Source organism: Tiliqua scincoides, chromosome 1 (assembly GCF_035046505.1).
Source record: "Tiliqua scincoides isolate rTilSci1 chromosome 1, rTilSci1.hap2, whole genome shotgun sequence".
Taxonomy (NCBI): domain Eukaryota; kingdom Metazoa; phylum Chordata; class Lepidosauria; order Squamata; family Scincidae; genus Tiliqua; species Tiliqua scincoides.
In genome coordinates this window covers 63,329,694-63,401,782 of record NC_089821.1, presented here as the reverse complement: position 1 = coordinate 63,401,782, position 72,089 = coordinate 63,329,694, and the positions used below count along the sequence as shown (strand labels likewise).

General features: G+C 45.3%; 1 protein-coding gene across 1 annotated transcript; it reads right to left on the bottom strand.

Annotated features, from left to right (window-relative positions):
- Window positions 1–30,516: 30,516 nt before the first annotated feature.
- Window positions 30,517–57,832, bottom strand: LOC136653154 (acyl-CoA (8-3)-desaturase-like). The gene is made up of 12 exons (XM_066630071.1): window positions 57,611–57,832; window positions 54,277–54,387; window positions 51,780–51,977; window positions 50,762–50,863; window positions 46,749–46,877; window positions 41,975–42,032; window positions 41,645–41,721; window positions 37,691–37,788; window positions 33,319–33,415; window positions 31,232–31,311; window positions 30,944–31,069; window positions 30,517–30,568 (listed from the first exon to the last, which is right to left on the bottom strand). Exons 1-12 carry the CDS (start codon window positions 57,830–57,832, stop codon window positions 30,517–30,519), a joined length of 1,350 nt encoding a protein of 449 aa, XP_066486168.1.
- Window positions 57,833–72,089: the final 14,257 nt, after the last annotated feature.

Sequence of the window (72,089 nt, the reverse complement as noted above, 5' to 3'; positions counted from 1 at the left end):
TTATCAAGAGCTGCTGCACTCATAGCCAGAATTGTTTGCAACACTGGAACTCTTCTGCTGCTGCATAACAGCCACTGACAGTGCACAGAATGCTCTGTCAGCGGCCATTTTGGGAGTGGTGCTGCAATAGGCAACACAGCTCTCTGTCGCCAGACCCTGTTACAGCTGCCGAATCAGGTAAGGGAGGGGTGAAACTGGGTAGGGCGTGGGGAGGAATGGGATGGGGAGCCTGTGGGACTGGGTGGATCCAGCAGCAAAGGCATGTGCTAGATCCTATCCCATCCATCAGCAGCCTCCCTGCCTCTTTCTCTCCTCAGAGTTGGTGGCAGCATCACCCACCACTCAGATCTCCTCTTGCCTCTAAAGAGCTGGTGCAGGTCCAAGGAGACCCTTTGCAGAGTGGAAGGCTTATGGGGGGGAGAGGGGGTTAAATCTACTTTCCCTCTGTAGCCTCCCAATCTACCACCCTCCCTCTAGATATAGCACATTCCTTTTCTGTACAGCTGCACCAGCAGGGGTGAAGAAAGATGTTCCTGTTTTCTTCTCAAATGTTGTAGAGACCTCTGAAGGCCAGAAAGATCCAGCAAGGTATCAAGAGTTCATTTATCTTATTGGTGCAGTATCGGTTTCCACAGCTAGATGGCGTCATCTTTCATTCAGCAATATCACTCTCAGGCAAGGCATCATTCATTTCTCTCCAAGTGGCTTATTCTCATTGCCCCATTATCCAGCTACAAGAACGTGACTTTCTGGGTGTTGCAAGCAAGCACACAAGCTGTGGTTGTGTAATGAAAGGTTCTCCTACCACTATGTGTTAAAACAAATTCTGGACAGAGCAGGGAAAATTGCCTATTGATGCATGCTGTGGATGCCCCCTGTAAATATTAAACTATGCCTCTGTTCTGTACACTGCCTGGGTGTTCTAAATTTGCGTGATTTTGCAAGTTTTTGTTTTGTTTTGTCGCTATTTTGCATGCCCTCCTGGTATTGAAGCAGCAGTTGTTTGCATTTTTTTCTGTGCTGTGTTCCATGCCCTGCTTTGCTTTCTCCAACACCCTATGAGGAGCTGTGGGTTGCACTTGATGTCATTATATCACCTTCCTGGTGCACATATACTCTATCTGAACACTTTAACAGCAAGTAAGATTTTAAAAAAATGATGATGTGGGATAAAAATAAATAACACTGCTTTTTGCCTTTTTCAATTTATTTACCAACATTTTGAAAAGGTCAACAGGCATGCGGATGTGGGAGAACCCGTGGACATTATATATCTGGACTTTAGGAAGGCATTCGACACCATCCCTCACCAAAGGTCACTGAAAAATCTCCACAGTCAGGGAATTAGAGGGCAGGTCCTCTCATGGATTGAGAACTGATTGAAGACCAGGAAACAGAGAGTGGGTGTCAATGGGCAATTTTCACAATGGAGAGAGGTGAAAAGCGGTGTGCCCCAAGGATCTGTCCTGGGACCGGTGCTCTTCAATGTCTTCATAAATGACCTGGAGACAGGGTTGAGCAGTGAGGTGGCTAAGTTTGCAGATGACACCAAGCTTGTCTGGGTGGTGAAGACCAGAAGTGATTGTGAGGAGCTCCAGAAGGATCTCTTCAAACTGGCAGAATGGGCAGCAAAATGGCAGATGCGTTTCAATGTAAGTAAGTGTAAAGTCATGCACATTGGGGCAAAAAATAAAAACTTCACATATAAGCTAATGGGTTCTGAGCTGTCTGTGACAGATCAGGAGAAAGATCTTTTGGTGGTGGTGGACAGGTCAATGAAAGTGTTGACCCAATGGGTGGCGGCAGTGAAGAAGTCAATTTTTATGCTTGGGATCATTAGAAAAGGTATTGAGAACTAAACAGCTAATATTATAATGCCGTTGTACAAATTGATGGTAAGGCCACACCTGGTCGCCACATCTCAAAAAGGACATAGTGGAAATGGAAAAGGTGCAAAAGAGAGCGACTAAGATGATTACAGGGCTGGGGCACCTTCCTTATGAGGAAAGACTACGGCGTTTGGGCCTCTTCAGCCTAGAAAAGAGGCGCCTGAGGGGGGAAATGATTGAGACATACAAAATTATGCAGGGGATGGACAGGGTGGATAGGGAGATGCTCTTTACACTCTCACATAACACCAGAACCAGGGGACATCCACTAAAATTGAGTGTTGGGAGGGTTAGGACAGACAAAAGAAAATATTTCTTTACTCAGCGCGTGGTTGGTCTGTGGAACTCCTTGCCGCAGGATGTGGTGATGGCGTCTAGCCTAGATGCCTTTAAAAGGGGATTGGACAAGTTTCTGGAGGAAAAATCCATTATGGGGTACAAGCCATGATGTGTATGCGCAACCTCCTGATTTTAGAAATGGGCTATGTCAGAATGCCAGATGCAAGGGAGGGCACCAGAGTGAGGTCTCTTGTTATCTGGTGTGCTCCCTGGGGCATTTGGTGGGCCGCTGTGAGATACAGGAAGCTGGACTAGATGGGCCTATGGCCTGATCCAGTGGGGCTGTTCTTATGTTCTTATGTTCATTTACTAAAAAATAACACCCCCCAAATGCACATTTACCTATACTGACTTCTATACCCCTTCAGACTATGTTTTACTCCATTTCGATCTCTGTTCTGCATTCTTCAATATTCAGATCCACAAAGACTCTCAACATCTCTACTCTCATGTGGTCAGAGTCTCCAGATAAATTTGGATCCAAGGGTCAGTTCCAGTAGCGGACCTCCCCAGCTCTGTGCCTGGGGCAAAGGTCTGTGATGGCGCCTCCCACGGGCTACTACTGCAGCCCCGCACAGAAATCCGCCCCCCCCCCGACTCACCTGAGGCTCACAGAGCCTCGCACGATCCAGGAACACGTCAGAGAAAACTATGTGACATTCCCCAATGCTTTAAACTGTGCTTCCAGAAAACCAGAAGCACAGTTTCTCAGAGAGGCTTCCGCAGGGTCCTGGTGCTCATGCCTGGGGCTTTTGTGCAAAGAGACTCTCTAACCCAAAATGATAGCACTCTATCAAATCCTTTTAATGACTCACAGCCTTATGGCATGTTTGTGACACCCAGCGTAAATGCTGGAGCTCAGCACTGGTGCTCTGAGCCCATAGGATTGGGCTCTTTTTTAAAAAAAAAATGTATTTTTTATTATTTTCCAAAATAAAAACAAACAACAAATATAAACAAACACATAACAAACACAAACTCAATACACAACGCACACACGCACACACACACACACACACACACACACCGTTGGAGGGTGCAGGCAATCATATATCAATATATCTAATCAATCAATACATATCTTCTAATCTTGTTCTTCTTCTAGCTTAGCCTCTTAATATCATATATCTATCATATCATATCTTGTATAATATATCATGTATACAATATATTCATCTAAATGCCCTATCTTATACATCTACAACTTCATTTTCAACCAAGTATAAAATAATCTCCATTGCTCTATCTGTGTCAGTTTACACTATTGATCCAAAGTCTCTGTAAGCCTATCCATTTCCGCCACATTCATTATTTTCTCTATTAATTCATCTTGGAATTTTAATAATTTTCCAGTATCTAGCATATAAAATCCTTATAGCAGTTAATATCATAACTAAATACACATCATTTTCTTTATCTATAATGTCTTTATTATATAATACTTCTTTATCTATAATATCTAAGATAATATTAAGCAAATAACTTTTGCAATTGAAGGAAGACTTTCTTTCATTTTTGAGGTGAATTTAAGCCATTTATGTTGACAGAGTTAATACTCTATCCTGCCTTAACCATGTTTCTTTTTACTATTCACCTTCTCTTTTTGTATTCTTTTTGTTGCTATCAGTGAGTGCCTCCTTGCCCCTCTAGTTTCTTCCTTCTCTGATTCCTCAATTGTCTCTGAATCATCTGACTTCTTTTCTTCCAGCTCCATTTCTACACTTTCTAGTTCTTTTCTTCTCAATTCCTCTTCCTCATTTTCTTCATTTCTTGTCTCACCTTTCGTCACTGTTCTCAAAACATTTTCTGCTTTCATTGTTGAATTTATATTATATCTCTGTAACTGGAATTGAAAAAAACATACCTTCTGGAAGAAGCCATCTATATGGTATTTGCTTTCCTCTTAAAAGTTTTACTAGCTCTTCATATTCTTTTCTCTTCTTTCTCACTCTCCATGGGACATGTCTCAGAATTTTCACTTTGCTACCCTCCACCATCCATTCCTTTTCCTGTGAGATCTTCAATATTTTATCTCTGTAAAAAGTTCTGATGAATTTCACATGGATTTCTCTTGGTAGTTCATGTTTTCTTAGATAGAAAGTGCTCACTCTTCTTGCTGAATCCAGATCAAGGGGGGGTGGGGCCAGAGGCAACTGAATGGCTGTGCTTTTCTGAGCTCTTGAAAGCTCTTGGGAAAGCATGCTATTTCCTGCCAAAAAACTGTGGGTCTGATGAGATCCAAGGATCTGTGATCAGGAGAGATTTGATCCTACAGATGGTGTACAGTTTCGGACAGGAAGGGTCCAGCCAGGGGCTGTTTTTTCTCCAAGGGAACCCAGCCATCAGTGTTGGTGTTGGTGAGGATTCATGTTGAAACTAAGCTGAAGGCCCCAAGCAGGGAAGGACATTGGAAGAATTAAGTGAGTGTTGTTCTGCTGTGTGTGTCTGGCATTGATTGATTAATTGACTGCCTGATTAAGCTTTTGCCTGAGGGAAGAAGAAGGAGGGGCAGGTTTTCCTCCTTCTGGGAAGAGGAAGAAGGGGGCGGTTTTCTCAGTTCATTTGTTTGCTTGTGTGAGAAGAAGCTTTGGAGGAGACCTGCCGAACTTGTTATGGAAATATGAGAGCATAACTCTAACTTTACAAATCTAAAACTAGTTGGATTACAAATTAATTGTTTTGGAATATAAACTTTGCTTTGAAACATTCAGTTTCATTTTCCTGTGGAGATCTTGGAGTTCCTGTGGAGAGGCCTGGAGATCTGCATTTCTTTGTTTTGCAAAAGTGGTTTCATTGTTTTGAATTCCTCGACTATCTCTTGGAATAGAATGTGGTTGATATAGCAACAAACTAAGCAATAGAACCAAGATAACAGAATAAGAAGCATAGAACATTGCGGACATCTAGTGGATTTAAAAAGACATTGCAAGGATAAGAACAGAATTTGACAAGTGAAGTAAGGAGGACGATACCCTGAGGACATCTAGTGGCATTAAAAAAACATTGCAAGGCAAAGGTTTATTTGATTTAAAATTTCCCTGTGTTGATTTTTATGGGTGAACAGTTGAATTTTTTTTTGATGATGTGATGTGATGTATAGGTAACTGATAGTAATATATGTGATAACAGATATTTGAGTTTTACAGGAAAGAAGATATAAGAAGGAAGAAAAAGGATGACAGGAAAAGGAGCAAAAGTTAGGGGCTCTCCTGCCCTGGAGTCAAGCTTGGGAAAACTAACACAAGAGGAACTGAAAGGGAAAGATTGGAAGCAGACATTACAAGACAATAAATGATCTTAGTGTGCAACTGAAAGCCGTTAAAGATCAAGCAGATGAGAATACACAAAAGATTAGAAAATTAGAAAAAAAGACAACAAAAGATCAATCTAGAATACTGGAGATAGAACAAAACCAATATGATGGAGAGGCAACTTTAATGGAAATTCAGATGGAGAGTGCAGCTCGAGTGGTGAGAATACAAAATGTACCAGAACAGAAAGGGAAATATACACGACGGCTGATTCGTGATTTAATATCAGAGTGGATCAACATGCCAACAGAGGAGATACTCAGGATTGGGCTCTTATACTGCCATTAAAGTACTACAAACAGAAGCTTGGGTCCACCAGACTAGTGCCAAGAAAGCAATGTTCCCTGAAGATAAAAGATGTACCACTTGCCCCTCCGACCAGGAAAACAGGGGGCCAGAACTAAACAATGGTGGAGTTCAAGGGAGCACCACATCCCTTTCCAACCACAACAAGGTTGGGGCAGAAGTAGATGAAAACTTGGGGAATTCTTGATCTTTTAGAGACTGGCTCATTGACTCCTTCTCTTCCCTAATGAATGGGATATTATATCCTTTCTGTGTGACTGGTATTATCATTGCCACGTTGGGTTTATTATTTGGACTAGACACAGATAATCCTGATCACGCTGAGTAGCTTATGTAGGGATTGAATGTTTTGCTGATCTTCCTAGGTGCTCTCTTTTGGATAATAAACATATAGAAGGGAAGGTTGGGGAAGGCATCCCTTTGGGGAGTTATATTGAGGACTCTGTATTTTTGGATACTGTATTGAGAATACTGCCAAGGTTTTCTTCCTAGGTACTCTCTTTTGGATAATAAACATATAGAAGGGAAGGTTGGGGAAGGCATCCCTTTGGGGAGTTACATTGAGGACTCTGTATTTTTGGATACTGTATTGAGGATACTGCCAAGGTTTTCCATGACATTTCTGCCCAGGATACCATCAGTTTCTGGGATCCGTTCTGGGGACGAATCCCCAATGTAGGGGGCTAGTTCCATGCTTCGCTTCCTCATCAAATACATATTAATCAGGCTAGTTATTTTTATTATTCTATATGCGTGTATTTCTAACTTAGCCAAATGTTGTATAGTTTTAATCCACACTGCCTTCAGGTCACATATATCCTTTCCTTTCCGGGCCCTCCCCAACATCCAATGAATTTTACTACCATCTCTGACAAGACCCCTATCAGAACACAGCCAGAGAACATAGGGAGACAGCAGGTGCCAAAGAGCATGTAGTTGAAGAGTCTTACACTATACTGGTCGTGGTGCCTCAAACTCCCCAAGGGAATTAGAGGTAAAGGGAGAGCTTCATATTGAAAAGCTTGGAATAAACAGGAAGGCTAGGGCAGGCATAAAAATAATGCCAAGGCTTCACATGACTGGCTCCATGTTGATCACTGTAAGATGCTTAAAATAGCGCTAAATGCTTAATGTCTCCAAGCTAATGTTTGAAGGGTTTACAGATGGCTCACACATGAGTGATTTCAACTGACCAAGACAGGGTCAAATGCTGCATTGGGAAAATTCCTGATTCTGGGCTGGCAAGATAGTTTCCTTTGTAGCATAACTTTCCAATGTGTATCATGACTCTCTCTCTCTCTCTCTCTCTCTCTCTCTCTCTCTCTCTCTCTCTCTGAAAGATCTATGAAACAGGAAATCTGCCTTCCCCAGGGAAGCCAGAACTGATTTGATTTTTTTCCTGTGGAATTCATGGTAGACTATGAAACAGTTTAACCACTTGAGATCCAGAAAAGCTGTTTTATGAACAAGGAAAAATAACGAGTAGACTCCGAGCACACACATCGGCGTACACAGAGGGCCACCAGTGTGCAAACTTGAGGAAATTGCCCCACCAGCACTGGGTCTTTGAGCGGCATGGCATCAGGTAGTTCTTCCCTTGTCCTGTTTAGAGGATTGGCTGGAAGATTGAAAGTTGGAGGACTTTGCTGTGTGGTGATGCAATATAAATTTGCTCAACTGAGCTCTAATTCAGGTTGTCCTTTGGGGCGAAAAGACCATCCTTGGCCTCAAAAGACTGATGCGGAGGGTTAACATTCTCTTTGCGATTAGTAGACAATCTAATGGTCATGACAGCACTTGGAGAATGAGGCAGTTGGCACCATGACTTCTCTGGACTGTCGCTGCCCTCGCCGCTTGACAGACTCGGGGGGGGGGAAATAATGCGGGGGAGCCCAGAAGCTCCCGGCACAAAAGTGCCTAGAAAAACATTTAAGCTCCCCACAGCTGAAGTGGCCCCTGAGGGAGCTTCACCACATTTTCCCTCCATTGCCTTAAAGGACTGACACATACTCAAGGGGGGGGAATACAAAAATAGTTTACTTCAGTGAAAAAGATGAGTGAAACAGCCCCTCAAACAAGGGAGCAGAGTGACTTGCAACCTCTCCCCAGCAAGGCAAGGCCAAACTGGGAAACAAGAGCCCTCTGGTGGAGGAGGTCATGTGACTTGATTAGACCCTGCCTAGCAACAGAAGGGCAAACCCATACTAGGGAATGCACCCTCCCTCCACTGGAGAACAGTCCTTTCTCACAGAGCTCCACTGCAACCCCATCAGGAGCGGGAAAACTCATGCTGTCACCAACCAACAGGGTACTGCTGCATGTGCACTCAGGAGACATCGCTCTTCTGCACAAACTCTGCAGGTGCATTCTAAACCAGAGGTCATGTGTTGCTGATGGTGCTGGCTATGTCCTGCTCCACTCTCAGTGTTTCTTTACACTCTACTTGGGGATCTTTATAACAGGGCCAGAGGACACCTGATCCTCCATATGGATGTCTGGGCAGACCACGAGGAAAGCCCACTGCATGCCTAGCAGTGGTGTCCAGTGTGAGGCAAGCCCAAGGTTACCTTTGCTTGTTCTGCAAGGCTTGAGAGCCTTGTGTTGCCGACGCCATTGTTGGCAAAACAGCCAATGAGAGACAGTGGCGAAAGAGCACTCAGCATGCAAAGCAATCAGTTTGCACTTTGCGCAAACAACTGCTGCCCTCACATTCATGGCAAGATACTTTGCTATCATGCATCTCAGAATTCTGATTGCAGGCACTCTGTCCCCAGAGGATTCCAACTGCAAATGCCCTGGTGAAATATCCCCCTCCCCCCCAGCCCAAGACAGGGAGCAAGGGAAGGGAGGTAATGTCCTCCCTTTCCTCAACTCAGTGATGCTGCAGATTGATCTCCTGTTTGTCCTTTCCATGTTGACAAACGTCTCCCTGTTGCAACTCTGTTGCCCAACCATCCCTGCCTTTCGCAACTACCAATAGCAGTGAGTGTTTGGTGAGTGTACAGCTTGGTGAAGTCCAGGTGCTCCAGCCATTGTCACTTGTGGTCAAACACTCATTTGGACTTCTTTTGTTATTTAGGACTGGGGCTTTGCCACATAGGGGAGAACAATCATTGAAGTCTTGCCCTAAAGAAGAGAATAAACTTTGGCAAGGAACACAAACTTTGGCAAAAGAAATGTGAGAAGATGATATGGGAGGCCAACAAAGACTTTGAAGAGCGCGGGTAAGATTGTGGAAAGTCTCATCAAAGAGAGACTAACACTAGACTGCACTAACACCTGCTTTGCCACCTGCCTTATGATCTGCATAGTCACAAGACTATGGGGGCTGGGGATAAGAATAAACCCTCAGTTTGGCTGTACTTGTTGTAAGAGGCGACTAACCAGCCACCAGGTAGATGGAACTCGTTAGCCTGGGAAGGTAGCTCATCTGAGAGATGAGCTATAACCAGTTATGAAAAAGGCTTCAGGAGTCAACCTCAAGGCAAAATCCGGAGCCGGAGTCCCTGAGGCAGTTCAGGGCTGAACACAGTCACGTTCTGGCAACTCCTGCGATGCTGCTGGAACCAACCGTATTGGCTTCTGCCTTTCCATTGGACCATTTCAGCGACGTGGAGAGGGGGGATTTGCTGCATGGGTAACGGTCTATCCTCCATATCTACCTTACCCAGGCTTCACGCACTGGAGAGGACATTCTGTTCCAGAACCACTATTCAGAGCATGATACCATAGTCTTCCAAGACTGGAGGATGCCAATTCAAGTCACAAGAGCCCTACTGGGAATGGAAGGTTGGCAATCTCATCTGTGTGAGGTTTCAGATGCTCTGCTATTGTTTCCAAAACTTATCCTGGGAACTCCCCACCACTTGGTACAAACAAAACAGAGAGAACACCAGGCTCTTAGGTGAACAGTTAATGAGAAAGGTTCCTCACAAGATCAGATAGCTAATAATAGAGACCAATAACTAAAGGCTAATGGCAAATGGTTGCCAGCATAGGGAGACCAGGATACCCTTTCCTGAATCCTCTTAAGCACCTGTATACTCTACTGGCTCGTTCTCGCTTTCTCTCTGCTTTTTGCTCCACAGCAACTCTGTTCCCTCAGGCTGAGCTCTTCTCCCTTATATACTCTGCCCTGGGAACTTTCCAGCCTGGGCCTGCTGATGATAGATCCTGTAATGGACCTTCCCACCATTTAACCCTTTGGATACCCAGTAGTGTAGCTAAGGCAGCACTGGGGGGGTTACATGGCCCCGGATACATGCCTGAGAGGTGTCAGGCCAGGACACACTTGCAGTCCACATGCCCCTTGGTCCCTCTGAGAACATTCAAAACATGCCCCTGGGTCCCTTCCGACTTCTCCAACTGCACCGTTCCCAACTGCACAACCCCACAGGCAGGGTGTGAGTTGAATGAGCATCTGCAACTTCAGTCTGCCCACACTATAATCACCTTTGCAAGCCCTGCCTGATTGATTGGCTCCAGCTGAAGAGGCAATGGGGAAAGAGCTGGTGGGGTCTTTGGCAGGTCTTTCCAGCATCCTGTGGGCAGTGAGGAGGGAGGCCCTGTTTTCCATGAGCCACCAAGCAAAGTTAAGTCCCTATAGGTGGCAGAGGGTAAGTGGTTCATCAGGGAAGCAGAAAGTGCTTCAGGTTTCCTGCAAAAGGGGTGCTGATCCTCTGGAACTTATTCACTTGGCAGCTCCTGAGGGCTGAAAGAGTTCAAAGCAGAAGCTTTTAGAACTCTAAATCAGTGGTTCCCAAACGTTTTAGCACTGGGACCCACTTTTTAAAACAACACTCTGTTGGGTCCCACCTAAGTTTACCAGACTTTTTAAAAAGATAAATAAATAAAACATTATTTCTTTCAAGTAATCAATCATTGGCATCCTTCAGTCTCGGAAGACTGTGGTATCGTGCAATAAAAAGTGGTTCTGGAACAGTATCTATAGTATGGCTAAACAGGCCAATTTGGGAGTGACAATCCCTTCCATACTGGCAGCAAGTGCAGTCTGTCCCTGGTCTGTCTCCCTGGCTATGGGCCTTCCTTCTTTGCATCTTTGCCTCAGTCTGTTGGGCAAGTGTCTCTTCAAACTGGGAGAGGCCATGCTGCACAGCCTGCCTCCAAGTGGGATGGTCAGAGGCCAAGGTTTCCCACCTGTTGAGGTCCATTCCTAAGGCCTTCAGATCCCTTGTGCAGATATCCTTGTATCGCAGCTGTGGTCTACCTGTAGGGCGCTTTCCCTGCACGAGTTCTCCATAGAGGAGATCCTTTGTGATCCGGCTATCGCCCATTCTCGTGACATGACCAAGCCAAATGCAGGCATCTCCGTTTCAGTGGTGCATACATGCTAGGGATTCCAGCTCATTCCAGGACTGTGTTATTTGGAACTTTGTCCTGCCAGGTGATACCGAGGATGTGTCAGAGGCAGCGCATGTGGAAAGCATTCAGTTTCCTCTCCTGTTGTGAGCGAAGAGTCCATGACTCACTGCAGTACAGAAGTGTACTCAAGATGCAAGCTCTGTAGACCTGTATCTTGGTATGATCTGTCAGCTTCCTGTTGGACCAGACCCTCTTTGTGAGTCTGCAAAATGTGGTAGCTGCTTTACTGATGCATTTGTTCAGCTCAGTATCAAGAGAAAGAGTGTTGGAGATTGTTGAGCCAAGGTACACAAAGGTAGACAAAGTCGTGGACAACCTCCAGTTCATGTGCAGAGATTGTAATGCAGGGAGATGAGTCCACATCCTGAACCATGACCTGTGTTTTCTTCAGGCTGATTGTCAGTCCAAAGTCATGGCAGGCCTTGCTAAAATGATTCATGAGCTGCTGGAGATCTTTGGAAAAAGACCCTCAAACATTTATCTCCCTATATTTACACATGCTTGCAAACTGCAGGAGCTGAGCTCTTTGCAGGGTAATTAGCAGCCACAGTATCTGATTTTTCAAAAGCCTCAGGGCTTGAAGCAATTAGTTATCTGATCTAAACTGTCCTGACCCACAGTTTGGGAACCACTGCTCTAGATAGTCAAGAGAATTCAAGCCCCTGCACTATGCAGGAAAAGGCTGAACATTCATCATCCCTCAGGCTAAAAGAGGTTCTCAACAAGCCCCTCATTGCCTTCCTTGCTCCATCAAGCTGCCATAACCTGGAAGTAATTGGTGGTGATGACTTCATGTCACTGCAATTACTTCTGGGGGTGAGTCACAACCCCAGGTGCAAGAAGGGCCAGTTACACCAGTGCAGATGGACTCTCCGATTGGCTCTTGACTAGACGGCCAGAGGAAGAGAGAGAGAGCTACCAGTTCAGAAGCTTTTTTTTTTTTTACCTTGGCTATAATGATGTCATCATGCTGTTTGATCTCTACTTTTTTCAGCCTGGATGACAGCAGGCAGGAACCTGAGCCAATCTGCTGGCTCATCCCTAATTCAAACAGTCCTGGACTCCAGTAGAGGAAGTGAGATCCAAACAAAGGCTTGCAAACAAAGAGTCTGTGAAATACTTTTTGGTAGCAAGAGGAGGTGCAGAGAGGTGAAAATGCCCAAAGTCATGAAGAACACACAGAATTACACAGAGAAGCAAAACCCCAGTGCTTCCTCACCCTGCCAGGACAAGATCAGAGACTCCTGTACTGGCATTTGCCCTGTTGGGGGTGAGGTGGAAGACAGGTATCTCTATTAAGCTTGTCTTTTCCCCCAAGAAACTTAGAGGATTGGTGGTTTTTAATGGGAAAAATGGTGCATCAGGAAAAAGATTAAAACCTTCCACTGCTTCAGTGGATCAAGATTGGGGCTCCCCTCACTTAGCTGCTTTAAAAGAAAACATAGACCTTATCATATCTGTTGACTCTTAAAGATTGCCTCCCTCATGTGAGGCAAGCTGGCAGAGGTAATCCAAACTGTATACATGTTCATGTGCTAACGTTGTTCAAATGTATGTATGAATCAAATGTTATGTTAGAGGGATGTTAGCATGTTCACAAGCACAGTTGCCAAAAAGAAGATATGAGAAGAGTTTAGATCCATTTTACCCAGAAGCCTTAGAGGGAGGACTACGAGCTGGGAGTCCTCAAGGAAAAGTCTGTTAGGAAGGAATCAAGGATACATCCTAATTGCTCTTTTATAAGAACAAAATTAAAAGAGAAGTATAATAAGTAGAGGAAATGGGTAAATAAGTTAGTAAATAAGTTAGGGAATAAAAGAATTAGTTTGGAAATAGAGAATACAGTAAAATCAAATGAACTCTGTGTCACCCTTCAGAGTCAGAGCTAGCATAACACAGAGAGGTCCCAGATAGATAAACAGAGGTAGTTAATTGCTTAAGCAATAAAACAATTTGACATTCGATTAGATTACGGGCTTCAAAGAATCCCCCTTGACAAGATTTATGGCATCTGAGCTCTAACTGGTTGCTGCTGGAATCCCCCCTTCTTCATCTGCAATTCCAAGACAGCATTGAGCAGAGAAGGGAAAACACACAGAAGAGCATATTGGATTATTTTAAAAACCAAAAGACATTGTTAAACCAGGATAAAGTTTTAAAATAATGTATTTACAGAGAAGCAGTGTAACATCTAAGAGTTAGGCTGCAGACTGAAAGGCCTACAATTAGACAAAAGAGCAGCCTTCTATGATCTCTAAGACAGTAGCAAGATTAAGCCAGGCAATAAACTGATGAACCCTAATGGGGGTAATGAGGGTTAACTGATGAAGTCGTAAACAGAAGCCACATGGTCCACAAATGAAAATACCAGCTTCTGAACAGTGATTCAGAAGCTCCAGCACCAAATAGGGACTTTAAAAGCTGTTCTGAAGTCATTTAAAAGGAAAGTAGCATATAGAATGTTACAAAATTTATTGTTAGTAAACTCAGAAGTTAGCAAGCATATTCTTTGCTGAATATTAGTTAAATTAATAAGGGAAAACCTAAGTTAAAAAGATTTAAGTCTGCCTTAGAGTGAGGCTTGCAAAATAAAGGCAACATAGCTAATATGGAATGTGAAATTCTTATCTAAGCAGGAATATTTCAAACTTGACAACTAACTAAAATGCCCAGACTTTCCTAGGCGCCAGAATAGATAGTGAATTTAAGAATATTTCTAGTAATGAGAATAATTAATCTTGGAAGACATGAACTCATTAGCAGAGAGTCTGTGCATTTTCAAAGTTGACAGAACAGCTATGAAACTAGTGAGGCTACATATCAAAGTTGGCAGAATCCGATAAGGAAGATGCCTCAGGAATGTGAGTCTCTTGAAAATGCAACTTATATCAGAGAAGAGAGAGATTTTATAGAAATCAGAAATCCTATAATAACTTCTTGTAGGAAAAAGTTACAAAATAATTAAAATTAGATTAGAAGAGAAGATAAAATGGTGATTAAAATAAGTATGAACACCATTAAAATAAGAGCATAATTAGAGAAACAGGAACAATTAAGAAAATTAAGATAGAGGCACACTGCCCCCTTTGGAATAGTATTGACATTACAGAAAGGGGAGGAGTTCTCCAAAATGGCGAATACAGTAACCTGAGATATTTTAAATATATGCTCCAGATATGGCAATAGCCAATGAAAAATCCCCATTTCTGACATCACAGGCTCTAACAAATATGATTGGAGTTTTCTCGAGACAAAGAACCTACAGGTATATATGGTCACACCCAGCAGGGAATGTTGCTTTTTCTCTGGGACACTGAGAGACCACAGCTCTCTGTGTTCCCCATTTTGAACCACCAAGAGAAGCCCATTGCTGGCAATGAATAAAGCTTGAAGATAACTACAACTCTAAGTCTGCTGAGATTGTTTTTGAACCCTGATTCGCCGTGCAGCAAAGTAGCCAATGGCATCTCCAAAATCCACCAAGCATACCCTGTTAATGACATTTTCTAATTTTAAAATTAATAAATCGGAATAAAAACAAAATACCACTTTTTGGTTTCTCAATAGTTTATTATGTCCTCTCAAAGATACAAATGAGCAACGGAAGATCACAGAGACTTTCCCTTTTACTGCTCCAGTCTGCACTACTATGCACATCTTCTGCTGTGTGAGCCCTATTTAACACATTGGGACTTACTTCCAAGTAGACATGTATAGGCTTATGCCCCCAGATTTTCAAAATTCAAAATCCTGCCATGAGGTCTGGAATGCCTGTGGGCTGCATCTGCCATCACCCACATCACCTTCCTAACAATACCCTTTAACAGCAAGTAAAATTTATTTTAAAATGTTAACTTGGAATAAAAACACATAACACAACTTTTTGCCTTTTTCTATTTTTTTTAACCAAAATGACACCATTTTCAAACACCTCTCTTATGCCTTTTACATATCAGTGCTCATCAAGGACTCCTACAGACTGAAGTCCTGCAACATGCAACCACCTCTGATCTTGTATTTTCCAAATGAGAGAGATATATCTGGTAAGAGGCCAAGCCCAAAACTATGAGTGTAGATATGTGTTCAGAGTATTTCAATTTCCTGTCTGTTGCAGAGATTTTACCACCTGCAGGTGTGCCTTCTAGGACCAAGTGCCTCACTGGGACAAAGTACCAAGGCACAGCAAGTTGAGAAAACACAGCAAGTAAAGCAAATGTGTGAGGAGGAGAAGATCAGTATACTCTCACATTTGTCTAACTTTAAATCTACTTTAAACTTAAGTTTTACCTTAAAGTTAGAACGTAATCTAACCTGAGACGGGAATCTGAAGGTCTAGTATTTGAAGCACAGGAGCCAAGAGGGGGAAATGCATACCAGTAAATAGTACATGCCTAAATAAAGGCAGCAAAGCAACAAGGCAGAAGCTGGACAGGTAAACCGATTCTGAAGAGAATTACAGCTCTAGTCTAAATATGTCTACTCTGAGTAGGACTAGAGCAGCGTTTCTCATCTAGTGGTACTCATACCACTGTGGTACTTGAGGTGGTGTCTGATGGTACCTGTTGGACTCCCAGACCCCTGCCACCTGGCAGCAAGACCAGCAACACAACATGACAAGCAGCAGTACGACACTCGGCTTGGCAGGCAAAGCTCCAGTGTACACTTTCATGTGCTAAAAAGCCCTCCCATTCACCCTGAACCTCTTTCCAGTGTTTGTCATGTTGCATGTAGCCTCCCAATCCAGAAGTAACTTACCATGTGGCACCCCAGCCTGCTCAATTGCGCTATTTGGTATACCAGAACCAAGTAGCCCTGGGTAGGGTTTTTTGAGCCCAGGATGGGGGTTAAGATTTGGCAGAGTCCTGATCTGCCATCACCACCAACCTCCCAAGTCTGAACTGTCCCTCCCTCCCCTGCCAACAAAAAACCACTTCCTGCCTCCAGAATGCCCTCCTCCAGTGGCGTAGCTAGGCCATTTGACACCTGGGGCCCATAAATTTTTTTCACCCTATACGATATAATTAATTATTTAATTATAAATTATTTATTATTTATTCATTCATTCACACTTTTATACCACCCTTCCTCTAAGCAGCTCAGGGTGGTGTACATGGTTCCTCCCCTTATTTTGTCCTCACAACAACACTGTGAGGTAGGTGAAACTGAGAGATAGTAATAGTCATGACATGAAATGAATAATAATAATAATAATAATAATAATAATAATAATAATAATAATAATAATAATAATAATACAGGTATTTATATACTGCCTTTCTTGGTCTTTATTCAAGACTTTATTCAAGGCGGTTTACAAAGGCAGGCTTATTTAAATCCCCGTAGGGTGAAATGAATAATAATAATGGCCAGAAAATAAATGCTGTGAATATTTTCCCAAAAGCAATATATGAAATTCTGCATCAAATGGTATATAACATGATGCTATTATTTCTAAAAGCCATGATTTCCAGAATTTTGGTCACTACGATGCTACCCCCCCCCCAGGATGTCTCATTGGCTTGTTTTGAGTTAAGGGAGTGGTTCTCAAACTTTTAACACTGGGACCCACTTTTTAGAATGAAAATCTGTCCAGGACCCACTGTAAGTTATGTCATGACTGGAAGTGACATCTTCAAGCAAAATAAAATAAATAATTACCTTATTTTTCGCTCCATAAGACACACTTCCCCCCCCCCCAAGAAAAAGTGGGGGGGAAAGTGTGTGCGTCTTATGGAGCGAATACTGCAAAAAAGAGTGCACGTTATGTTATGCTTCATGCCAGTTCATGCTCACATTCACCCTAAGAAGGGGGAGGATCTTCATGCCAGTTTATGATCACATTCACCCTAAGAAGGGGGGATCTTCATGCCAGTTTATGCTCACATTCACCCCAAGAAAGGGGAGGATCTTCATGCCAGTTTATGATCACATTCACTCTAAGAAGGGGGAGGATCTTCATGCCAATTTATGCTCACATCCACCCTAAGAAAGGGGAGGATCTTCATGCCAGTTTATGATCACATTCACCCTAAGAAGGGGGAGGATCTTCATGCCAGTTTATGCTCACATCCACCCTAAGAAAGGGGAGGATTTTCATGCCAGTTTATGCTCACATTCACCCTAAGAAGGGGGAGGATCTTCATGCCAGTTTATGCTCATATTCATCCTAAGAAGGGGGAGGATCCATGCCAGTTTATTATCACATTCACCCTAAGAAGGGGGAGGATCTTCATGCCAATTTATGCTCACATCCACCCTAAGAAAGGGGAGGATCTTCATGCCAGTTTATGATCACATTCACCCTAAGAAGGGGGAGGATCTTCATGCCAGTTTATGATCACATTCACCCTAAGAAGGGGGAGGATCTTCATGCCAGTTTATGCTCACATTCACCCTAAGAAGGGGGGGGATCTTCATGCCAGGATGGATGGATGAAAATGGAATGAGAATATGGGTTGAAAAGGTGTGGTCCAAACGTCCTGGAGGAGTTCTGAAAAAATGGGTGAAAACATCATGGGACTCAGTAAAGGAGGAGATCCTTGTACAGTCATTCAAAAAATGTGGCATTAGCAATGCCTTAGATGGAAGTGAAGATGGTATCTTATTTGAAGACAGCGAAGAAAGTGATGTCAGTGATTGTGAGCAAATGAGCTTCATAAATTCTGACTCTAGCGATGATGAGTTCTTGGGGTTTCCAGAAAACTAGAGTACTCAAACCTTTAAGTCTCTCCATTTGTTAATGACAGTGATAATGGTTCTTAATGCCACTGTTGACTGCTGTTCACTTTACATGGTTCAAATATTATTCTGTTGTAGTTTATTAAATATTTTATTACACTATTTGGTTCAGAATATTTTTTTCCTGTTTTCCTCCTCTAAAAAATAGGTGTGTCTTATGGTAAGGTGCGTCTTATGGAGCGAAAAAATATGGTATAAATAATTAAAGGAAAACAATTAAATAAGGGGAAGCCAGCCCTCTTCCACCAAGTGAATTTTCTCTGTAGACTGCCTGCAATAACACCCCCCCCACACACACACACATACAAAGTGAGATTTTCAGCCCTCCCCAGTGCTCAGTTCAGAGTAATTCATACATTTCAAGCATATCACTATCAGGACCCACCTGGCTTTGCAAGTCTATAAACAAATAAAAATTGACCTTACCAGCTCAAGCCTCTGTTTTGTCCTTTTGGGGGGGGGGTGCTGCCTTCTGGAGCATTTATTGAGCTCCACTTTCATCAGATTGGGACCATGCAGCTAGCCTTGCATTCCCCTGTGCCCAACTTTACCAGCAACCAATGCATTGTTGCTTACTCGTGACTAAACACAGCAGTGTGGCTTACTTGCACTTTCCATAGGGCTCAATACATTTGTCTGCTTGGCGGGAGGGACCTCCTTCTTGGGAGTTTTTTGAGGGCTGCTTTCATTGGATAGAAACCATTCTGGTGTCATTGGATTCCTCTCAGCCTGCCCTTTCCAAAGGACTAAGGCAAGTTTACCTACTCATGAATAAACATGCGATATGGCTCAGTTTCACTTTCCATAGGGCTATATGCATTTTTTGGTTTTGGTTTTTTTGGCCATAACTTTTGATGGAAGGGAGATATTTCACCCCAGTTATTTTCATTGCATTCTGCTGGAAATTTCACATCCAATGGTTTATACTAGCATGATGGGGTTATTCGTACCCTCCGCAATGTTAGCAATGTTGGGTCATTTGTGGTGTCACCCCCCTCCAAGGCTGGTACCCAGGGTGGACTGCACCCCCGCCCCTTGCTAGCTGCACCACTGCTCTCCTCCCACCCACCCACCCCATAGCCCAGCGCCACACTTACCTGCCCTGTGACCATTAGGTAGCATATGGCACCTGCGGGATGACGCAGGCCTTCCCACTGGCACAGCTTACTCACCAGGTGTTGAAAAGCACTTTATAGCACTTGTATGACACCCAGTGTCAGTTCTGCAGCTGCAGCACTGGCACTGCCCAATCATAGGATTGGGCTCTAAGACTTACTGAACACAAAGGGCTTACTTCTGAGTCAAATAAATAACAGCTTTTCAAACACCTCTTAATTATGAGGAAAGGATATAGCATCTCGGGCTCTTCAATCTAGAAAAAAGGCTTAGGGGGGAAGGATGACAATATGGTTGAGACATAAAATAATGAATGGGATGAATAGAATGGGTAAAGGTATATTCTTTTCTCTCCTGCAGAACACCAGAACCAAAGCATATCCTAAACTTGAGTGGCAGGTGAATGAGAACAGACAAAAGAAGCTACAGGTGGAGTGTGTTTATCTGTGGATTTTACATCCGCAGATCTGGCTCAACGCAAGTCCCCTGGACCCGTGTTGAGCCAGACTTGGCCCCCACCTAAAGCTTCTGAAGGTGACCAGAGCTGTGCTCCCCCATCTGCGGGCTTCCCTCTGTGGGCTTCAGAATGGCCCTTACAGCAAACTTCGGAAACTAAATGTGACTCTTTTTGCTGTGAGGGACATTCTGAAGCCCGCAGAGTCTGCAGGCAGATGCATGTGGCCTCTGTAGGCTTCAGAAAGCCCTCCGGAGGCTACTGGGGCACAGCTCCAATCACCTTTGGAGGGTTTAAGGAGCCAAAACAGCAGATTTCATTATACATGGTTTTCAATATCTGTGGGGTGAGGGTCTGAGAATGGATCACTCGTGAATACCGAGGCCCCACCTGTATTACTTCACCCAGTGTGAATTAATCTGTGGAACTCCTTGCCACACAACGTGGTGATGGCACCTGGCATAGATTCCTTTAAAAGGGGATTGGACAGATTTATGGAGAAAAGGTCCATCATGGGTTACAAGCCATAATGGGTATACACAACCTTCTGGTTTTAGAATTACCATATATGCTTGTGTATAAGTTTAAAAATTGCCTTACAATTGACCCTGAAAACATGGGCCAACTTATACACCATATAGTTAATAAAGCTTCAAAGAGCAGCTGCTTGTGGGGGGGGGGGGGTGAGAGATCAGGCTGAGATGCAGAATGCAGGGGGGGGGATTTTAAAAAAAAAGTAGGATTTTACTGACCAGTAACTGTTCTGAGGCAGCAATAGAAAGCCAACAAAGAAAAGTAGCCATTTAGCTTCTCCAGGAAGAGAGGTGAAGATGCTTATGGAACTTACAGTCTTTATGAGGGCTGCTACTATGGAAGTACTTTACTGTATTCCTCACAAAGCCTACAACTCCCATAAGTACCGTTCAGTGCAATTGTGAGCTGCTGTAAAGTACGGTTGTGCCTTCTCAGGAGTTGGCAAGGCCGGCGTGCAGAGGCTGGAATAAGCCTCTGCGCTGACAGAGGTTCTGAGTCCTGCATCGGCCAAGCTGGGCTGATGCAAGACTGAGGTGGGTGGGGAGGAGGTGGGAGGGAAGCGTTCCAGGGCGGGTGGCCCTGTGGGTGGGCGGGCGGGCGGGGTGTGGGAGGCAGGGCTGGTACCCGGCAGTTACGCCAGATCCCAACCCCTGTTCCCAGGGAGTTTGGAGCGACTTCAAGCCACTATGCTGTCCTCGGACTTGTGCCACCTCAAGAGGTGGCGCAGGTCCAAGGAGACCCATATGGGCCATGGTGCCTTACCAAGAGGTAAGGGGGGAAATTTCCCCTTACCTCTGGCTGAGCCACTTTGGGCCCCTATCCCACGCTGGATACAATAGAAGCCTCTTGGCTTGCCTGTTCCGGCAGAGGATAGGATTGAGCCCTTAATCTCCCTTCCCGTTTGGATAAGAAGGTAAAATGGCTCTGTGTTTTTCTTGTTGACTTTCTGTTGCTGCCTCAGTTTGCTGAGAAACTGAAAGTGCCTCTCAGAGGCTTTTGGGGTGTAGGGAGGCAGTGTATGGCCTTCCCTCACCTCCTAACACCTATGGATCCGACTGGAAGGCACATCCAGTTGTGTCCAGAGGTCTTCTATGAGCCCTCCAGATGCGCATTTGGAACCCGCGTTAGGTCAACCCCATTAGTTCTGAATCTGCAGATAAGGAAGTCCCACTGTACCTGTCCCATCTTAGTGCTTCAGGAGAGATTAGAATTACAAAAATATTTTATCAATATTCACTGTTTAGTTATCAGCGACACAGATATTGGCAGGATTGTAGCTTTATTAAATAGGAAATAATGTTGCCAGAAGGTTGCGTTACTGCATATCACCATGTGCTTGATTCTATATAGAAAAATTTTGCACTGCATTCTTGACAACATGTATTGTAGAATACAATTCTAACATCAAGAATGGAGAATAGAGGCCCCTTCTGGGATCAGGCGGTATGCGTGAGGCTTGCTGTTGTTGAACCACTGCAAACTAGACCACAGGCTTCAGCTGCAGGCAGTCCCGTTGCTGTTCCTTGATTGTTCATTGTTCTCCTAGCCTAGGGCTAGGCCCAATTGAGCACAATCTACCTAAAGCCAGATCTGGCTCCAGTGCAGGGTGATTACTCTGCCACCAGAAGGAGCCAGGAGATTAGTGCACAGGTATCCGTGTGCCCAGGAGATTAGTGCACAGGACACCGGAGCACATGTTTAGGAACAGTGTTCATGCAAAAGGAAAAGGTTTTATTCCCAAAAGATGCCTCAGTTTAGAAGGACTAGTGGAAAGAAGATTAGCAATCAAAGTTGTGCCATAATCATAATCATAAATAAATAATATATAATAATATACAGTATTTATATACCGCCTTTCTTGGTCTTTATTCAAGACTTTATTCAAGGCGGTTTACACAGGCAGGCTTATTAAATCCACGCAGGGATTTTTACAAATTGAAAGAAGGTTCTCTCTTTCAAGAACCACCACGTTCAAGGTGTTACACTCCGATCTGGTTTTAACATTCTGGCCTCCATTCTCCCACACTCCGAGCAGATGGAACAGCTCAGCTGCAGCTTGTCAGCTGCTTCAAGGTCGCACGGTGCCGGTGGCCTCGAACTGGCGACCTTGTGGATGTTAATCTTCAGGCAAATGGAGGCTCTACCCTCTAGACCAGACCTCCTGCCCATTATTATTATTATTATATTATTATTATTATTATTATTATTATTATTATTATTATTATTATAAATAAATAATTTATTGTTTATATAATGCTATCAAATAAGTGGTGTTTTACATATAACAAATAGTCGGGACTCTGCCCTGAAGGGCTTACAATCTAGATAAGAACTATGAGGGAAACAAATACTTGACAGACTTCACTCATTTTTGCCCAGTCCACATTTGATCCCTGTTGCGTATATGCAACGTTGGGCAGAAATGGCTTAATAAGAAAGTACACAATTGCCCACCATGTCAATGATGTACAGAATAGCCCTAACCCGCACTCCTAACCCGCACTCCCTGAATTCAGCATTTGTCTGCCGAAATAAACCTGGAACGGGGGAGAGCAAAGAGTAGTGTTATCAAATTCATTCCTGAGCAGTTGCAGACGTACTATTAGGTCCGATGGGGCACATAACCCAGGCATGAGCTGCTAGGCTCTGAGGCTTCCAACAGAGTTGGAAACTGTGCTTCTGGTTTTTCGGAAGCACAGTTTATAGCGTCGGGGAACCTCAGAGAGGCTTCTCTGACAAGGGCTAAGGTCTCCATGAGTCTCAGGAGAGTGGGGGGGCGGATTTTCATGCGGGGGGGCACCATTGGGGACCTTTGCCCCAGATGTGGGGCTGGGGAGGTCCGCTGCTGTTCCTGAGAAGTCCCTCTCCGCCATGAATACAGAGCAAAAATGACTAAAAACTAAAGATTACTGAAACATAGGCATTCAATGCTGGAGCAAGACATCTTGGTGCCTAGCAAATTTAATGGGCGGTTCTCTATCCCCTGCAGAAACGTAAATAAAATATCCAATTATTTGCCATGCTCTGGTGGTCTTCTATCAGCTCAATAAATGCAAACAATACTGTTTTTGAGCAAACTGATTTAGGGGTGTGTAAGAAAATATTGTTCGCTTTATTACATCATTCTTTTTTTTTTTTTTTCCAAAACTCGCGTTTACTTGTGTGTTGTTTATATTCAAGTTCCCTGGTGGAGGCAGGGGCATTCCTCACCAATGGGATTGTCTCTCGCTGCTGCTGGAGGCAGGGCCAACAAAAAGGTGGGAGGAGCTCCACAAGCACAGGGATCCAGTCCCCAGACCGTCCCTGCCTCGCTGGAGTTCGGTCATCTCTTTTGGAGCTCCTCCTCAGTGAAGGGAACATGGTTCTCTTCAGCCTGTCTCAACTCCCCTCCTCAGCGAGTCGGGTCCGTTGAGTCCTGGAGAGAAAGGAGCGTTTTTGCCTGACATGCGGCTGAGGCCCGGCTCTCTTCACCGCAGAAACATTAACTACCACTTTTTTCCCCAACATTTCTCCCGCTGTGAGGGAAATTGCTGCTTGGGCTGGCAGCGCCTGGTCCACGCCTCTCTGAGGTGGCGGCAGGTTGAGCAACCGAGGCAGACCCCTCCATCAAGGCACTATTGCAGTGTCAGGAGCAATCAGGCAGGACTCTCCATCAGTGTGCCCAGAGCCTGCCCAATGCTCACAAGCACTGGCTCTGTTTTTTACCTCAGCCGTGTGGGCTCACAGTGCCTGGTCTGCACCTCTCTGAGGTGGCGGCAGGTTTGAGGAACAGAGGGAGACACCTTGATCACCAGGCACTATTGCAGTGTCAGGGGCAAACGAGCAGGACTCTTAGCGTGCTCAGAGCCTGCCCAATGCTCACAAGCACCAGCTCTGTTTTTTACCTCAGCCGTGTGGGCTCACAGTGCCTGGTCTGCACCTCTCTGAGGTGGTGGCAGGTTTGAGGAACAGAGGGAGACACCTTGTTCACCAGGCACTACTGCAGTGTCAGGGGCAAACGAGCAGGACTCTCCACTAGCGTGCTCAGAGCCTGCCCAATGCTCACAAGCACCGGCTCTGTTTTTTACCTCAGCAGGTGCCATTTTGTATCTCAGCAGGCAACATTTTCCTCACATGCGGTGAGTAACCCAGTAAGGGGTTTCCCGCTCTTTTTGCCCAGCCTGTTTTTTCCCCTCATAAACAGTCCAGTGAACAGCCAGATGGTTATTCTTTGGCTGTTCCGTTTGGTAATATATATTTATATATATAGCCTAAAGTGCTAATAAGCTTAAGGGGTCAAGCAATGGTACTGCTGTAACCCCTGTTCCTCCTGTCCTGGGTGCTGTGGCTCAAGGGCTTGATTGATAGCAAGCTGGCCTTGCAGGGTCTGCTCACTCTCCCTAAACAACTGAAAGACCAAGTTTGGAAAAGGGAAAGCAGCCTCAGGCATGGAGCAGCCCTGTCCCTTCTAGCTCTCCCTCACAATGTTCAGGCCAATCTGACTCCTCAGATTCAGAGTTGCCCCTTCCTTAGTAAAGTACCAAGTTAAAAAAAATAAAATGGTGAGGATGTGGAGAGTGCGGAAGTTCACATCAATGGAAAAAAACCTCTTTCCAGAGGGAGTTTTTTCCAGGATATTTGATAAGGTTATTAAGCCATTGAGCCTTAAAGCCTCAGAATGAGAGCCAGTGCTGCAACTCTAACTTCTTTCTCCAGAAAGTCTCTTTCCTCAAGGTCCTCTGAGGCCAGCAGAGATGCCTTTTTCCAGAACCCATCCTAAAATGATGGAGATGGAGTGCTCTTCCGCACAGTACGGCAAATGAAACACCACACTCATTAGTAAGTTTTACTCTCTTCCTAAGGGAATCTTAGATAAACTCAGGGTACCATCAGTGAATGGATGCACCTGCTGCTGCACTGTCTTCTCAGGCCGTGATCCCTTCAGATGGGGAACATGGCCCTTGTGTCACATGCAACAAATGCATTGAGGCATAACTGAAGAGAGCTTTCTAGACTATTTTGTTTGCTCTCAGAGCCTCAGCAGCCAATTTGTTTTTCTCCAGAGCCACCAGTTTCTGGGAGGAGGAACAACACCTTATCCAAACCAATCAAGACCCTTTGGAAAAGGTATCCTTGCCAGCTTCTTTCTCAGCTGACTATTTGTTCTAGAGCTACCACTCTTATGTGGTACCACCACTTATGTGGTGGCCATAAGAAATTTGTGGCTGTGCAATCTCAAAGTAGATTACTGGGGACTCTATTCTCCAAATCTAAGTTATTTGGCAAGCATTAGACCTTGTTCTCATTGAAACAAGGACAAAAACAGAGCACTTCTCACAGCTTCCAAGACAGGAAAGACTAAAGCCAACCAGAGCTTTCGCCCCTTTCATCTTGAAAGAAGGAACAGAGAGCCGTCCAAATTCAACCCCAAGTGGCACAAATCTGGGAACTTTCACAGAAAGTTCCAGCATTTCCATTCTTCCAAGGCAGGGAATGAAGTTAGAGACAGGTTGGCATGATGACATGCACAGGGGTTTCTCACCCAAGGTGCAGGCTAGGCTTCAGGATTATGTGCAAACCTGGTACAACAACCAGGATTATGTCCAACAACACAATATTGGACGCATGGTTCCTGGAGACATGTCTCCAAAGACTATTGCTTGGAATTTGTAAGGAAACCAAGGGACAGGTTCTAGATGATCTCAAAATCAAGAGATGCAAATAAACATGCACTATCCTATCAGCCATATACCATCTACCTCATTTTGGGGCGATAGAGGCAGTTCCCTCTGCTGAGGGAGGTACCAGGGTTTACTTGGTGCTCTTTCCAGTACTGAAGCAGAATGGAGAGAGGCATGGAATCCTAGATCTAAAGTGGTTGAACTGTTTTTGTAAAATCACAGAAAGTATCTGACAAATCCTTGCACCTTCAGTACCATGCCTTTCCCTTTGGGTTAATGACCTCCCCAAGGGGGTTCACAAAAGTGTTAGTGGTACTATTGGCACATCTCAGGCAGAGGGGACTGTTTCTTTTCCCTCACCTGGATGACTTTTAAATAAAGGTGTCATCCAGGGAGCAAGCAGAGCTCAACACACACCAGATGGTGTTCTGTCTGCAAACTCATGGTTTTGTGATAATCCAGTCAAACAGTTCACTGATTCCCATCCAGATACTGGAACACCTGGGAGTATTTTTCAATACCCACATTTTCTATGCCTTTTTTGCCAACAGAGAGATGACAGAGGATCACAGACACAATCCTCCAAATTCTCAGCCAAGTAGGCAGATATCATGATGCTGGTCCACCTGCTATGAATGTTGGTTCTGTCACCAGCTGGTCAACTAGATCCAATTCCTCACCAGAACTCTTCAGGAGTGTCTCCGGTCCCACTCAAGAAGACAGAGAGGAGATGCCACTTCCACACTCTGATTCCACCACCCCTGAAGAGGGATTTGCAGTGGTGGGTATACAATGGACAGCTGTCCAAGGGGTGAGCCTTCAGGACTGGCCACAAGTAATCCTGACCACAGATGCCAGCATATTTGGTTGGAGGACCCACTAAATGGCAGAGTGATTCAGGGTCATTATTCCTCTCAGGAGATGTCTCAAAGTATCAGTCTCCTGGAGCTGAGATCTATCTGTCTTGCTCTGTTTTCATCTCAAACCTCATTTCTGCCATTATCATGTTCTAGTAAGAATAGACAGTCAACAAAAAAAAGAAAAGAAAAAGAACACAGTTATCTCTCACAACTTAACACCTAGCAGGAACGAAGAACATAGAGGCAGACTGCCTACGCAGTTGGAGCCTCTCGGAAACAGAGTGCAGGTTGCATCCAGAAACTAAGGACCAGATTCGGACACCCATAGTAGGTAGTTTGCTACTTGTAATAGTTTGCTACTGTGGAAAACTCGCAACTTAACAAATTCTACTCCAGGGTAAGAGACAAGGGAGTGGAAGTGATGGATGCACTATCAAAGCCCTTTACCTCAGAGGCTCCTAAGTGGTTCTGGTGGCACAAAAGTGGCCAGGTTGATATCCAAACATAATACAATTATTAAGACAGGAACCGTGGGAGATTCCAGTCTGGCCAGATCTACTCTTACAAGGCCCTTTACAATATTCACAACCACACAGATTCCAATTGACAGTGTGGAGGTTCAAAAGTTGGAATTGCACCAATTGGGCTTCTCTGATAGGGTTATAAAGCCCAGACTATCCTCTGAGTGCTTGAAACATGTATAGGACCACCTGGAAAACCTTTAGGGACTGGTGTAGGGAGAAGGTTTTCTGTCCTACCTCACCTGATGTGTTTGTTATCTTGGAGTTTCCCCAGGATGGCTTAGTCATGGAGCTTAGAACTAGTTCGCTATGTTGTCAAGTAGCGGCTCTCCAAGGCATCCAAGGGGCAGGGGGTGGGTCTATCTGCCTATCTTCAGACCCCCCCTCCCTGAACATTTTCTCAGAGGGGTAGTGTTATTGAACATTCCTCATAGGCTTCCAGATTGGAATCTGAACAGGTCCTAACAACTTTAATGAGTCCTTCCTTCGAGCCTGTGGCCATAGTCCCATGAAGTCCTGTCATATAAAACTGCCTTTCTAGTAACTACAACATCGGAAAGAAGGGTATCTGAACGGGGGGCCTTATCCATCCTGACTTATGTGTATTCCACACACTGTGGTACTTAGGACTGACTCATTTTTCTTAGCCAAAGTTAATTCAATTTTTCACTGACAGCAAGAACTAGTTATTGCCATCCTTTTGTCCTAAACCTAAACATACAAGGGAAAAGGCTTGGCACACACTACATGTCAGAAGAGTCCTAAGCTTCCATACAGAACACGCTCACCCATTCAGGAAGATGGACACTCTATCTGTAACTTACCATGGGCGAGAAGGTGTCCCTGGTAACTCTAGCTAAGTGGCTTAGAGTTTGCATCCTGATGGTGTACAAGACAGCTGGTTTACAACCTCCAGGTGGTTTAAAGGCTTATTTCCATTAGATGTCAGCTGCTTAGGCAGCATTTGAAAGCGTGGCATCGCTCTAGGTTATATACAGGGCTGCCACGTGGTCATCACCTCACACTTTCTTTAAGCACTACAAGGTAAATCTATCAGCCTCAGCAGAGGCTTCCTTCAGGAAGAAAGTTCTCAAGAGGGTACTGAAGGTGTGAGTGAGTGGTCTAACTGCCCCTACCCTGAGGGATACTGCTCTGGTAGATCCCATTGGTGAGGAATGCCCCTGCCTCCACCAGGGAAAACGAGTTTGCCTTACCTGGGTAAGTCTTGTTCCTGGTGGAGGCAGGGTGCATTCCGCCCACCACTCTTCAGGGGATCACTCCCTCTGCTGCATAAACATAGATGCAAGGTGGTATTTAGGGTTTCCTATGACCTATTTCCCTTGTTCAAACCCTTCTGTTTCTGGGGTATTAAACCTACTTATGTGCAAAGCAGATTTTAAAAAGAGTACAATTGTGATGCAAGTTTCCAACCAGTCACAGTAGTGTGTATGAGGATCCTGACACAGCTCAGCAAGTAGTGTCTGGGGACTGGATCCCTGTGCTTGTGAAGCTCCCCCCACCTTTTCGTTGGCCCTGCCTCCTGTAGCAGTGAGGGACAATCCCATTGGTGAGGAATGCCCCCTGCCTCCACCAGGAACAAGACTTACCCAGGTAAGGCAAACTCCTGTTTTCATTTTGAAATAAATTTTATTCATTTTATTATACCCCTTCATATTTGTTCACTTTTGTTTTCTTCTTCAGATTATATACCATTTGTGATCCAGCACTGGAGCCGATTTTGGTGGACATTTCTTGGGATGTCCAGATGTGTAGCTTTGGGGCATTCTAGGGGAAAATGGTGGCCCTCGCTGTCAGTCTGTTTTCCCCCCAGAATGCTCCAGGACAATGCAACTTCCAAGCATTGGTGGCCATGGCTGACAGAGCACAAACTACAAATTGTTTAAACAAAACCCTAAAACAAACAAATACACAAAATGAAAGTACATGGGAACTCACTTGGGGCTACAGGCATTCAATGAAACAAACCGGCAACCTTTCATTTTTGGTGCAGCATGAAACAAATGCTGTTTGCACACTTGTAGGGCTGTCAACCGAAGTCAACTGAAACAGTTGCCACAGGAAACTGATTGACTAGCAGTGCCCACTTCTATCTGCCCATAAACCTCCACGATTCCTTTTTCTCCTCTCACTCCCTGGATTGGAAAAAAAAAAGGAGGATGGAAAGTGGACATGTAAAGGAGAGGAGAGTAGTGAGCTAGAGCTCTGACTCTCTAGCCCACCACTCTCCTGTCTTCCACACTTCCTCTTTAGTTCTGTCCCCCTCTTCCAACCCAGGAAGTAGGAGCCGCAGAAACTGGCACAACACCAGGTATGGGGGGCAGCACTGGGTAAGCTGCCTTGAGTGCTGCGAAGTCATCCCTAATCAGATTCTCAAAATCCTGCAATGACAGAGAGCTTATCAGAATGATTTGGATTATTGTCATCACTTACAGGTACAGTAATCTGGAGTCTGAGGTATTGACACTACTATGCTGAGATTCTCAACAGTAGTAAAGGAAAATGTAAGAATCTAAGCAAACAGAATGGTTTAGACCAGGGGTGTCAAAATGCATTCCATATAGCAGGCTGAATAGTGAAAAGCAGGCTGAATGGTGCCTGCTGTGGGTCAGAAGTGATGTCATTAAGCAGGTGATGGTGAGAAACAAGCACTTTTTTCTCACTTAGGGAATCATTAGGAGTAAATAAGAAAATATGCAAATCTTGATAATATTTTCAGGATATAGGAGAGCCCACTTATCATGTGGGTCACCCTCTTAGCAGTTCTGCTTCTGCTGAGGCCTCACTTCACAGCTCAGCAGCTGAGAGGTGCTCCACAAACTAGCGTCTCATAATAATGAGGCTCTCCTAGCCTTGGATATATCCCCATCCTTTACAACAGTGGTTCTCAAACCATTGGGTGGTGACCCACCCCGTTTGTGTAATGCTTCCCCCATCCCTTTAACGGGTGGGGGAAGGGGAAAGGTAGAGGCTCAACCCTCTGCAGCTCTCCCCGAGGCTTCGAATCTTCAGTAAAAGCGGGCACAAAGCACTTCCATTTTGCAGAAGGTGCTTTGCACCAGCTTTTATGGAACATTCCAAGCCTTGGGGAGCTATGCGGAGGGCTGCGCGAGTAAGTAAGTGCAAAGCACCCCCCATTACCCCCTTAGCAACGCAATTCTGGGGGTCGTGTCGCTGCCCTAGCCCCTCCCCTGCAAACACTTACTGAAGCTCCCTCAAAGTTTGAGAAACGCTGTTTTACAGAGTAACAAATCAAGATGCTTTGTCAAAAGGAGGAGAACTCCGCAGTTCATAGTTCAGATTTGTTCGGTTCCCTAACTGCAGTGAAGCTCATCCTTTACCACCAAATCCATTCACTCTTAGGGCACAATGGTGACATTCCTGCTTCTTATCCATGGAGATAAGCTTCTTGCCAGTACTGCCCTGACTTCTTCAGAGAACTGCAGCGAGAACAAGAACAAGGGTTTTATTGAGCATAGACAGTACATTCTCACAGTGGTAATATCTTCAGCTCTGCGCTATACAGATCGGAATGCAGATCCTCTACCCCAGCTATTTTCAACCACTGTGCTGTGGTACACTGGTGTGCCGCAAATGGTTCCCAGGTGTGCCGCGAGAATTTGGGAGAGGGTCATTTATCAATAGGACCACTGGGGGATGTGAGCCCCCATTGACAGCACAATGTGCCTTGTCAATTGTCAAAAAGCTGATGGTGTGTCTTGACCATTTTAGTGCCTTGCCAGTGTGCCGCAAGATGAAAAAGGTTGAAAATCACTGCTCTACCCACTAGGACATCCCTGTTAATTGACACTTACCGCAGTATATCTGCAAAGGCAGTGAGCAGGGGCTTGCACTGGTACTGAATACCATGCTTGGCACAGAGGGATTTCACAAGAGGAGCTGCTTTCCAGTAATTGTGTCGAGGCATCGTTGGGAAAAGGCTGCAGCAAGAGAATGAGGGATAGTTTCAAGGGGATTCTACAGAACTTTGAGTGAATCAAGACTATCCCATCCTGGCTTTAGGTCCAAAATCCCTCAACCACACAATATGGGTGTGGTCCTATACCACACAAAGAGCTTCTCTCTTTGTATCTCATACTTACTGATGTTCAATCTGGAAGTTCAAGTGCCCAGTGTACCAGTCATTGAAGAGGGATTGATCCACATTACAAGTTGCTGCAAGCTGTGAAAGAAAAATGGGATGACTTTTCATTTAGTTTACTGCCGACACACTATATTTTCTACATCACTGGTTCATAGTCTTTCGAGACTGAAGGTTGCCAACTACTACTGGTTCCTCCACTTTTTGACACTGCAGATCAATTGTTCTACTGCGCTTATTCCTTGCTGATTTCCCTGCCTAATGACTAGTAAATGGAAAGACATTAATAAGGCTTCCAAATTAACACTCAACCACTGCACTTGTGCCACATGATCATGATCAGACTGAGCTATATGCCTAAATGTGAGAGAACTGCACACAGCAGGCTTCTTGTGACATCCCCACTATAACTGATTGCTCTGCTGAAGAGGCAGGTTGGTTTTTTCAAAGAGAAAAAAGAACTTGGTGAATAATGTAGTTGTGTGGTAAGCCCCTTATAATAAATATGCAATGCCCACTGGCCATGCCCCCCCTTGATGTCATGTGTTCAGTGTTAATGCAAACAGTGTCATGCATATGTAGGGCACCTTTTTCACAAGCACGAAGCACATGGCCAGCAGATGGCACAAGTCCCCCTCTTTGTCCCAAGTCATGAGGCAGCACCATGATGGATGGAGAAGCAGAAGGCGACATGAGACACTTGGCTGAGCAACTCATCCCACTGCTAGCTTCATGGGGGAAGAGCTTCAGATTGTGCCCCCAGGAGGCCTGCAGGTTGTTGAATAGTGCCCAGCCTCTGACACTAGCCCTTTTACCTGCTATTTTCCTCATTCTGTTGGCCAGTGTATTTTCCTAAAGAGATCCTCCACAACATTGTGGTCTTCTGTGTTCATAACCACATGGAGAAAGGTTAATGTAAACTGAGCTAAATATGATGGGAACCTTTCCCCATACATTCTGGCCTGCCCTCTTATGTCATCTGAGGGGGCTATCCTGCAAATGTCACCTTTAGCCCAAATTAGAGGGATGGAGGGCAAGCCTTCTCTATAGCAGCACCTCAGTTATGGAATTCCCCTCCAGGGGAATTAAGACCTTTCCCCTCTCTCATAGCTGTTCGGCAAGGGATCAAAATGTTCCTGTTTCATCTAGCATTTGAGTGATGCTTTGTTGTTTGTCCTCTGACATCTGTGTCTCAGTAATAATGCTATGGTCTAAATAGTTCCACCCCCTGCAATAGTTTTATTGTTCTTATATAATTGTATTTATTTTACATATTGTACATTCACCCCTGGGGGCTGGGGGATAAGAATAGGCCCTCGGTTTGGCTGTACTTGTCGTAAGAGGCGACTAAACAGCCACCAGGTAGATGGAACTCGTTAGCCTGGGAAGGCAGCTCATCTGAGAGAAGGAAAACTCTGATCCCAAACCTCCACTGCCTTGTGGCTACATCCAGTTATGGAAAAGGCTTCAGGAGACAACCTCGAGGCAAAATCCGGAGCTGGAGTCCCTGAGGCAGTTCATGGCTGAACACGGTCACGTTCTGGCAACTCCTGCGACACCACTGGAACCAACCATATTGGCCTCTCCATTGGACCATTTCAGCGACGTGGAGTGGGGGGATTTGCTGCATGCGAAACAGTCTATCTTCCATATCTACTTTACCCAGGCTTTGTGCACTGGAGAGGACCCTCTGTTCCAGAACCACCATTCAGAGCGCGATACCATAGTCTTCCGAGACTGAAGGATGCCAACAGTAATTGTACATTTGAATGAATCTGTAAGCCGACTTGGGCATTTGCTTTGGCATGGGAAAGGCGGGTTATAAACAAACAACAAACAAATAAGCCCTTTTACAACAGCTGCACCTTCTTTTCTAGCAGCCTCAATAAGGAAATGATTTATGGCTGACAACATAGATGACACAGTATTCCCTCTTAAAAGGATCGTGTATCCAAAATGGCATGGAGGCATGTAGCAGTAGCAATGCAGCCTGGTCCAGTATTATGATACTATGTGTTTAAACAATACATGAATAAGAGTTTAAGACAGAAGAAAGACAGTGCCTCTAGACAGAAGAAGTCATCTCACCTGGGTAGAAACCCAGTCTAAATTCTGATCATAGTCAATGTTCATGGGAATATGGCTCATCTGTGAGACCCAAAGAAACCAAGCGCTTTCTAGAAACCTGCAAAGGGAAAAAAAACTCAGAACTACAAATCACCATCCAGATACACTTCTCAGATGACTATCAAATATAAAAACATCCACCATGTTCATATCTACTCCAAAACCAAGGAGTGTTCATTACTGTCCCAAAAGCTAAGTGGTCATCTTTCTAAGGTTGCAGTCCCAAGCACACTTACCCATTGAACAGAATGGAACTTGTTACTGAGTAAACATGCAAAGGATTGCACTATAATTTATGGGGGGGGGGGGAACCAAACAAAAGGTTTGGATTCCATGCTGCTGTTAGAGACAGACATGGTTATTTGCAGATTTCATTTATGAGAATGTCGCTCATTGCAAGCAGACTGCATGACGGTTGTGTTCAAAGTTTTTTTCATCTGATGAATTTAGGCCAGTTTTGTGAAGTATGATGGTACCAGATGACAACTTCCACCTTAACTGCAATCTCCAAGGAGTCTCCCTATGCTCAAGTTGTGACATGATGAGTTTGCCATCAGAGTTCTAGGCTAAGTGAATGGAGCTTCAGAAGCACCCATGTTACCAGTGCTTGGAGAAGCTATGGAACTAGAGCAATTCAACTCTTTCTTCCTGTGGATTGGATAAGAGCTCCAAAGCTCTTGAATGGATAAGAGCTCCAAAGCTACAGAATGGTTCCTTCTGTAACCATTAACCATTGCTTCTTTTCCAATATATATGCTCATTTTTAACTGTACGGCTCTGGTTTCCTCACGTCCTTCTTAGAGAGCAATCCTGACTCCAAGATTGGCTAGCACAGGTTCTCTGCACCAGGACACGAGTGTTATGAATGTGCCGTAAAGAAGGTTCGCAGCTACTCTGGAGTCGGCTATGTCAGTGTGGAGGCCCATGCCATCTCACAGATGATGCATCCAGTCTCTGCACTGACTGAAGATGGTGAAATTGTGGTGGTCCAGACAGGCCAGCAGCACAGGGTGTAAGAGAGGGTCGCAGGAGGGCGTTACAGTTATAGTTTGGTTATAATTTTGATAAAATAGAGATATTTCAGTGTGGCTTGTTTCATTGCATTCTGCATGAAAATATGTATCAAATGATATATAACACGATGGTATTATTTGAAAATACCAAGATTTAAAAAATTTCGGCCAGTAGTGGTGTGCATGTCACCCCACAGCCCCCTAGTGATGCCACGAATCATGACTACACAGAGTGTGCAAATGCATCATGAAGCTCTCAAGAGAATCCAAACTAATTAATAGCGCAATCCTAGCTTGTGCTGGAACAGGCATGTCAGGAGGTTTGCACTGTATCTAGTGCAAGATAGGGAGCCAAAGTGGCTCAGTCAGAGGTAAGGGGAAACTCTTCCCCTAACCCCCAGATAAGCCACTGCAACCCCTGTGTGTCTCTTCAGACTTATGCCACCTCAGGAGGTGGCGTAAGTCTGAGTAGAGCAGTGCAGCTTGAAGCCGCTCTGCACTGCTTGGATAACAGCCGGATCCCAGCCCCGCTTTCCACTCCCTGCCCGCCTGCCCCTGGGACTGTCCTCCCCCCACCCCAGAACACCTGCCTCCTCCCCACCTCCTCCCCCATCTCTGCGTTTTCACAGCTTGCTCCTGAGAAGGCGGAAACATGCTTTATGGCACATTTGCGACCCTCCTAGGCTAGCACAAGGGACTTGCGCCAGCCTAACTCATGGTTAGGATTGCACCTTAGACTGTTTTTAATATTGGATCAGATTCAAAAATTGATCAGAAGTGATGTGCAGGAACCATTCCTACTGTAAAGACAGATGGAGGAGTCAAGGCACAAGTATCCAAACTGTAAAGAGGCCACTACTGAAGGCGAGCTGCTGGCAGGAGAAGCAACCAAATGTCATTAAGGGCAGAATCCTAACCAACTTTCCAGCGCTGAAATAGCTGTGCCAATGTGGCATGCACTGCATCCTGCAGTGGGGAGGCAGTCAAGGGGACCTCTTCAAGGTAAGGGCATGTTCGTTACCTTAACTTGGGCTGCATTGCAGCTAGGTCAGTGCTGGACAGTTGGTTAGGATTGCGCTCTAAATTCCCTTAATAGGAAGCTGCTTGACTTAGCAAGCTGGCATTTGGTTGGTGAACGAGAAATTCAGCTGTGCAATTATTCTAATCTAGATAATCTCTGCACCTACTCAGTGTTCTCCAATGTACATCACAATTACTGTATACTGTGACATGTGCAACATTTACTCCTGACAAAGAGAGTAAAATCAGTGTGCAATCGCAAAAGGTGTGTGCTGTGGTATCAGAACATGGTCTGTAATGGATGTGGCTTCTGTGGTTCTTTTTTGTAAGGGCAATGACACACTGAGGCCAGGCACTGTGTTGAAGGCAACAATACTTCCCTCAATAGTACACAGGACTCCAACTTTAGAAAGAATAAGAAAACAGAGTTTCTTACAGAGCTTTCACCCCAAAAAGAGGGTAGACGACTTATTTCATTTCTGCTGTTTAAGCCTAACACATTTTAATATCTCTTGCTAGGTGCAAACAAGCCTTATCTTATGTAGTTGCAATCTAACTGTGGAAGTGAGGCTGCAATCCTATGCACACTTTCCTGGGAGTAAAACCCATTGAACACAGTGGTGCTACTTCTGCATAGACACGCACAGGATTGTTGTTAGAGAGCTATCAATCCCAAGTGTGTATTTTCAGAGCTTTTACTTTCTGATGTTATGGAGGATTTCTTATTTTACAGAAACTATTACGATCAGTTAAGCACTATAGCCACTGTGGGAGACTGGTTCTGGCAAGATTGCCTTCCAGGATGCAATTTTCTTCACCAAAATAACTCCTAGTCTAGACCATGTCTAAGTAGCGACTGACTAGTCTGAGAAAAGATCTGTAACAACTGTGAGTCTCCCCAACTCCACTTTCCACACAGTTCCAACAGAGTTAAAACTCTCCCACTCCCGCCAAATACTAACCTCTAACTCTCCAGCTAAGCAGACCTACTTGTTAAGCAGATTTAAGCTGCGATCCTATCCACGCTTACCTGTGAGTAAGCCCCATTGACTGTAATGGGGCTTACTTTTGAGAAGACATGCATAGGATTGGGCTCTTAACAACCATCTCTAAAATTCAGTTTAGCTTCCGTTCCCCCCTTCCACCCCAGAAATTCAATAACACTCTCTGTTGGGAGAGGGTGATGCACCACCTGCCTGCCCGCTTACTCACTTAGGAAGGGCACGCCATCACAGAAACCTCTGGCTAAGTTTGGAGGCTCCTGCTCTTCCTTACGCGTGCTTCCTAAGCAGGTAGAAGGGTGGGCTGCAGGTGGCACATCACACCCCTCCCAGATGCCAGAGGAGCCTCTGGCTGACTTTGGAGGCTCCTGCCCTTCCCTACAAATGGCCAGAGCTTGCTGCGGTGTCGTGTGCATGTGCGAGGCTCACGCAAGTGCACAGTGCCAAGAGCTTCCTCCAGCCCTTTGTCTGCAAGGGCAGGACTCTCAGAACTCAGCCAGAGGTTTCTCTGGCATCCCATGCTTCCTAAGTGCACAACGGGCAGGAGGGAAGTGTGTCACCCTTCCCAGCACATCACCTGATGTGGGCAGCACCAACCACCCCTCCCTAGACACGCCTTTGCCTCCAGCTACTACCTAACCTGTGCTGGATACAGCCCAGGCCACTTGACCTGCCTGTTCCAGTGCAGGTTAGGATTGCACTGCCTGATACTTACATTAAGCACAGATGTCTAATTGGAGGCTATCAGACCTATGTGGACAAAACTAATGGCTTCATTCAGGTTTTTTCATTATTGGATATTTATGGTATTTTATGGTAGTTGTAAGTTGCTGCAGAAAAGTCTTGTGAGACAGAAACCTTGAGAAACCTCGAGGAATGATTTCCACTGTACCCCTAAAATCTTCTGTAGAGAATGACTATACCCCACAATGACCCTGCACTACCACTAGTCCTTTGCTCCTACAGATCACATTGTACAGATATGCAAAACTACTGTCTATTAATGTGCATTCATTGTTAAGGCAGCTGTGGATGAAAATGTTGTCTGTGATGGATTTTGCCTTAAGAGTTTCAAAATAGCTCAAGGCCATAAGTCTTGGTTATTGCTTGGGAACCCCCACATCTAAGTATCTTGTTATGGGCTTGTTCGGACTGGTGTGATTCATCTGAGATATAAAGTAACCAGCTTATGTGCGCAAAGACTCTCCCTTTCTGATTTCATACTCTATACTCATATGAAATCTACAGCAGCAGAATGTGCAGGGGCAGCAGCAGTAACCAATAAGATGGAACTGTTACCTGGCTATCCAGTAGAATGCCATGAAACTCTTAAACCCCATTATAGGAACGTACATAAGGCAGACACGGATCATGTAGATCAGAATGAAAGCAAGTTCCTGTGAAAGAGAATAATGTTAAGGCAGGGGGAAAATATGGAAATGTGTTGCAACTCCTCTGATCAGTTTCAGATCTAACTGTACAGAGTAACCGTGAAGATGACAAAGTCCATTAGACAATATGCCTCAGAACAGTGCACATGTACAGCAAAACACCCAGGAATTGCATCACGTTCGAAAGGAGTGCCATGGTGGTATAAAGGGGACCAGTAGCAGGCCAGTTGAGGCAAGGCTGAATTTGATGGGCCCAGCGGATTTTCTTCAGAAATATATTGCCCTCTTCAAAAATGACTGGGGGGGGGGGGTAGAATTCTTTAAGGGTCATTTCATCAATCACAGTGCTGAAGTCACTCAGACTGTTTGTTCTGAAGCCCCCTTCAGCTCCATACACGAAAAGACCACATGTTTGGAGTGGAAGAGGATCATGGCTTCTATGCTTAAAAGCCATTTCTGCCCAACGTTGCATATACGCAACAGGGATCAAATGTGTACCCCTGTGCGTTGGGCTGAAATGTGTTAACTGCCTATTTATTCTTACCTCTCCATTCCTAAATCCTCACAGATGGTTGGAAAAACTTGATTCAGCCTATTTGATTCAACCTTCACGCCAAAGAAAGAATTTTAGTTAAGAAAAGCATTCAGGAGGCCTCTATCTTACAGATGGCTCTGAAGGGATTGATCCACTGGAGGACAATGGCCCGTTAAATTGCTCTGCTCTGAGAGATTCATGTTGCCAAGCATTCACTGGGAGGAGGAACTGATCTGTCAGTCACCAGGTTCAAGAGTGGAATACTATGCTACCAGTGACCATCAGCAGAGCAGCACCTGGCTATGCCCTCCAGCTATGCTAGCAGAACAACTCACCTGATTCACAGAGGAAAATTCAGCAAAAAAGCATCATAGCTTGGGACTTTGTTCAATAAGTCTCTCTTGGTGTATGACAGCGGTTCTCAAACTTTAAGCACAGGAACCCATTTTTTAGAATGTGAATTTGTTGGGACCCACTGGAAGTGATGTCATCAATCAGGAAAATTTTTAACAATCCTAGGCTGCAATCCTACCCACACTTACCCAGGAGTAAGTCCCATTGACTATCATTGTTAAAAGCATATACACAGTAGCCTGTTAAAAGTACAGATGTGCAACATCTCCCCTAATACAGTCACATACCACAGTAGCATCAAGTCTAATACATTCAAAATAAAATACTGAAATGAATGGGGACCTACCAGAAATTGGCTCGCAACCCACCTAGTGGGTCCTGACCCACAGTTTGAGAAACACTGGTCTATGAGGATTAATGCATCTTTTGTGCCAGGTGGTGATATAATGATGTCTGTTAGAGATAATGGGCAAAACACAGAGACAGCAGAAGTGCAAACCGGCAGCTGCAGTGTGTGGTGCTCAGAGCACAGGGAAGAATGCCAAAAAAAGGAGGCAAGACCCAGGGAAGTACCAGCACCAGTCTATTTATAGGCAGTATTTACAAGTAGAAGGCAGTTCCAGAAATCAGCAAGCAGAGGTAGTTCAGCAAACAGTCAGCAAATCAGGTATCAGTCCAGCAGAGATTCATGCAGCAACTCACTCCTGCAACTCACACAGTGGAGTGTGCTTGTTGGACATTTATACTCCTGCCAGCCAATGGGTAAGGCCATGACCTCATCACTGAGGAATGTCATTGCATCATCCTGGGTGGGGATTGCATTAGTTTTTCCCATCTCTCCTTGTTCTGTGCAACGACTCAGCACTTTGCCCTGATTGGTCCGTGCCCCATTGTCTGACAGGTATGCTTACATTTGCTTACACACAGCAGCAGTCTGGTAGGCCTGCCTTATCCAGCCACCAAATTGCCTTACTGTATGCCACTTATAGTGGCACAGAGTGAAGAAAACGAGCATTGCAACATCTGCAAAGGTCTGTGTGGGATGGGACAAAGAAAGGAATATGTTTCTATTTGCTGAGGGAGCTCATTTAAACAAACACAAGCACTCGCACATGTGTGTGTGTATGTGTGTGTAAACCCATCCTATACCTTGGTGATGGCCATGGTGGTTGGTTATTAATGACTTTGGGAACATTCAGCTGCTCCAGAATGGGGCCAAGGCTAGCCCTTTAATGAAGTGGCACCCATTGAACAGTAGCTGGTGGGGGAATGGCAGACTCAAAGTTCCTGCTGTGGAAGGAGCTTCATTGATCCACCTCCTTAGCTTGCTCCTTCCTTGCATTGCAACTTTCCAAAAACTGCAAGTCTTCTAATCTACATGAGGAAGGAGAGCTTCCCTACTTCCTCACTTTACTCATTCCTCATGTATTCCCTTTAACTCAAACAGGAAAGTCAGTACCTCCTGCTTGTGGAAAAGCTAAGGGCCTTTTAAAGGAGAGGAGTGCATATGTGCTTGTATGTGCATGCTGTTTAGGAGGCGACAGCAGTCTGTCAAGGGCGGCATTGGGCAGCAGACCAAGTTGGGACATCCCTGAATGTGCCAGCCACCTTCATGTGACTTTGGAATTCTGGGATCACAGTTTGCATCTCTTGAATTCTGGGCCCTCTTATGACTTTTCCTCTGCTCTTGGCAAAATTTCTAAGCACAGCAAGTCTTCACTTGCGTCATTTTATTATAAGTCATTTTATTTTAAAGTTGTTGAGAAATAAAATCTATTCCTGGCTGGGGTAATTGTCTGTACATAGTTTACATGTTCTCCCCATATCTGTGTGGGTTTTCTCTAACCCAAGAAGCTCACATTAATTTCAATGTTTAATATTAGAAGCAATTTTGGTCTTTATTTAGAAGTGCTATGATGTTTTTGTGACCAGAAATATGCTGTAGGAACTTACCCCTTATTTACATATATCAATTAGCCTTTGGTAAAATTGGTTTAGTTATAAGTCATGTCACTTAGGGCGCAATCCTAGAAACCACTTCAGCCGGCGCAAGTCCCCTGAGCCGGCCTGGGACATTGCAAACGTGCCATAAAGCATGTTTGATATAATGTTGACATAAGGCTGACATAAGGCAGAGGCTGTTCCTGGGGAGCTCAGAGAGGCTCCAGAGGTGGTACAAGTCTGAGGAGACCCATAGGGGCCAGTGGCCCTTACCCAGGGGTAGGGGGAACAGTTTCCCCTTGCTTCTGGCTAAACCGCTTCTGGCCACTATCCTCTTGGCTTGCCTGTTCCAGTGTAGGATTGGATTGCACCCTTAAAGATGTAGTTTCCAAGAAACTATTGACAACATTAAGCGAGGATTTGCTGAACCTGGCAATGTCCTGTGGGCCAACATGTATCCTATTCTTGTTACACAACTCCTTCCTCTGAAGATTTATCAAGCATATTTTATTCATATACAGAACATCCTCTACTTACAGACATTTAAACTATGAGCATACAGATTAAGAACAGGCTTGGCTGGGGTTTTGGAGCAGGTACAGCTGTAAGGCATATGCAAAATAAATAACCGAAGCTGCATAGAGACAACTGAAGCAGCTTAATAACTTTGAAAAGAGTGACCCCTGGCTACGATGACTACGTCTCTCCCTCCCTTCTGCCCCAGGAATCCCCACATTTGCAATGCTGTCCAATGTGATTGAGCTGTTGTTTTTCTCCATCACCACAGGAAGGGGTCACCTTTTTCAAAGTTATTGAGCTGCTTGGATTGTCTCCAAGCTTCTTTCACTGTTTGCTTTGTCTATGTCTCAGCAGCTAGGCCGTTTCATAAATCAGAAGTTCATAACTCCAACATCTGTAAGTTGAGGACCTTTTGCATAGAATGCACAGTAAATTTACGTTCCACTCTGACACATCTAAGCCTGCTACGTTGAGCCACAGGAGGAAGCATGTACACTTTGCAAAATTACTTACCAACCATTTTTTCCGTTGAATTGTAAAGCGGAATATAAGCAGCTGGACAGCAATAACAAATGTTGTTGGGGCAAAGACTGGTAAAAAGAAAATCAAAAACAAAGTAATAACACTGTAAATTGCTTCAGTTGTAAAGTGCCCAAAATCAAGTCAAATTAGAGTACTTCTAATCCCCTTTACAAGATCAGCAAATGGAGGTTTTACTCAAAGCAGCCCACCCATCCACCAACCCATCCACCTTATACAAAACACTCTAACCATTAAAGCCACATGCTTCTATCCTTGCTGGTGGCAAGTTAGGCTCCTGTGCACAATGGCAGAGACACTCACAGGCAAAGTAGCTGTGCTGGTACTGGTAAGGCATATATTTCATTTTCTTTTTTCCAAGCTGCAAATGGAGGGCAGAAAACAGCAGTTAAACCAGGGCTCAATAACCCCATCTCATTGTCACCATCTCTCATCTTCCATGCCTCAGGATAAACAACTGACAAAAATTATTGACATACCTTGGACAATCATGAGCAAGGGCTGAGGTAGAGAAGGAATAGATGCTAGATACCCACATGATTCTTAGTCAAAGGTACAGGATGAGATTTGCTATATTTTTTCTCATTTACTGATATGTCTTATAGATTTTAATTCATGGAAATTATGTATCCATAACAGGAATACAGGGTGCAGTTTTAATGTTATTTTTGGTCATACTAATGAAGAATGTGGGCATTTGACCCTTTCTATATTTTATTTTAAACTACTGTGAGGAGGGGCAGTACTAGGGTGGAGAGATCAGAGAGATAGGAAGGGCTTCAGCACAGTGGCATTCCTGGGGTCCTGCGCCCAAGACAACCCCCCATTTTCCACTCCCACACCCCATTTTCACCCCCCACCCATTTCTCCGTCCCCCCACACCTGACCTGGAAGTAATTGCGGTGACATCATCGTCACCGTAATTACTTCTGCGCAGATACCTCTTCATTTCCCCCTTTGAAAGCAAGGGGGAACAGAGGAGGCAGCCGAAGCCCTGATGGAGCCTTCTGCACTGCTTACAAGCAGCGCAGACGTCTCCACTGGAGTGGTTTGGGGTGGCTGGAAGCAGCCCCAGATCGCTGCAATGGAGACCTCCGGCTCCATGGGGGCCTGGAAGCAGCACACGTCTCCTCCAAAATTGGAGCGGGCGCGCGCCGCTTCCCCTCTGCCTCTGAGGGTCACCCTCAGAAGCAGAGGAGGGGCACCCAGGAGTGCTCCTGGGAGGCAGTGAGAAGCTGCCTCTCAGGCAGCACCTCAGCGCTGGACTGGGCCGCCCCCCTCCCCTCTTCCTTTATAGGAGGATAGGAGATGGGCAACCTAGAGCATCAGTGTGACGGGAGATGCGACTCCCATTGTGCTGACACTCAAGGGTGGCCATCTTGTATATTCCAGAAGTCCTCTGAAGTGTTTTATCTAGGGTGCCCTCCCCCTCCTCCAGAGGATACAAGGTGGGCGCCCTAGAGTGTCAGCACTATGGGAATCGCATTTCCCGTTGTGCTGCTTAGAGAAGCACCCTAGGGCACTCTAGGGCACCTTAGAGAAGCACCCTAGGGCACCTTAGGGCACCCTCCCCGTGCTCCGGAGAATACAAGATGAGCGCCTTAGAGCGCCAGTGCAATGGGAGTTGCATCTCCTGATGTGCTGCCTCTCTAGGACGCCAGTCTCCTATCCTCCTATAAAGGAGGAGGTGAGGGGGCGGCTCTGTCAACGCTGACAGAGAGGCAGCTTCTCACTGCCTCTCCACAGCGCTCCTGGGCACTCCTTCTCCAGTGGAGGGGTGAGGTTCGGGGAGCTGCTTCTGGAGGGTCGGTGCCTGGGGCTTTTGCCCTGTTTGCCCCCCTAGGTATGCCAGTGCTCCAGCATTTAGCCCCCACCATGATTTCTTCCATGATTGTGCCCCCATATGCTATTTACAGGAGTGTGTATGTTTTTAACTTCCATTGACTGTCAATGGAACTTTTTTCAAAATTGTTAATGGAACTTTTTCAAAACTACAAAATTACACAAGGGACACACAACTGGGGTTGGAGTTGTTACACAGAAACATAAACACATACCCAGACCAGTCCATCAATGAGGCTGATTGATAACCCAATCCTGAGCTGCCCGGTGTGCAGGGCTCCCATGGAGCCAAAAGCAGCTGCAGCGGTACCCTGTGTGCACTGGGCAGCCTCCGGCAGCCCCTTTTGTCCCCTTCCCCTGGATAAAGGAAGTAGCCCTACAATGGGGCTACTCAATTCTGCAGTGGCTCTTTAGCTCGTGCAGAATCAAGGAGTCCTGTCTCGGCTCTCATGGCCCAACACGGGACTCTGGATCAGGTGATTCTCCGGTCCTGCCCCCCTCCCACACCGCTCCCTCCTCCACCCCTCTCCTCCATCCTCCCCTCCATCGCAAGAGGCTTGTGCTGTATCCAGCAGAGGATAGGGGCCAAAGGCAGCTCAGTCAGAGGCAAGGGGAAACTTTCCCACTTACCTCTGGGTAAGGCGCCTTTGCCCCTTTGGGTCTCCTTGGACTTGCGCCACCTCCTGTGGTGGCACAACTCTGAGGAGAGCAAAGTGACTTGAAGCCACCCTGAGCTCCCCAGGAACAGGGGTTAGTATTCAGCATAAGTGCATAAGGGACTTGCGCCAGCCCATGGGTGCCACAGGATTGCACCCTCAGTCACTCTCCCCCTCCTCTATGTTTTCCTTTTCACTCTGTCCCTCTCTTCCTTTTCTATTCTAAGAATGGGAGGAACAGAAACTGGCAAATCACCAGGTAAGGGGGGGGGGGGGACTAGGCATACCACAGTGCTAGAAAACTTGGGCTGAACCTACCCCTGCAAGGAAATAAACCAAGGGCCAAATATCAGAGTGTATGCGCCACACGTGCATGTGTGTTTCATAACATTCTGCTTGGTCTTTATTGGAAGGGATACAGAAACTCTGCATTTCAATTACAACCCTTCTCTGTCACCAACTCAGGGCCCAATCCTATCCAACTTTCCAGTCCCAGTGCAGCCACGATGCAGCCCCAAGGTACACGTTCCCCTACTTTGAAGATGATGCAGTGCCAGCTCCCTTGGCACAGTTGCACCAGCACCAGAAGACTGAATAGGATTGGGCCCTTAATCATTTCAGAGCAAACAATGCAGCAGTAAACATTTGTCTCTATGCAAACATTTATGTCTTGTCAAGAGAGGCAAGAGATTGCAGGTACTTAGGACAAGGTTGGGAACTCCCTATGAGAGCAGAAAGAAAAAAAACAGGAGCTAATGAACTCATGCAGTGGTTCCCAAACTTTTTAGCATCGTGACCCACCTAAAAAAAATAGTGGCTTTATCAACCACTCAAGCCTCAGTAGCTATAAAGGTTATTTGGCCATAGTGCTCCCCGTAGGTAGCAAATTGTTTAACTTTGATTCACATAGTCCTGCAGTTTTCAAACTCTCAGGGAGTTTGAAACCCGCAGTAAATCATTGCGGGGGGGGGGGGGAGGCAGCAGGGGGAAAGCAGCGATGCGATCCCCAGGATCAGGGATACAGGGATCTATGGATCCCCAGGATTGTGTCGCTCAGGCAGCTGCAGGGACTGGGATGCACTCACCAGTCCCTGCAGCAGCCATCCCTGAGTGTGGGGAGCCCTGTGCGAGCACCTGCAGGACTCCCCAGGTTAGGGAAAGAGAAAGTGGAGCGATTGCGCCCCACCCTTGGTTTAGTGGAACAGGGTGCAATCACTCCACTTTCACTTTCCCTGACCGGGGGAGCCCTGCAGAAGGTCGTGCAGGGCTCCCCACACCCCCAGGAGGCTGCAGGAGGCTCGGGTAAGTGCACCCAAGCCCCTGCAGCCCCCCCTGAGTCCTCCCTTCCTCCTGGCTGCCCCCGCCACTTAAAGGGAACTTCCTATAGCAGGACTGTCGCGACGCCCCAGTCTGAAAACCACTGACATAGTCTAGTCTAGTGTTTCTCAAACTTTGGGTCAGGACCCACTACCATGTTTCCCCGAAAATAAGACCTACCCCGAAAATAAGACTTAGTTGTGATCAGGGCCGGGGGGCGGGAGGGGTTCTCGGGCAAGACGGGTGGACAACAATGCAGGGGAAGAATGCACTCCCGTGTGCCACCTAGAAAGCCCCTGCTGTGTTGCCTTGGACAGAGGACTCTGAGGAGGAGCTGAGGCGGGAAGCAGCAAGGGAGGCAACCCTGCCTACCGGGCTCTGAGGTTCTCCACACTTTCCAGGGAGTAAGTTCCATTAACTATAAAGGGACTGACTTCTGAGTAGGCAGGCAGGCAGGCATCCTCCTGGGTGTTGAGGGGATATTTTTGTAAGGTCTATTTTTGTACATGAACGACTGTGGATTGTTGTACATTTAATAAAATAAAATAAAAAGACCTACCCTGAAAATAAGACCTAGTGTGTGTTTTTTGAGCCAAAAAATATATATAAGACAGTGTCTTATTTTCAGGGAAACACAGTAGGTGGGTTTCAATTTCATGTGGGCCCCCATTGATTTCAATATTTTATTTTGAATATATTAGACTTGATGCTACCATGGTATGTGATTGCATTTGGGGAAATGTTACAGGTTTGTACTTTTAACAGGCTACTATGCATATACTTTTAACAATGACAGTCAATGGGACTTACTCTGGGTAAGTGTGAATAGGATTCCATTCTATGATTGTTAAAAATTTTCCTGCTTGATGATGTCACTCTGGGTTATGACATCATTTCCGGTAGGTCCTGACAGTTTCTCATCCTGACAGTTTCTCATCATCCTGATGCTAAAAATTTGAGAACCACTGGTCTAATCTAATTGACTAGTCTAGTCACAGTCTAGTCTAATGGTCAGTTTCATGACCCACTAAGAATTGGGTCAGAACCCACAGTTTGGGAACCACTCAACTAATGTATTGGTATAAACAGTCCATCAGCAGCAAGAGCTATGATGAGAGAAGCAGGAAAGCTGTGGGGCAGGAAGCATATGTTTTCTGTCTTCCCTCATCCTGCCCAGATTCCTCACTCTGGATATGGATTCGTTTGACAACAGTTCCTTTTCTCCATAGCTTGAACAAGTCCCAGACACTCTGTTTGCCTACCTCCACAGAGAGTGCTTTCCCCAGGCTGAACAGGAAAGGGTGCATGTTGAGATCAGGGTCCTTGCGGAAGCAGTTGGGCTTGGCATGGTGCTGGTTGTGCATGTGATTCCATTGGCTTGGTGGCCCACCCTGCATATAAAATGAAAGTGCACACACACAGTCCACATTATTCATGGGAATAGCTACTTTGTGTACTCATTTTCACTGCTTACAGAATGCAGAATTGCAGAGCTAACTTCAGATGTACAGGATTGCTTCACTTTGACCAGTGATGGGCAGTACAGTTCTGAGCTGACCTACTGGAGGTCCTCCCCCGACCTCCCAGGACTCCAGCGCTGGTTGGTGGTAAGTAAAGATTGTGTTGCTGCAATTCCCCCAACCCAGCAAATACTTATGTCGTTCCCTCCTCCTAAGGAAGACTTTAGAAACCACTGTATTAGGCATTTAGGCCAGAGGTTTCCAGACTGTGGTGACACGACGCCCCAACCTGTGGGTCCTGGCCTCTTTGCCCTTAAGGGGCAGAGGCAGCCAGGAGGCAGGGAGGAGGCAGGGGGCTGCAGGGGCTTGGCTGTACTTACCACAGCCTCCTGCAGCCTCCCGGGGGTGCGGGGAGCCCTGCACAACTGTCCACAGGGCTCCCCGATGCTTCCAAAGTGAAAGTAGGGCGATCGCACCCCACCTCCACTAAATTGGAAGCAGAGTGCGATCACTCCACTTTCACTTCTGACGGGGTTGCAGGGACTGGGCTGCACTCACCAGTCCCTGCAGCAGCCTTCCCGGGGCTCCCCAGGTCAAGGAAAGTGAAAGTGGAGCGATTGCCTGACCTGGGAAGCCCTGTAGGTGCTCACGCAGGGCTCCCTGCACCCCGGGAAGGCTGCTGCAGGGACTTGTGGGTGCACAAGGGGATCCTGGGGATCACGTCGCTGCCTCGCTCCCCTCCCTTGCAAGAACTTACTGCGGGTTTCAAACTCCTGGAGAGTTTGAAAACCACAGATTTAGGGTGATTTTTAGGTAAACTTGGAATAGCTTTGGAACATGCTAGAACAGTGTTTCACAAACTGTGGGTCAGGTCCATCCAGTGGGTCACAAGTTGATTTTCTTTCATGAAAAGTTTCTGAAATATTTTAAAAAAAAAAAAAACACTTTTCAAGTACCCATCTTCATGCCCCCAAATTAAAATGCCATTATGAAGGTGGAGGCATCTTTGCTCCATCTCTCCCTCACACGAGGTAATATGGATGGGGGTGGGCCCTGGTCAGCAGGCAGCCTTTGACTCTGTGTGCTATGATCCATGATCCCAGTCATAGGGACTGCTTGAGGCTAGCTGGTTGCCATCTAGAGATGGGTAGGAATTTTTTGTTTCTCACCTGATTGGCTGTTGGTGAGTTGTTTCATCCTCTCCCATACTGCTCTAAGGGAGTGGTGCAGTTAGCTAGGTAGATCACAATTGACAGGCATAGTGCAGGATAGGGAGGAGGAATAGGGATTTTGATGTGCACCCTGAGGTAAGCAAGAGTCAGAGGGGGGAACAAAACCAATTTCAAGAGTCTGTCTGGCTCAAGGATGCTGGCTGGTAACCCTTCAGGCTTGAATTGCAGTCAACCTCACCAGCTTTCTGGCTTGGTAGACACAACGCAATTCAGCTTCCTCAACCTCCTCTGGGGTTTGGTACTGAGAAAGTAGGAATCATCAGCAGATAATCTGCAGCTTGGAGTCAGGGTGGTAATTCCTGATGGGGAACCCACAGTTGTGTGTTGCCTCCTCCATGGTCGGAGTCCATACTAGAAGGGGCAAGTTTGTATGAAAATAGGACCTACTGTAGAGTTTGCAGTCTCTTATTGATTGGCAATAATGTCCATAAATGTGACCCAGTTTTAATCCAAATTTTGTCTTGTTTTTTATGGGTGGGTGCACAGGAAATTACTATTCCTTTGCTAACAGAAATTCTCTTACCAAGGAAGTGTAAGATGTCAGAAAACTTCTCAGAAAAAAATGATTATTCTGAGAAAATTCCATTCTTTTGCTCTTAGAATTTCTATACATACACCAAAGTTTCCCAAATGTTATTTCAGTGAAATAAATCTCACAGGTCCATAAACTTCTGCAAACTAATTTCTTTGATATGTTTAACTTACAGTGCAATCCTGTGCATGTCTACTCAGAAGTAAGTCCCACTGAGTTCAATGGGACTTTCTCCCAGATAAGTATGTAGAGGTTTGTAGCCTTAAAATGTTTTAGGGCCCAATCCTATCCAACTTTCCAGCACTGGTACAGCCGTGCCAACGGGGCATGCGCTGTGTCCTACAGTAAGGGGGCAGTCATGGAGGCTTCCCAAAGGTAAGGGAATGTTTGTTTCCTTTCCTTAGGGCTGCATTGCAGCTGTACCGGCATTGGAAAGTGGGATAGGATTGGGCCCTCAGTTTTCAACTGAGGAGAGGGAGTAGTTATGAAAAATTAGCTGAAACTCCACAACTACTTCAGAAGAGTTACACAAGGAATTCAAGTTACTTGTGTTAAAATGTAGTTATTACTAATTCAAACTACGTAGTAAGCAGCAGGCAGTCATAGTCTTTAAACTACTTTTAAATTAGGCCCATCAGTGCCCTTGACTGAGGTTCCTGATCAGATAGGAGCAAGTGATACTGTTCCACCACTCTTTCCTGGAGGGGAATGCAAGAATGCTTTTGTTGCTTTATTCCATTTGTTCTCATTATTAAAAGAATTGCAGTCCAATCCTATCTGGCCATTATGCTGGAGACTGTGGCCTGTCTGCCAATGGAAGTGGCAAGTGGCTAGGTCTGTGTGATGACAGACTGGAAACTCCCCCAGCACGACAGGTAAGGCCATGTAGGTCATGAAGGTGTGGAGGGGTGAAATGGGGCAGGGGGTTGGCAGAATGGGGAGCAGAATGGGGTCAATGCAATATCACTGGCACAGGTCCAAGGACTCACCAGGCTTATAGGGACTTTCCCTAAGGCAAGGGACAAATGTTCCCTTTCCCTACGGAGGCCAAAACACCCCTGAAGAACTCAGCAGATGACACATTGGCATTGCTGCATGGGGAGCTAGGCAGGACTTGGGTGCTCATCATTTCAGTCAGTATCAAAACCAATCATTCATTGATTTGTCAAAGATCACTTTTGTTTCCTAATGAATGTCATTCGTTTTCATTTGTCCCATTCTTTTTCATTTCTCATTGATTACAACAGAAACCCCCATTTCATTCTGCTGCCTGTAGAAGTTGCATCACAGTACAACAAAGGAATGTTCACAATCCTCTGTCTGAGACTTTGAGGATGTATGCTTGCTAAGGCTGCAGTACTGCACACATTTTCCTTGAGTAAGCCCCATTATAATGTATTGGATTGGGCTCTAAGCGTCAGTTGTTCAAACCTTACTACAGCTATGAATTCATTAGAACAGCTATGACTTTTTCAGCTCAGGCTCTTCCACACACCTATGGGGATACCTCTTGTAAGGATAAATGAGATTCAGTATTTGTTATCATAATATTCACCCAAGGGCTTCCACACAGCTCTTCTTCCCTCAGTGAGTGCAAAGAGGACCCAGCCAGATGAATAGCACCTGTGACACACAGGTTGAGCATCACTAATCCAAAAATCCAAAATGTTCCAAAATCCTAAACTTTCTGAGTGCCAACATGATGCCACAAGTGGAAAATTCTACACCTAACCTGATGTCCGGCCAAGTGACACCTTTGCTTTCTGATGATTCAATGTACACAAACTTTGTTTCGCACGCAAAATTATTTAAAATATTGTATAAATTTACCTTCAGGCTATGTGTAGAAGGTGTACATAACACACAAATGAATTTCATGTTTGTTCCAAAGCCAAGATATCTCATTATGGGTATGCAAATATTCCAAAATCCCAAAAATTCCAAAACCTGATCCCAAGCATTTCAGATATGGGATGCTCAACCTGTACTGAATATACTGCGACACTCCTGGTCAAAAATAAAAATAAAAAATCTCAGTAATGGACACTTACTTTGAGTATTCCTATCACAATGAAGTGAGATATTCTATTCCACTTGGTATTTTGAAAGACTGAAACATGTCCAAGATCATGCTGAAGAAATCCATACTGAATCTGGAAGGACAAAAACAACACCAAGACAATGTAATGTGAATTTTCCTTATGCTGGTTTGCAAGGACTAGCTACACTCACTATTCTCAACATTTGGGAAGAGTTAACACCAGTGATCCTAGGCATACTATATTACTGCTTGCCTACCTCTGAAATGCAGAGACCCATGAAAGCCTTGCACCTAAACATTACTGATGGCCAGGAGACCAGCAATGTAGAAAGAATATCATATTCCTCTTACAGGAACCTTAAAAATGAACAAGCTAGAGTGTGTCCATGGAAAGCAATTCCTGCCTGACAGCCCAATCCTGAGCTACTCAGCACCCAGAAGAACTGTAGCGCTGAAATGGCTGCTACTGCATCCAATGGCTGTGGGGCAGCTGCCATCGGCTCCTTGGGGAAGGGGACATTCATCCTGCTCCCGCACCCCACCTTACACTGCCCCCCACCCCAGAATGCCTCCTGCCACCCTGGCTCACCTCCCCACCGCCTGGATCAAGGGATGAGCTCCAGGCAGTGGTGTGACGTGCCTCTGGCTGGTGCTGGCTGAGCACAAGCGGATACTCAGCCAGTGCCCACACTGAGCCGGTAGTGAGTGTTGCAGGCGGCATGTTTGCAACACTCAGCCCCAGACTGACCCTGGCCCAATAGAATTGGGCCCTGAGTCCCTTAGAAATAAAGGGAATTTACAGCCCAATCTGACCTAAATTCCACCACACCCCCTGCCAGTGCAGTCATGCTATTGGAATGCAAGCTGCATGGGTGGGGGGGGGGAGGAGACCTGGAGGAGACGTAAGGAACATTTGTTCTTTTGCCCAGGTGTAAGCCTTTCCTGCCTTTTTTGTTCTACTTAGACCTTTATCAGAAATTTAACATGAAAAAGCAGTTGTATAACATCCAGTGAGGGGGATACCTTACCTGTCCAACAGTGAACAGTGCCATGCCAACTAGGAAGGGCACCCAGGATTTCCCAAAGTACCAGATAGTGACCCAGGCTGCTACGTCCAGCAGGAAAGCATGCATGAACATGAAGAGGAAGAAGCCATAACTGGGCTTCATGAGTCCCATCTTCTTCACTGTGCTGTGCAGCTCACGAAAATCCTTTACCAGCATTTCCTGGGAAAAGTACCAACAGTTAAGCTCTCTCATCTCTGGGAATAAGAGATTCTCAAACCACCTCTTGAATTGCAATGCTGTATCCTTCCAGAGGGACCACAATGGCTATGAAGATACCCTGACAGCAGGGGAGACTTCAAGACAAAGAAATCTTGGTCTGTTCAGCGTACAACCAGACAGTGGCATCACTAGGATTCACGTTACCCGGTGCGGGAGGCCTGCGCGTCACCCCATGCAGTGGGTGGGGCAACTCCCCAGGTGGTGAGCGTGGTGATGTACCATCGCCCCTCCCCCACTGGATTTTTGGCTGTACCTTTTGATAGAATACAGATATTTCAATGCAGTTTATTTCATTGCATTCTGCATGAAATTACACATTGATTGATATATAACATGATGGCATTATTCTTTCAAACTCTGAGTCACACACACACACACACCCGTGTCAACTTACTAACACCTTATTGCAGCAGTTCTCAAACTTTTAGCACCAGGAATCACTTTTTAGAATGACAATCTGTCCAGGACCCATTGGACGTGATGTCATGGCCAGAAGTGATATCATCAAGCAAATTAAAACAAATAATTATAAATAATCAAATTAAAATAAAAGAAATAATTAAATAAGGGGGAGCCAGTCCTGTTCAACCAAGTGAATTTTCTCTGTAGTCTGCCTGCAATAACACCCCCCAAAAAGAATCAGTGAGATTTCTAGCCCTTCCCAGTGCACAGTTTAAAGTTCTATTTCTAGCATATAGAAAACTTTCCCCTGACCAGTTCAAGCATCTTTTTTTTTTTTTTGGGCGTCCTTTTTAGTGTGGAGGGGGAGGCTGCCTTCTGGAGCATTTGTTGTGCTCCAGTTCCATCGGATCAGGACCATTCTGGTGGCCTCACATTCCTCTTTGCCTGGCCTGACCACCAGCCAAGGCACATCTGCCTACTTGCAAGTAAACGTGGTCACGTGACTCACCAGCTCAATACACTCACCAGCTGGGTGGGAGGGAGGGGCCTCCTTCTCGGGTGTTTTTTGGGGGCTGCATTCATTGGATCAGGACCATTCAGGTGTCGTTGGATTCTTCTCTGCCTGCCCTTTCTGATGCATTAAGGCAAATCTGCCTAATCACGAGTAAATGCACGATACGGCTTGGTTTCACTTTCCATAGGGCTCCATGCATTTTTTTTTGTTTCTGGTTTTTTGGCCATAACTTTTGAATGAAAGGAGTTATTTCACTCTGGTTTTTTGCATTGCATTCTGCTGGACATTCTGCATCCAATGGTATATGGCATGACAGGGTTGCCCCTAAAATCGCAATTTTAGCGCATCATCCCCAGTGCACGTCACCCCCCTTGCGCGTCACTCGGTGTGGCCCGCACCCCTCGCACCCCCCTAGTGATGCCATTGCAACCAGACACATTCTAAAAATTATCTTCACCTTAGATGCTCTGTTAAATGGATTCTCTGTAGGCAGCTTCAGACTGACAGCAGGTCGTGTCTGAGGCAGGGTGACCAGATACAATGGAGGACAAAATGCCTATACCTTTAACCATTGTATAGAAGAGGAAATTTTGGCAAGTGCAGTATAGAAGGGTTTAAAAATCTTCACCTGCAAAAATCTGCAGTATTTTCAGAAGCATCACGAAAACCATATTTCTAGTGCTTCCTACTACTGATCTTTGGTTAAAACTTGGAGATTGAAGTTAGGAGGCTATGAATAAGAACAAACATAAGAAAAGCCCCACTTGAACAGGCCATTAGTCCAGCTTCCTCACAATGGCCCACCAAATGCTTCAGGGAGCACACAAGACCACAAGAGACCTGCATCCTGGTGCCCTCCCTTGCATCTGGCATTGAGGTAACCCACTTCTAAAATCAGAAGGTTGCATATACACATCATGGCTTACAACCCATGATAGTCTTTTCCTCCAGAAATTTGTCCAGTCCCCTTTTAAAGGCATCTAGGCCCAATGCCATCACCACATCCTGTGGCAAGGAGTTCCACAGACTAATTACACGCTGAGTAAAGAAATATTTTCTTTTGTCTGTCCTAACTCTCTCAACACTCAATTTTAGAAAATGTTCCCTGGTTCTGGTGTTACCTGAGAGGGAAAAGAGCATCTCTCTATTCATCCTCTGCATAATTTTGTATGAATGAAGTCCTACAGTCTGGTTTTTTCATATCTGTAAGGTGCCAGAACTTCATTAGAAGGTGTTCTAATGGTGTTGGAGAATTGTGGCAATGTAATGCATTGTCTCAAATACACGTTACATCAGATCTTGTTTTTAAAATGAGAGACTCACATTTTTGTGGGGCTCACAGCTGCGTTGATCAGGTGCCAACTGTCCAATTTGCAGAGAGCTCAAGTATTTTCGAACTAGATCTTCATTTTTGTGGAAAGCTGTGAAAGCATCCTGGGAAAGACACAAAGAAAGGAGGTGGTGAGATGGCAGCCCTACTGTGCTGAAATAATAGAGAGGAAATAGAGAGGAAAGTCGGAAATTTGTTCTTAATCACGGGCTTTTGTTTGGTTGGTCCAGAAGCAACAGTGGAATTTCAAAGATGTGGATTCCCACTCTGTGGCCTGCCAGAAACTGTGGCTGAACCTCTGTATGTGAACTGACATCAATGAAGTCTCATGGATAGCTAGTATTGATGCTCAAAGACAGAAAGTAAAATGACAGTACAGTAATTTGAGCTATTTCAAGAAGTAATGGAAAAGAGACTTGGAATTTGGAAGCTTCGGCAAGAGGAAGTCAGAGACTGAGGGAGCTGTGAGTAGGCAGACATCAGGAGAGGGAAGAGATGGATGGATGGATGGATACTCATAAGCAGAGCTGAGAAGAGAAAGACACACACTACAAAGTTTGCAGTTCAAGCAGAAGACATGGACAGAAAGAGTTGAAAGAAAGAGAGATTGTGGAGCCTTGAACAGGAGTGGGGGTAAGGAGAAAGGCAGAGCTGGAGTAGTAGTTCACATGGTCACTGGCAGCAAGTCATTCACGGATTCACTCACACCCTCTGCAGCATGTGGGGTATTTCTACACAGTCAGCTGCCAGCAGTACTTTTGCAGAGGTGAACTCTGAGGTCTGCAGCAGGGTAGAGTGGCAATTTTCAGACTGCCATGATGGAAGTGACCCAATATTGTTTTGCCCAGGTTTACATCATTTGATATTTGCCTGGGCTTAAGAAAAATCCAGTCAAGCATCAAAAATCCAATACTGCTAAACAGAAAAAAAATGACAGGAGGAATTCAGCATTTAACTCAAATGTCATGTCATGATATTCATCTCTTGGGACCTACATACTCTCTGCCTGAACCCCTAATCTGGAGGTCAAACCTTCAACATGGTCTTGGCTAATCAAGTGTTTCCAAAAGGCAAACATAAACAGTCTCTGTCTTTTTGGCTGCAAGCTTTGCAGCTGCGACATAAAGACGGTTTGATTAAGTATTGAGTTGTTTTAAATGGAGAATTTATTTTTCTCTTGGAAGAACCCTTATCTGGGGGGTAACACAGAATATTAATAGAATCCCTCCAAATTATCAACTTCAGAACACTCTGCTATGTTCCAAATATTCCAAATTGCTCTGCTATGTTCCATACTCTGCTCTGTTCCAAATGTTCCAAATTGGGTGCAGGCGTTCTGAGAATTTCTACTCGGATCCTGTTCAAACTTGCTGCTTAATCCTTTCAAATGGCTTTTCAACAACAAACCCTTCGCCGCTCTTTCTAAATTCTCTGCTGCAGTCCCGCTGCACTGAGGTTAGTTTCTGTGACTCACTTTGATGTGGGTTGTGGTCTGGCAGCCTGAAGGGGAAGTTTGTGAAACTGATTCACTAGCAAAAGAGGCATGACTTCAATTTCTGCTGTCCTTCTCTTTCTTTCCTCAGCCCATCTTCTTCGCATTGACTGAGCTAGGTTTCTTGGCAGTCATCTCAGCAGAATTAGAGTACATACACGGTACACCGGCACCGTGCGACCTTGAAGCAGCTGACAAGCTGAACCGAGCTATTCCATCTGCTCTGAGCGTGGGAGGATGGAGGCCAGAATGTGCGATCAGATCAAGAAAGAAACATCTGAATGTTGTGGTTTCTTGAAAGATAGAAACCTTCTTTCAAATTGTAAAAATCCCTACGGGGATTTAACTTGCCTCCCTATGTAAACCGCCTTGAATAAAGTCTAAGGAGAAATCTGAGGACCAAGAAAGGCTGTACAGAAATACCTGTATTTATTATTATTATTATTATTATTATTATTATTATTATTATTATTATTATTATTATTATTAAATGTTGCTGCCACAAACTTCCTTTGAATAAGGAAATGTGTGTACTGTAAGTTCTCCTTTTCTCTAAAAATCCTTATTGATGTTTATAAAAATCCTCCAGATACTGGAAATGCTGAGAGCATGAATGCGGAAGTTTATTTCCTGAAAAGGATGGACTGCTGGTAAAGTGGAAGTCCTGCTGAAGATGAGTTCCCTTGGACAAGCCCTTTCCAAAAAGTGCGACTTCCAACCCTGAGTGTGCTGCCTTTCATCTGAACAGGACCCTCTGCCAGCACAGAAACAACCCCTGCAGCCGATTCACGCTCAGAAACAAGCAAGCATGCTGCCGGAATTAGCATAAACCTGCTGTGTTGTGAAAGGTCTCTTGTCATGGTGAGTCCAAACAATGACTGCATTTGCTTGGGACCAAAAGACCCTTGAGGTCTCAAGGCTGAGCATGGTGTGGTAGTGCCACAATGGTGGATTTCACCTCCTCTATCTTCAACACCTGAGGAGGAAACCACTTCTCAGTGCTTCATGAAGAGGGTAGCCCAGGAAAGGGATACCCCTACCTAGTCCTCTTACAGTTCTTAAAGGTGGTGATAATCAGTTGCATATGGAAATGGCAGCACATGGCATTGGGATACAATGCTATGATATTATTTAAGATCCCATTATGAATCTTGCTAAGGAGTTATACAGCAGGCTGCATTTTCCTCTTTTGAAAGCTTTCTCTGAATTTAGAAAGGCAGTGAGTTTCTCCTTTGTTATTTTGACTTTCATTTGTAAGTTCCCTTGCCCTCCTGGGAGCTATCTGAAAATAGTCTGATGGGGGTGGGCACTGACCCATTTGGTACAGTTCATAATGGTTCTGTTTAGCCTCTTTGCATGTATAGATGCAAGACTTTCCTCAATCTGAATAGCTTCAGTATGGCACAACATAGTGCTGTCCGAAAGCCAGTCAAAAGTAAAGACAGTGCTTTCTACGCTCACTCTGAGTGCCATAACCTCAGGCAGTAAACCCACCGCTGGCTTCCACCCTCCTTTTTCTATCACCTCCAAGATCACCTGAAGGATTTCTCCAGTTTCTGTTGCGATGGTGGAATAGGGCAGGCTGAGAACGCATTGGCTCAGTATCACGTTGCACTGATTGGACCTCGTGCATCTAGCCCAGCACTGACTGCTTTGTCCTGTAATAGTTTTCCAAGGTGTCAGGAGGAGGCCTTCCCCAGGCAATCTATTCCAGGTAATTGGAAAAGAATGAATTCAACTTGGGACTTCATTCATACAAAGCAGAAACTTGAGGACTGAATTATGGTCCCTCCACATTCCTTGAGCCCCCCCCCCCAACCCTAAAAACAACTCACCGTGGCATCTTGTCCTGCATAGTGGTTGATGACACGAGGGCCCCCAGGGTGCCGCAAATGGAACTGGCTGACATCATAGACTTTCCTGTGGATGACCAGCCATCTCTCCTGCTTGGAACTTCCCTTGCCTGAGCGGAGTCCTATCTCCTCCCAGGTAAAAAACTGTGGAACATCTGAGCCATGCTCTGGCTTTCGCAGATTAGTATCTGACTGTGGAGGCATCTCACTGTCAGCTGAACTCCAAGGTTTTCCAGCTAACTACGATGCTGCAACTCTGTCCAGTGGAACAATGGTGCCTTTCTGTTCTGCTTCAAGTGCTAACCAGCTTTATATATACCTGCTGTAGCAAACCCTTTGCTATATGCAATGGTTTGGTGTGTGTAGCAATGGATTTGGTGCCCCAGGCATTCTCTTTCAAAGCTGTCAACTTCTTACCTGGCTACACCCTCCATCTTCATTTCCATATTGTGCTGTAAGAGTCATCCTTCTACCAGACCTGTTTTTTTGTTGTTGTTTTTTGGAGGTGGGGGGGGAGGAATATTAGGAATAAATTAATGAAATTTGTCACCAATTCTGACTTCTTACAAATCCATTCCTACGGTTGAAACATACGTTCCTTGTATCTGGCAAGATATAAAGGCTGATTAATGTTTTTTTTAAAATTCTAGAATCGTCATGTTCCACAAAAATATAGCAAATGATCCTATCCAGGCATGTTCCATAATGTAACTCCCATGCCTGTGCCTGCAGCCTGAAGCACAGGGGTACTAGCAACTCTTCTGATGGCCACCCATGCAAAGTGTTCATAAGTGTTCATTCTCAGTCAGTGACTGCACCCACTCTTCTTGCCCAAGGTCATATTCACATTTTACTTGTTTGAACCATTAACTGTGCTTCACATGCCTTCTGGATCTCACACCTTGAATGCAAATGAATTTTAAGAACATAAGAACAGCCCGACTGGATCAGGCCATAGGCCCATCTAGTCCAGCTTCCTGTATCTCACAGCGGCCCACCAAATGCCCCAGGGAGCACACCAGATAACAAGAGACCTGCATCCTGGTGCCCTCCCTTGCATCTGGCATTCTGACATAGCCCATTTCTAAAATCAGGAGGTTGCACATACACATCATGGCTTGTAACCCGTAATGGATTTTTCCTCCAGAAATTTGTCCAATCCCCTTTTAAAGGCATCTAGGCCAGATGCCAACACCACATCCTGTGGCAATGAGTTCTACAGACTCTTCTTTCGCTCTCCCTATTCAGGACCTTGAGGGCTCTGTTCTCCCTCAAGTTTATTCAAGCACTGTGGGTTTATATACAACAAGGGGGCTATTTTTGACAATAGTTATTGTTGTGGTATTAGTATCCCCTTTTGGGAGTTCACACATACAAAGGCCATAGACAGAGGTCCTGAATTAGCAATTCATCTTGCCCTGAAGATTTAAACTCATTCGAAGTACCTAGGTATTTCCCAACCAACTCCCTGTCAATTTGGAACTGCAGTCCTGACCCCTTGCCATACACAACGCTTCTGTGAGATAGCGTACAGTTCTCCTTTAGGGAGAAGATGGAGGCAGAATGGGAGCTGAGCTGTTCCACACTCCCTACTTCAGTTTTCCTGCCGCCCCTTCTCCAGATGTACCATTATGAATCAATGGTTACAGTGGGGATCGTTGCAGGGCTAGCTTTGACCTCCCCTTTTCACCTGTGATGCACCACCTGCCAGAAAGAGCCATCACTGAAGCTACTCCAAACTTGCTAGATTTAGAAAGGTTGGGAAGGGAGCAGAAGAGAAAATGGAGGAGAAGGGAGTATTGGGCAGACCACCACCCCCTCCATTTCCTCATCCTATATTTTCAAAACCTCTATTTGAAAAGGAAGTAAAGGAGAGACAAGTGACAGGCAGATGCTCTCGCTTCTCCTCTACTTCTTCTGCTCTGTTCTCTTCCTCATTTTCAGATCCAGGGAGCAGTGAAAGAGGAGGCGGCAGCTGGCAGTGTCAGTGGCCCTCACCTCCAATAATACTCCGTTTCTGCCTTGGTTCACTTTATGGACTATAGCCATATGCCTCTGTAGTTCAGAGGCTGAGGCTGCAATCCTATCCACAGTTACCTGGGAATAAGCCCCATTGACTATAATGGAATTTACTTCTAAGAAGACAGGCAAAGGATTGGGCTCTGGGAAACTGGCCTCTACAAAGCATAAACTGAAAAAAAAAAAAAAAGCAGAAGGGGAGGCACTTAGAAAAGCAGAAGGGGATGCATTGGGACCACGCAGTTTATTAAAGCATGGCATTGGTTTCTTAATACCTATGTAATAACTCATTCAATATTTCACAGCAGGAAAGTGCCTCTTCTTCAACTTCCCAACCCCATTCCCTCTCCCTTTCCCTCTCCCCTACTTTCCTTGGACCTATGCCAGCAAAATGGCTGGAGCAGATCTGAGGAGACCCATTTGGGTAGCAAAAGGGAACTTTTGTTTCCTTACCATGAGGAGTCCTCTGCTGCTTCCCTCCCCCCATGTGCTCTCTTGACACAGCTGCATTGGCAGTGTGGGGGGGGGGTAGCTAGGATTGAGGTGCTAACTGCTGTGATAAATCCCTCTGTTTTTCTGGGTTCCCCTGTTTATTTTCTGTGTATTTTCTACATATTTTCTCATGTTTGGGGGCATTTTGAAACACCAGCATTCACAGGCATTGATTACCCCTTTTGTTTTGAAAAGGGCATAAGCTACTGGGGGAGGGAGCTCCCTTTTCTCTTCCATTTCAGTCAGGATTCCCACCAGAGTGAGGAATGAGCTTGCTGGTTGGCTCATGTTCTCACCAGTTCTCCTCTAAGAGGGAAGAGACAGATACTCAGGTAAACAGAAGGCATCATCATAGAAAAATGTTAAAATTTTCAAACCCACCGGAAATGGGTTTGGCTTTATTTCAGCTGCCCACATTCTGAGCTTTGGAGAAAAGCACTCACAGGTCATGTGAAAAGAGCTGAAGATGCTGTTTGGCAGATAAAGCAGACAAATAAGACAGGGCAAGTAACCCTTTGCATCCCACATTTTCTCAGTCGGCTTTGTTCTTTTTCGATTTTGTTTAATCCTTTTTGAGTAATCGTTTAAGTAAAAGTTGGTATTATTTTAACCTTTGGTCTTCCTGGTCCCTGGTACAGGAAGTGCAGTGGATTGTCTAGTCTGCTCTCTCTTTGCAGGCATTAATGTGAGAGGTGCTGAGAGTGTCACAAACCATCACAGTTGAGAAAGGTCAATAACACCATCCCCCTCCCCCCAAAACCAAAAAGGGTTGTTACTCTGAAATGACTCAGCAGCCCTTCAGAGGGGAGAGGAAAGTCAAGAATAGCTAGAAGCAATGTGACTGAACTTCCCTTTCTTCTGCATAGAGATGCTATTCCTGGGAGGGAGAGAGCTATTGGAGAACATACTTGCTTTGGAGTTGTGGGTGATTGGTTCAACAAATTATTTGGTTAACACACTCTGAGGGGAAACTTGGATTTTGGAGGCATGGTGGGGGAACAAGTTATTTTCAAAAACGGATTTGTGGTTCTGAAGATATGCTAGTAATGGGATGGCTGGTGTAACTTCTTTTTTTTCTGGGATGCAACCCTGCTTTTGAAATAGTACTAGTAAAACTTCACTTCGATCCTGCTAGTTGAACTCATTATTTTAGGACTTGCTAAAAGAGCCAATCCTCTCCAACTTTCCAGCGCCAATAAAGCCACAATGCAGTTCCAAGGAAAGGGAACAAATCCTACATCACTGTAGGATGTGGCGCATATGCTTTTGGCACAGTTGCATTGGTACTAGAAAGTTGGTTAGGAATGGGCCCTAGGAACTGGGGAAAGGAGAAGATGGCTGGGAAAATTCCACAAGGTTTGTGCAGAGCTGCAAGAAAGGAGGGGCCACAAGCCTGAAGAACTATGATGTTTATCTACAAACTTGTCTATATGATGTTAAACAAGGAAGAAGAGAAAATATATGATCTGACTTGGTGTGCAAGATGGTTTTGCAATTTGTGCTTGTTAATCCCGCATGCATCTTAATTACAGTTTTCTTGCTTTTGATTGCAAGGGATTGGGAGTTGTGTAACAGGTCAGCAGCTTGTAATGCAGTCCATTCATTGCTTTTGTTAAGCAAATATTAATTAATACAATATAGTTAATCACTCTCAGGACCCTGTATGTTTACCTTGGAGGAATGGCTGAGGTTTGAATCTCAGATGACTGGCTTCTCTCTTTGTGTGATCACTGAGAAATCCAAAGACAATCTGGGCTGAAGATTGTGGAACAGACAGAGAGGAAGATTTGATCTGAGAAAGACAACAATGAATCTAAGAGAAGGAACTAGCAGCTCACCCTATTAGAACACCCATGCAGATGAAGTTGTTCACAGGTTTGCATGGTAGACAACACCATCCAATGCTCAAACCTGCACATTTGTATATAAAGCAAATCTTATGAACAGAGACACCATCAGCCTGTTGTTACCTTTCCTCTAAGGAAGCCTGAACCCATGTGCCACTGTGCACCTGGAACTTCTTACCACTCAGAGAAGTGGGCACTAGCACATACCTCAGACCCTCGCCCATAAGTCGATCCCACAGATAAGTCGAGGGCAGGCTTTGAGCCCACAATCATGGAATTTTCTATGACCCTCGGATAAGTCAGGGGTTAAACTTAGGAGGGTGTCTGACTATCGTTTTGTCTGATTTTACTTGAGGCCAGATCCTGAAAAATAACCCAGGACTAATTGTTACCTAAGAACTGTAGTCTCTAATTTATTAAAAACATAGTAAAAGATCATAAGATAAGATCAAAAGATCATTTTTATTCTTTTTAAATTCTGGTCTTCACCACCTTTTTGTAAACACTATCAGAGTAAGTGCACTGTAAACAACATACCAGTAAAACAGTGGTTCCCAACCTGGTATTCATGTACTCCCAGGGACACTCAACAGGACCTTAAGGGGTACTTGAAAAAGAATGGAATAATGGTAGAAAAAGGTAGGTCATGCTCCAGAATGCCTTGCAAGACAGGAATGCCTTACAAGGACCAGCAAGGCAGGAAGGGAGGTAGCTAGCTGGCTGTGAAAGCCCCACCAATAGCTAGTTTTTGGTCATCCATTCATCTATGAACCAGTGATTGAAAACCAGCACAGTAAAAAACCTGAAACATAATATGGAAAGAACAGAAATCTTCTGTTCTTCAAACAGATAAAAAGAGAAAACACTGTGATAAATACTTGAAGTCTGGACTTTCATATAGAGGAGATGAGGGCTTGTATTATTAATTACCAACAGTTTGCAAATATATAGTTGGCAACCTTCAGTCTCGAAAGACTATGGTATTGCGCTCTGAAAGGTGGTTCTGGAACAGCGTCTAGTGTGGCTGAAAAGGCCGATTCGGGAGTGACAATCCCTTCCACACTGGGAGCAAGTGCAGTCTGTCCCTGGCCTGTCTCCCTGGCTATGGGCCTTCCTTCTTTGCCTCTTAGCCTCAGACTGTTGGCCAAGTGTCTCTTCAAACTGGGAAAGGCCATGTTGCACAGCCTGCCTCCAAGCGGGCCGCTCAGAGGCCAGGGTTTCCCACTTGTTGAGGTCCACTCCTAAGGCCTTCAGATCCCTCTTGCAGATGTCCTTGTATCGCAGCTGTGGTCTACCTGTAGGGCGCTTTCCTTGCACGAGTTCTCCATAGAGGAGATCCTTTGGGATCCGGCCATCATCCATTCTCACGACATGACCGAGCCAACGCAGGTGTCTCTGTTTCAGTAGTGCATACATGCTAGGGATTCCAGCACGTTCCAGGACTGTGTTGTTTGGAACTTTGTCCTGCCAGGTGATGCCGAGAATACGTCGGAGGGAGCGCATGTGGAAAGCATTCAGTTTCCTCTCCTGTTGTGAGTGAAGAGTCCATGACTCGCTGCAGTACAGAAGTGTACTCAGGACACAAGCTCTGTAGACCTGGATCTTGGTATGTTCCGTCAGCTTCTTGTTGGACCAGACTCTCTTTGTGAGTCTGGAAAACGTGGTAGCTGCTTTATCGATGCGTTTGTTTAGCTCGGTATCGAGAGAAAGAGTGTCGGAGATCGTTGAGCCAAGGTACACAAAGTCATGGACAACCTCCAGTTCATGTGCAGAGATTGTAATGCAGGGAGGTGAGTCCACATCCTGAACCATGACCTGTGTTTTCTTCAGGCTGATTGTCAGTCCAAAATCTTGGCAGGCCTTGCTAAAACGATCCATGAGCTGCTCATGTGCATATATTTGCACATGAGTTTGCAAATATGAATTGTACAATTTATGGAAATGGGCTGCCAAGGGATATGCAAGTGAAAAAGGTTGGGAGCCACTGCAGGAGAACCAGGAATCAAATCCACCTTTAAGGTGTCTGGTGTGTTAAGCCAGAAGCTCTACATATAACATACGCGCAATTCAATTCACAGCAGAGAGATGCAGCTGCATATATTTGCAACCCTTTTTACTCAGAAGTAGATCCACTGCTTTCCATGGGTGTTATTCTTAAGTAAGGGTGCATTAAATTGTAGCCTGGGACTTTGCTTCAAATGGAAAGGATCCCATCCTGGTGTTTCAAAAAACAGACCTGCTTTGCAAGCATTTGCAAAGCAGAACCAGGCTGCAGCAGAAGGAAGGAGAATAAAAGGTTAACAAATTGCTTCTAAGGAGCTGCCTGCTGCTTGAGAAACTTGGCACCTGTAGCCTGTCTGTCTGTGGCTTGAGAACTTTTCAGAGTTGAAAGGCTTTGCCCTCTGATTGACCCGGAGATAAGGCGAAGTGATAATTTGAGCTTGATTACTTGGCAAAAATTTCAGGTACTATAGGTGAGTATCTACCTATAATTTTAAGTAGGTTAGGTAGTTAGGTAATACCTATGTTTCCAGTGAATAAGATAGGATTACAGCCTGACCAATCCTATCCATACTTTCCTGGGAGTAATCCCCACTGACTCTAATGAGACTTACTTCTAAGTAAACATGCATAGGATTGGACTCCAAGTCTTACTGACAACAATACTTATGAGTAAGATAAATAACACATTTTCAATTACCTCTACCTTTGGAACAAACAGCAGAGAATATTAATCAGAAAAGTGGTGCAAGTACCGAAGTATTTTGAGAATTTCTCTTCCAGATCCTAAATATTTATGACTGGGTTACCTGATCCAACGGGAAACAAAACTGGAGGAATTGTTTATTTAAAGTATTTGTACCCAACCTTTCAGTTAATGAGGCTTTCAGAAAATCTATCACTGGAAAAATCATTGGAAAATCTATCACAATAGAAAAGGTGTGGAGGGAAGGTTATGCCTCAGTGGGTTCTCTTCTCTCTCCTCTTCACAGGGCAGTTGGAGGTTTTGTGGCCTCTTGAGAGGGAGAGACACAGTTCAGACATAAAATGCACCTGCAGGTAAAGGTGGCAGTGGTGATGCTTTGCCTTACTGGCCTTTTGTCCTTCAGATATCTGTACATACTGTACATGTTTCCACTTGCTTGGGTCAGTGCATTCTTTAGTGGCTCAATATAGTAAACAAAAGGACACACCAACTATCAAAGAATGGAAAAATAAATCTTGGGGTAATAGCAGGTATTTCAGAGCAATATTACAGGGGTGACCAAATCATGAATCCACCCAAGAGTTATTGGGATGGATGTATCCACCCAAGAGTTTTTAAGGAATTGAAGAATGAAGTTGCTGATCTCTTGACTAAAATATGCAACTTGTCCCTCAAAACGACCACGGTGCCAGAGGATTGGAGGATACCTTAAATATTAATTGTGATGCAAAAAGGAGCTCAGGCAATGTATTTCCAAAAGCTGCACATGTCATACGTCAAATTGCCACTTGTGGTGCACAATCCATAAAAACATAAGAACAGCCCTGCTGGATCAGGCCATAGGCCCATCTAGTCCAGCTTCCTGTATCTCACAGCGGCTCACCAAATGCCCCAGGGAGCACACCAGATAACAAGAGACCTGCATCCTGGGGCCCTCCCTTGCATCTGACATAGCCCATCTCTAAAATCAGGAGGTTGCACATACACATCATGTCTTGTAACCCGTAATGGATTTTCCCTCCAGAAATTTGTCCAATCCCCATTTAAAGGCATCTAGGCCAGATGCCATCACCACATCCTGTGGCAAGGAATTCCACAGACCAACCACACACTGAGTAAAGAAATATTTTCTTTTGTCTGTCCTAACTCTCCCAACACTCAATTTTAGTGGATGTCCCCTGGTTCGGGTGTTGTGTGAGAGTCTAAAGAGCATCTTTCTGTCCATCCACTTGATTTTTTGGCCCAATGTGCATGACTTTACAATTACATTGAAACGCTTCTGCCATTTTGGTGCCCATTCTGCCAGTTTGGAGAGATCCTTTTGGAGCTCCTCACAATCACTTCTGGTCTTCTGGTCTTCTGGAAAAGCTCTCTCTCCATTGTGAAAATTGTCCATTGACACCCACTTGCTGTTTCCTGGTCTTCAACCAGTTCCCAATCCATGAGAGGACCTGTCCTCTAATTCCCTGACTCTGGAATTTTCTCAGTAGCCTTTGGTGAGGGACCGTGTCGAACGCCTTCTGAAAGTCCAGATATATAATGTCCACAGGTTCTCCTGCATCCACATGCCTGTTGACCTTTTCAAAGAATTCTAAAAGGTTCGTGAGGCAAGACTTACCCCTTACAGAAGCCATGCTGATTCTCCCTCAGCAAGGCTTTATGTGTTTTGAGATCCTATCTTTGATGAGGCATTCCACCATCTTACCTGGAATGGATGTTAGGCTGACCAGTCTATAGTTTCCCGGGTCCCCTCTCCTTCCCTTTTTAAAGATTGTTGTTGGCATCCTTCAGTCTCAGAAGACCATGGTGTCACACTCTGAATGGTGGCTCTGGAACAGAGTGTCCTCTCCAGTGCACGAAGCCTGGGTAAAGTAGGTATGGAGGATAGGCTGTTACCCATGCAGCAAATCCCCCCTCTCCACATCGCTGAAATGGTCCAATGGAAAGGCAGAGGCCAATACGGTTGGTTCCAGCGGCATCGCAGGAGTTGCCAGAACGTGACTGTGTTCAGCCATGAACTGCCTCAGGGACTCCGACTCCGGATTTTGCCTCGAGGTTGACCTCGAGTTTCTCGAGGTTTTAAAGATTGGTGTAACATTTACTATCCTGCAATCCTCTGGCACTGTGGCCATTTTGAGGGACAAGTTGCATATTTTAGTCAAGAGATCAGCAACTTCATTCTTCAATTCCTTAATAACTCTTGGGTGGGTGCCATCAGGGCCCGGTGACTTATTGATCTTTAATTTGTCAATTAGGTCTGAAACATTGTCTCTTTTAACCTCTATCTGACTGAATTCATTGGTCAGGAGGGGCTGTTCGGGCAGCGGTATCTGCCTGAGGTCTTCTGTCATGAAGACAGATGACTCAGCCATTGGCTCTGCCATGGCTTGACCATCAGCAGCAGATGGTGAGAGGAGCAAGGGGGCAGCAGATTCAGTGGATTCAAGGTGTCCTTCACTGCAAGTCTCTGTTGCCTCCCTCCTGCTCACAATGGACACAAGCCACATTGACGCACTCTCTAAAAGGTAGAATCAGATCATCCACTTCCCTCTCTGTACTCTCTCCTTGCATGAGGTTGAAAGCTTTTAAAATATAAATCCTCTGTGAGGATATACGGAGCATGGCATGGAGATAGAGCTTCTTTTTTTTTTAAAAGGGTGAGTACACTCACTTACCCCTGGTGAAGGCAATAGTAGCAAGTAAGGGATGGCAGCAGGTTTGGTTAGGCCAGCACTGCTGCCCCATATTCACGTCAACTGAAAATGTGATAAATGTCCCCTCTAACCTGTCATCAAGTTCATTTAGAAAAATGTTGAATAGCAGAGGGCCCCAAGACAAGCCCTGTGACATTCCACTTGATACTTCCCTCCGTGCTGATGTGGAGCAATTACCATATATACAGAAATCATGTATATGTAAAAATAATGTTTTAAAATTGATCTTGGACACATGAGTTGACTAATATACAGGTCAATACTGTAAAAAAAAAAGTTTCTAAGAGCAGCTGGTGAGACAGAGGGCTAGGCTGAGAAGCAGGACACTGGGGGGAGGGCATATTTAAAAATGGAGCAATTGTGCTTACCAGTAATTGTCAGGACCTACCTAAGTGATGTCATTAACCTGGAATTGATGTCCTGCCCAGAAGTGACATCATCAAGCAGGAACATTTTTAAACACCCCCCCTTATGACAAAATCAAATCAAATTAATTATGTAAGTAAGTAAATTAAAAGTTTACAATAACTATAAGTTTAAAATTATTTAAAATCAAGAAGATCCCTCCCAAGCAGTTGCAGATCTGTTTTAAAAGAATTTCCCAAACATTCCAAAGGCTGGAATCCTATCCACACTTATAAGCCCCATTGACTACACATAGTAGATTGTTAGAAGTGCAGGTCTGTCACATTTCCCCAAATGCAGTCACATACCTTGGTAACATCAAGTTTAATATACTAAAAATAAAATACACATTGAAATGAATGGGGAGAATTGGTTCGCCACCCATCTAGTGGGTCCCAACCCACAGTTTAAGGAACACTGCTCTAGTTCATATTTTTCCATTTTATCAACAAGAATATAATAAGAGACATTACCAAATACTTTGCTATGCATACTATATTCATGGTATTCCCATGACCTACTAGATTAGTCATCCTGTCAAAGGAGGTGAGATTAGTCTGGCATGATTTGTCCTTAGGGGGGAGGGAACCATGCTGGATCCTAGAAATGACCCCATTATTTTCTAAGTCAATGGTTCTCAAACTGGTGGGTCACAACCGACCAGTTCGTGTAACACTTCCCCCATCCTTTTAAGGGGCGGGGGAAGGGGAGGGAGGCAGCGACTCGGGTGTGTGTGTGTGCTTTGCACTTACTTTCAGAAGGCAGGACTGCAACAGGCTACAGGAGGTGCGGAGAGCCCTGCACAGCTCTCCCCGAGGCTTGGAACTTTCACTAAAAGCGGGTGCAAAGCACTTCCATTTTGCAGGAGGTGCTTTGCCCCCACTTTTAGTGACATTCCAAGCCTCGGGGAGTGCTGTGCAGGGCTGCGCAGGGCTCCCCGCATCTCCTGCAGCCTGTTGCAGCCCTGCCTACATAACGTGAGTGCAAAGCACCCCCCCTTAGCAATGCAATCCTGAGGCTCATGTCGCTGTCCTAGCTCCTCCCCTGCAAGAACTTACTGAGGGAGTAAAGCTCCCTCAGAGTTTGAGAACCACTGTTCTAAGTACTTGCAGATATTCTGTTTAATAATCTGTTTCAGGATCTGGATCGTCCTTTTAAAAAGATAGGGACAACATTTGCTTGTCTCCAGTCCTCAGGCATGCCCTCTGTTCTCCAGGGGTTTCATAGATCACATACAGCAACTGTGAGATCATATCTGCAAGCTCCTTCACTACCCTGGGATGTAGTTCATCTGATCCTAGAGATTTACATCAATTTAAATTAATTACCTGTTTCCTTACCATATCTTTATCTTGAGTTATGATTCCTTCACAACTCTCTTTCCTCATTAGTGCAATTATTGTCAGATTATCCCTTGTGGGAGTAATCGGATACAAAATAAGGACTGAGAAGCTCTACCTTCCAGGGATGGGAACTCGAGCTAAGTGAGTCAGAGTCACAAAAACTCGCATTTTTCAATGACTTATGCGAACTGAAGTCACGCATGTCAAAGACTCGGGCAGACACTCGAGTCTGGGGCTACTGACATGGAAAGTATCATGGATTCGGATGACTCTAGTTGCCCAGACATGGCTTGGGGGTGTTGCTTGCATACTCTGATGTTGCAACACTTCCGTGTTGCCCGAAAGACCTTGTGCGGTTATCTGGAAGCCAGACATTCAAATCTGCATGAGCAGCAGCAAACAGCAGTAAGGTACATTACGTTTGGTCAGAAGGTGGAGACGGGCTGGGGATGGAGGGAAATGGTTACCGTAGATACTTCCCTACAAGGTGAAAATTTTTTACCCAAAAAATCAGCCTAGATAGTTCCCCTGCCTTATCTTCAGGGCACACAGGCAGGGGGGGGGGATAAGGAGAGAGATTTCCACCAAGTCCTAGTGCATGCCTTCTCTTCTTCTCTCTCATTTATACAGCGGGAATGAACAAAACACACGCACACACACACCCTACTGTTATGGCTTCTGTCTTTGGAAAATCTCCTTTTACACACCTCTTTTGTCTTGGGAGTAGGCCATGGGGTGTAGGAATGGGAAAAAATAACAAGGCACGAAGCTTGTAAACATGCTCTTGCAGGAAAGCAAGGAAGCAGGGAGAAATTTCCCCAGGTCCTAATGCTTGCCTTTACTCCTTATTTAAACAGGGAGAATGAACACACACACACACACACACACACACACACACACACACACACAGAGAGAGAGAGAGAGAGAGAGAGAGAGAGAGAGAGAGAAACCACCATCATTGGCACTGGAGTACCTGGAGGGGGGCAAACAGGACAAAAGCCCCGAGCACTGACCCTCTGGAGGCGCATCCTCGAGCCTCACACCCCCACTGAACGTTTGCAGCTAGGAGTGCTGTGGAGAGGCAGCAAGAAGCTGCCTCTCCAGCAGCGCCTCAGTGCCAGACTGGGCCGCCCCCTCTCCCCTCCTCCTTTATAGGAGGAGATGAAAAGGGCACCCTAGAGAGGCAGCGTGTCCAGTGATGTGACTCCTGTTGTGCTGATGCTCTAGGGCACCTGTCTCCTATCCTCTGGAGGAGGGGAGAGGGTGCCCTAGAGAGGCAGTGCAATGGGAGTCGCAACTCCTATTGCGCTGACGCTCTAGGGCGCCCATCTCCTATCCTCCTTCAGAGGGGAGACAGGCGCCCTGGAGCATCAGTGCACCGGGAGTCACATCTCCCAATGCACTGCCTCTCTAGGGCGCCCCTTTCCTCTCCTCCTTGACTGTCCCCCTTGACTGTCAGCGCAACAGGAGTCCCAACTCCCATCATGCTGCCTCGCTAGGGTGCCTTCTTCTCTTCTCTGGAGGATAGAAGATGGGAGTCACATCTCCTGACACGCTACCTCTCTAGGGAGCCCTTTTCCTCTTCTCCCATAAAGAGGCGGCGAGGAAGTGGTGCACGCCCCCTACAGTTTCAGAGGATACATGTGGCACTTCCCGGGCCCTGACGGAGCCTTCCTGCACAGCTTGTAAGCGGCACAGAGGTCTCCATTGTAGTAGTCTGGAGCTGCTTCCCAGAGGCCTCAAACCGCTCCAGTGGAGACCTCCGCACCACTTACAAATAGCGTGGAAGCTCCGTCAGGGCCTTGGTTGCCTTCTCTGTTCCCCCTTTTTTTCAAAGGGGGAATGGAGGAGGTAGCTGCGTGGAAGTAATTGCAGTGATGATGACATCACCGCAATTACTTCCTAGTCAGGGGTGGGGGGTGCGGAAAAGGGTGTGCGGGGGGGTGAAAACGGTGTGGGGTGGCAGAAAACAGGGGCTTTCTCCAGGCACTGGGAGCCCCAGGAACACCACTGGCCGAGAGAGAGCAGCTTCTGCCACTGGAAAAATCTCCTTCTACACACCTCCTTAGTCTCAGCAGTGGGCAATGCTGGGAGTGGGAGAAGATGCCTTTTAAAAAGACACTCAGAAGCACTCTGGCAGAGATGCAGACCATTTGCAAAACAAACACAGTCATCAACAGTAGAGCTGTGTCCAAGATGCCCAAGTAATCTCTCTGCTAGGGCAATAGGAAAAAGTCAATTATTGCAAGATAAGTCAGGTGACTGGCTGGTTTTGATGAGCTGCAGTCTTCTGGCAGGGAAGGAGAACAGGAACATCAGGGAGAGAGAAAGGAAGGTGGAATGTGATCCCATAGCCCAGCCCAGCCCCACCTCACACACCCCAGCATAAGGATGACAGTTAAGCCACACTATGGACTGATGAGCAACCCTGCCAGGAGCATGAAAGTAACAAAAGGGCAAGTTTTGGGGGGGGGGGGAGAGGGGGCATTATTAGATCTTTTAAAGCACATACAGGCAGCACACACCTGCTCAAGCAGCATGTCGGAGGAGAAGTGTTGAGCTTCTCTTCCCCACTGCCCCCCAACAGAGGGCCATTGCTCTGAATCTACTGCTCAAAGATTGGCAAACAGCCAACAACTTGAGAATGCATTCCGGGGCAAGTGTTCTGTTTTTAAAGGCATTTAATATGGATTCTGGTACAAGTGGATTGTTCTGGTAATTCATTTTTCAGGATCTAGCCTCAGATAAAATCAGACAAAAGTATAGTCAGACACCCCCCCCTAAGTTTAACCCCCCCTCCCAACTTATCCAAGGGTCATAAAATTCCATTATTTTTTTGCTTAAGACCTGCCCTTGATTTATCTGTGAGATTGACTTATGAGTGAGTGTCTGCAGCAATTTCTGTTTCGGTTTAAGGGTATCAGGTTGCAAAAT

Excerpts from the sequence above, each read along its gene's own strand:
- LOC136653154 (XM_066630071.1), bottom strand. The coding sequence starts at position 57,832 with ATGCCTCCACAGTCAGATACTAATCTGCGAAAGCCAGAGCATGGCTCA. Across the intron at positions 41,722-41,974 it reads CCAGCACAGCTACTTTGCCT|TCTTTGCCCCAACAACATTT; the intron begins GTGAGTGTCTCT and ends TCTTTTTACCAG. Across the intron at positions 33,416-37,690 it reads GCATTCTACTGGATAGCCAG|GTTTCTAGAAAGCGCTTGGT; the intron begins GTAACAGTTCCA and ends TTCCCTTTGCAG.